The sequence below is a fragment of the Canis lupus genome, chromosome 26, assembly GCF_048164855.1.
Source record: "Canis lupus baileyi chromosome 26, mCanLup2.hap1, whole genome shotgun sequence".
Lineage (NCBI taxonomy): Eukaryota > Metazoa > Chordata > Mammalia > Carnivora > Canidae > Canis > Canis lupus.
The window spans coordinates 18,890,088-18,961,668 of record NC_132863.1 but is presented as its reverse complement, the minus strand read 5'-3'; the positions used below and the strand labels follow the sequence as shown (position 1 = coordinate 18,961,668).

At 47.1% G+C, this 71,581-nt stretch overlaps 1 protein-coding gene across 3 annotated transcripts; it reads right to left on the bottom strand.

Annotated features, from left to right (window-relative positions):
- Positions 1-28,264: 28,264 nt before the first annotated feature.
- On the bottom strand, positions 28,265-71,373 carry RASSF2 (Ras association domain family member 2). Of its 3 annotated transcripts, none has more exons than XM_072800169.1 (12): positions 71,282-71,373; positions 70,129-70,190; positions 46,437-46,527; positions 43,780-43,855; positions 41,630-41,781; positions 39,129-39,217; positions 38,070-38,230; positions 37,165-37,266; positions 36,211-36,262; positions 35,620-35,741; positions 34,096-34,193; positions 28,265-32,243 (listed from the first exon to the last, which is right to left on the bottom strand). In XM_072800169.1, the coding sequence occupies exons 3-12, from the start codon at positions 46,493-46,495 to the stop codon at positions 32,174-32,176; spliced, it is 981 nt and encodes a 326-aa protein (XP_072656270.1). In that variant the 5' UTR covers positions 46,496-46,527; positions 70,129-70,190; positions 71,282-71,373; the 3' UTR covers positions 28,265-32,173. The 3 variants fall into 3 exon arrangements, with proteins under 3 accessions (XP_072656270.1, XP_072656271.1, XP_072656272.1); XM_072800170.1 differs by lacking the exon at positions 71,282-71,373 and adding an exon at positions 71,043-71,167; XM_072800171.1 differs by lacking the exon at positions 71,282-71,373 and adding an exon at positions 70,915-71,006.
- Positions 71,374-71,581: the final 208 nt, after the last annotated feature.

The window sequence follows — 71,581 nt, the reverse complement described above, 5'->3', positions numbered from 1 at the left end:
ATGGTAGCAACTTTCAAATATATAACATATACAATATTAATTAGCTATAATCACCATGCTGCTCATTAGATCCCCAAACTTGTTAACCTTATAATGAAGTTCATACCCTTGGACCAACATTTCCCCATTTCCCTCACCCACCCCCCAGCCCCTGGTAATTACCACTTTACTATTTCTGAGTTTGTCCTTTTTAGATTCCACAGATGACTGAGTCTGTACAGTATTTGTCTTTCTCTATCTGACTTTTTACTTGGTTTCTCCACTTTGAAAAGTGCTGGGCAGTTTGTAATAGTTAAACATATGGCCCAGAAATCCCATTCATAGGTATTGATCCTAGAGAAATGAAAACATACATCCACACAAAGACTTGTACCCAAATGTTCAGACCATCTTCTTCAGAATACTCACGCCTGGAAAAAACTCAAGAGTCCATCAAGAGCTGCGTGGATAATTACACTGTAGTTCTTTCATACGACCTAATACTACTCAGCAACAAAACGGAAAAATTATTGGAACAGAACAACCTAAATAAATCTCGCAGACATTACATTATTAAGTGAAAGAAGTCAAATGCAAACGAGTACACACCACTCTATGATCCCATTTATATGAAGTTCAGTAACAGACAAAACTAATCCATGGCGATAAGGAAAAATAGTGATTACCTTTAGAGTAGGGGGGACTATGAACTGGGAAGGAAGAGGGAACTTTGTCGGGGATGGAAGTTTCTGTATTTCATTCTTGGTATTAGTTATGTGGTCACACAAACATAAGTAAACTTTTTCACATTTTACACTTAATATTATACACTTCCCTGTATGCAGATTAAACATCAATTTTTTTTAAAGAGCTCTAAAACCCAACATTCACCAAAAGCTGGTAGACTAATCACTCTGAACCCTCACTCTGTTCTTCAGCTGTCACTTTCCACCTGTCCCCACCAAAGTCGTCCAGGATTCCAGCCCCATGTAAACAGAATGACCTTGGCCAGTGGCCCCTGAGGGTAGGGAACCCAGTGCTGGTTACACATCTGACTTCTGCAGCCAACAGCCAGACCGTGCACCCACCTGGGCGTCTCAGGGCTGCTGACCAGGCCAGAGGACAGAAGAAAGGCAAGTAAGTGCCTGTCCTTGAGCCCCCAGGAAGGCCAGGGCTCTGTGTTGGCTCTGACTGGAAACAAGTGGCAGAACAGAGCCTCTGCTTTGTTCCAAGGACTGAGAACTCCTTTGATGTGGGGTGTGAGGGGGACCTTGCCAGAGAGAAGGGTGTGGGGGATCTCTTCGCACCAACCAGGGTAGCCAGGCAAACAGGTCTCTAGACCTTCAGCTGACCCTATGAGACAGGTAGCCTGGGACAAAGCCAGGACAGTAGAGTTGCACAGGCCACAGGAAGAGTGCCAGAAGCAGGTCCTGTGAGCGGCCTGGGGTCGGCTAGGCCCGTGCAAGCTGATGGAGGAGCTGTAGGAGTGCAGAGGCATCAGGCTGAAACCATCTTTGAGTCTCACTGTGCCACGATGAGCTCTACACCAACAGTATCTAACCCAGGTCTTGGCATACAGATGGTGCTGAATCAGTGTTGTTGTTGTTGTTGTTTTAAACAAGCACCTGTTCTCAAGGCTCAGGATCCTATATCTGCTGTCTCAGAAGAGTGGCTACAGAATTTCCTGAACTTCACAGCCCTGCCCTGCCATGCTGGAGGTCGGGACAAGTGCAGTGAGCTGGCTAAATGGGGATTTTATGGTGTGATTCTCTGACATTCCCCTTGTCAGTGAGAGTTGTGTCTTCAAAAAATAATAAATAAATAAAATTAAAATTAAAATAAGTAAATAAATAAAAATAAATAAATTTTAAAATTAAAAATTTAAAAAAAGAGAGAGAGAGAGAGAGAAGAGAGAGAGTTGTGTCTTCACCCTTCCCCACATTCCCCGAGTGATCCTGGTGCTCGTTTGGATTTTTGTGACATTTTCTGCTGTTTGCCCCAAGAAAGCTACCTCTGAAGTTAATATTTCCTGAAAAAATCCAACACTTGAGAGCAGAGATTTCAGAACCAGAGAACTTGGGTTCAAAATCTAGCCCTTCCACATCAACTGTGTGACCTTAGGGAAACACATTAACTTCTCAGATCCTCAGTTTTTTCATCTGTGAAATAAGAATAATTTCTGCCTCACAGGCTTGTTGCGAATATTCTATAAGATAACACATAAAGAATGCTTAGCAAGGTGTCTGGCACATAGTAAATGCTTTATAAATATTAGCTTTTGCCTCAGGTCAGTTTCTCTGGAAGTGGAACTTGAGAAGGAAATTCTAGCACATGTGATTTATTGGGAAAACCTCCTTAGAAGAAACCAGAAAGGAAATAAGGGAAGGAAGGAAGCAATAGTGAAGGGATGGTGCCAAGCAAAGATATGGGTTCAACTGGAGTCAGTCCTCAACCTGATCCTGTAGGAGGCTCCAGACTGTGAACTGCACCCTAGCAGGCACAGGCTTCAAGCCTTCCTAGAATTGAGGGAGTGTGACCTGAAAAGGCAGTGCCTGCTGCCCAGGGCTGATTTTTTGAAGAAGGTTGCAGATAAGTGGGGGACACTGGCAATGGTCAGTCGATGAGATCCCCAGGGATCTGACCTGGGGATTTACTACAGCTAATTTAACCACAATTCATTCTGTGTGCTACTTACTGACTCCTGTATGTTCTCATGTAGAAGGAAGGGCAAATATGCCACAATCCCATGGAAGTTCTACATTCCCCTGGGCTGAGCCTGGACCCAGCTCTATGCCCTGAATGTCCCTGAATGTCTTGATGGCTCCATTTGCTCACACTCCCACTCTTTTCCAGGGCAGTACCACTGAGGTATCTCAATACTTCCTAGCCCCAAGACAATGGAAGAAAGAAGAGGTCAGGGCTCTGGGTTGCTTTCCAGGGGATTATCCACAGTCAACTGGAGCCTGTCTGCAGGTGGGAGACTCCTCTTAGCCTCTGTGTTGCTATGCTTGAGAAGAAATCAGTTTCTCAATAAGACAAACTTTCTCCATCTGAACGTCAACTGAGCTCCACTCTGGGGGTTTCTTCTCTAGCCCAGAAAGGTCTCAGGATGAGGTAGAGTTCCTCGGGGCACTTCTACGGAATGAAGAAGTTGGAGAGAGAAGACCTGACCTCCAGCCCTGCCCATGCATGGGGTCTTTGGGCAAACCATTTCATCTCTTCAAACTGCAGGGCTTTTTATCCACAGTGGTGGGCATAATACACCTCACCTCATAAAAATCAAATAAGAGAATGCATTGGGAAATACCTAGCACAAAATAAAGGTCAATTGCATTAGAATTCATGAATGTATCACTATGACAAGATAAAAAGGTAAGATCTAAAATCAACATTGTAAATACACCTGGTCATGTCCAAAGAGAGCAGTCTTTCAATTTCCTTCAATTTAGGAAATTGTGTTGCTGTGTAGGTTACTCGCTGTCTTGGGCTGGGTTCCCCTAGAAGTCAGTCTTGAGACACGAACCTGTATACACAAGTAGTAAATTAGGGAAGTGAACCCCAGAAACACTGGAAGTGAGGAAGCAAAGGGAGCGTTAGCAAATTCAGTCTATGGGCAACTGGGACTTAATTCTGCTGGGACATTCTGGGAGGCGGCATAGCAAATGTGCTCAGAGTTACCCTGTCTGAGGGCAAGGGAGCTGGGGGATTTATACACCAACACCTCTCATCATTGGTTGAGGGCCACTCCCAAAAGGCATTAATTCCTAGTATTTCCAGCCTGCTATTTGCATGGCTTGAGCAGATTCCAGATAATGCTGGTTCCATTTTCTAATGGTGAGAGTTGAAGACATTTGAAGACATAGGAAGAGACAAACACAAAGCAAAGATACTTCAACACCTGAGAAAATGAGCTCAATCTGACTTTCAAACTTTCTGGGTGCCCACGCATCCCACTAAGTACCATATGCCATTTCACCTGCTTTTATAAGGACAAAAAATCCTGACAAGTATCTCCCCTTAGCCTGTGAATTCCAAGTACGGATAGCCTTTCCACCTCCAGTTGAAACCAGAAAATAAATGCCTCTAAACTTGCTTTAAGTATTCATTTTTCTAATTGCAAACAGTGCACTATAGCTTAGTTGGAAGGTCTTGTAAAATATACCAGAAATATTGAACACAATATTTGACCTAAAAACTAGGGTAATAGTTTAAAAAAAAAAAAGAAGAAGATGCTCTTGATTAGCAAAGGAGTGTGTATCTAAGCATCAAAAGCTGCGATGAGAATAGCTTCAACTTGTAATTATAGAGATCTTTCAGGAAAGAGGTGCTTTATCAGCTCACCTTGAGTGAGTGTTAAAGATAATGAAGATGCAGCTAGCCATTAGCTTTAGAGTCTACTGTCTCAGATGTACAGCCCAAATTTACAAGGCCTGAGTGCCTGGAGATGGGGAGTGAGATGTGCTAGAGTCTGAGTGTTTGTGTCCTCCCAAAATGCCTGTGTTGAAATCCTAGCTCCTAGTGTAACAATATTAAGAGGGGGTTTCTGGGAGGTGGAGCCCCTAGGTGGAACCCCTAGGTGGAGCCCCTAGGTCTTTAAGGTGGAGCCTTCATGAATGGAATTAGTGCCCTTATAAAAGAGACCTCAGAGAGCTCCCTCCCCTCTTCTGCCATGTAAGGACACAATGAGAAGACAGTCAGCAGTTTATGAACCAGGAATCCAATCTACCAGTCCCTTTCTCTTGGACTCTCAGACTCCAGAACTCTGAGAAATGAATTTCTGTTGTTTATAAACCACCCAGTGTATGGTACTTTGTTATGGCAGCCCAAACCGACTAAGACAAGATACAACAGGGACGCCTGGGTGGTTCAGTGGTTGAGCATCTGCCTTTGGCTCAGGGCGTGATCTTGAAGTCCCAGGATCAAGTCTCCCATCTGGTTCCCTGCTTGGAGCCTGCTTCTCCCTCTGCCTGTGTCTCTGCCTCTGTGTGTGTCTCTCATGAATAAATAAATAAAATCTTAAAAAAAAAAAAAGACAAGATGCAACAGGATCTCTGATGCAAATCCTACACTAGCAAAGGGTCTCTGTCCAAGGTCTCAGGATTCCTGGATTTGGGGTGCTTATCCTGGGGGCTTCCTATAGAGAGCCATCCACCTGCCCTTTACCCTACCCCAGGATCCCTGATTCCACAAAATCTCCTGTATCCCACTGAAATGTCTTTAACATCTGTCCATAGATCATACTGCACTATCTTACCTTGCTGACATGGCCTCCTTCCACGTATTCCCATGCAGAATATAGATTCCTTAGGGATAAGAGCTGGGAATTCTGCCTCTTTTGTGTTGCACACAGCACCTCAGGCAGAGCTGAGTGCATCAGCCCCATGAGTGACTGAATGAATCCTCCTTCCTTGCCCGTGGAAGCCCAGTTTGCTCCTTCCTCACTACTCCTAATCCCACCCGGGAGATTGTCATGTCTTTGCAGAGCTCGTTATATCTCCATCACGGTCGTAGCAACGTTATAGACATGGCTCAGTGTGATCTGGGATGAATTTGTCTTCCCTCTCATACAAAAGCCCAAGCACTCCAGAGTTTACCTGTACCATAAAAAAGACAAAGTACGAAGTCATTGAAAAGAGATAGGGCAGATTTATGAACATCCTTCAAATGTATCAGAAACCGTACAGGCTATAAACACTTCTGATCCTTCAAAGAAAGTAGAATAAAGCGGTCTCTAGAGTCTGTTTTGGTTCTGCTGCTCCTCATTTATAAGGGTTCTCCAAATCTCTTCAAAATCCTTTACAGATGCTCCGCCTTGCCCAGGTGATGGTCATGGCATCTCAACAAAGTACACGAGGTCCTTCGTAAGCTGGTCCTGCCTGGTTCTCCAAGCTCACCTTCCATAATCCCAGCACATGCCTACAGTCCCACCACATCACCAGACCCTATCAAGTGCTCCCCCCACCGCCACCACTCCTCCCTGCAGAATTTCTACCCTGCAATTCCTACTCACCTACTGTGAGTAGGTCAGACATGACCTCCAAGAGATTTGCCCTAAGATTCTAGGGAAGATAACCAGCCTCCTTGTCACTTTGTGACACAATTATTCACTTACATGTGTATCTCCCATAGCAGACTGTGTCTTTCAACCCAACCATGTGTTTTAGTCACCTGGCATTCCTCTACACAGCTGCTGCCCCCATTTCCCAGATGGTCTGCATGGACAAGAGCCCTCAGGATGGGGTCTTCCATGTCTCATGTCTCCCCACTAGCCCAGATTCCACTGCCCTTGAAGCTCTTTCCTTCCACTGAGATACTATCCCTTTGTCTTGGAAGCACCAGCACTTATTCTGACAGGCTCCAGGGATGTTGTTCCTCTGTGCTGTTCAAGCCCACTTCCCAGGCTTGGTCTTCCCCAATATAGGGCCTCAGCCAAATCCATCAGCCTCTAGCTCAACACTTGCTCTGAGTCCCTCACCACTCTAGAACCACAATATGGCATCCTGTTAGGTCATCCCAGAGACTAGTCACAGGAGGAATTAATGTTCCAGTACCAGTCAGCAGGGAGCAGTGTGGAAACACACAAACTAGGCGGTTTCTTCCTAGGGTCATCTTCCTGACAGTGCCCATCTCCCATCTGTGAAAATAGCTTGAGCCACTTCTCAGGTTCCATGCTTACCTGGATTCTTCTCTTACTCTTTATTTCTATAAACTATAAAACCCTAATTACCTTTCTGGACTGTTTGGAAAGGCAACAAGCCCTGCCAGTCAGTTCTGGACATTTGAATTAAACATGGGCCAGAAATTGTAGGACTTTGGTACAGTGTTACTAGATCTGAGTCACAAGACTTTTTTTTTTTTTTTTGCCTGTTACATGCAAAAGTAGGAACGCTAAATATTTTAAGTTGGGAGATGAAGACAGTGGGTTACTTTCCCCCTACCTTCCCCAGCTTTATTGAGGTATAACTGACATATAAAATTGTAAGATATTTCAAGCGTGTACAGTGATTTGATATACATATTCATTGTGAAAGGATCCTCTGCATCTAACACATCCATCACCTCACATATTTATCGATTTTTGATGAGAAGACTTAAGTTCTACTCTCTTAATTATACAATACGGTGTTGTCAACCATAGTCACTACATTGTACATTACATCCTCAGACCCTATTCATCTGATAGCTGAAAGGTTGACCCTTTTACCGACCTCTCTCTCTTTCTCCCTAACCTCCCCAGCCCCCAAAACAAGTGGGTTTCTAACCCTCTCTGATACTTTGAGTTATAGAAAATACTTGTTTGTATTCTGTTGGAGTGTTTTCATGTGTCTTTTAAATGTACCATAGATTTCTTTCTCTGATGAACTCTTTCTCTGAAAAGAATTATCCAATGTTGGAAAAGTATTAAATCCTTCCTGTTTAACCATTTGTACCACAGTGCAGGTGTCTTAAGACATCCATGAGCACTTTCTTCTTAATATGTGTGGGATACCCTGGTCTTGGGGAGCCAAGGTACAGGCTTACTGACAGGTCTTTTATACCCACTGGTCACATAGTTAGAGTCATGCTGGATAATCATGTAAACCAAATGCAAACTATTAATCTCTACATTTTAAAGAAATAATGTAGACGTGCTAGTACAGGATGCCTCTGAGGGAGTTTTGGACTTCGAAAAGCACTTTGTAAATCACCAGTGAGAGTAATTAATCCATATCTTGGTCAAAGGTATTTACTAGACTCTCAGACACTTCTGGAATTGAACACCCAACCTCTCCTGACAACTGCAAGTTAACCCCATTCTGACTTAATTACCAAGGACTTCTCCATCATATGTGTTGGGCTTTTTAGTTAACACAGGGATATACATAAGCAATTCTGATACATGTTTACTGGAATGAACAATTAACTAAATGGATGGTGGATAGGAGGTGCCAGGTTCCTCACTGTTGGAGAGGGAGTTCACAGAGAAGCAAGGGAAGGAGGGTAGAATGACCCATGTGATAATGGAGCAGAGTTGGAGACATTAGGACAACTCATGTTTAGCTCAATATAGACACAGAAGGCTACATGTAGAAACATTTATAGATACGTGTATGTGCTTAGATTAGCCTATACCATGTATTTCCTTTCTCTGTCAGCTGAGGTCTGAAAGAAACAGTAGTAACAAACAGACCTAGTGCCCAGGTCTTGGTTTCTGATACCAATTTCCAATCAAAGGAACCAGGGCCCCTTGGAGAAATGGCTGATAGTATGACATGGGCAAATATATACAAGAAGGGCCTGGAGCGGGCAGCCCGGGTGGCTCAGCGGTTTAGCGCCGACTTCGGCCCAGGGCCTGATCCTGGAGACCTGGGATTGAGTCCCACATCAGGCTCCCTGTGTGGAGCCTGCTTCTCCCTCTGCCTCTCTCTCTCTCTCATGAATAAATAAATAAATAAATAAAATCTTAAAAAAAAAAAAAGAAGGGCCTGGAGCATCTTGTAGTGACAGAAAAGAAGGAAGTGCTACAGAACAAAAAACAAGCAAATCCACACTCATGTGGCTGTATCAAAGGGACACAGGAGCAGTAGAAGAGGTCCCAGTGGCCAAATGGCAACAATTTGAGCAACAAAATAAATTAGTATTGGATTACAATCCAAATAAAATAAAATAAACACCCGTGAGACCATGTTGATACAAACAAATGATTGAACAAATAATGAATGGAGGAGAAGAGTGAAATCTCCTGCGTAGAAGAATTCCAAATAATTTATGTAGATACTCTCTGCCCTTGAGGGCGTGAAATATACCCCCTACTCCTGTGAGGCTTTGTGTAGTGATGCCCTTCCAAGGAGGACAGTGTGGGAAGAGGGGCAAAAACCTAACTTCATAGTGGAGAAGCCAGGTTATCAAGGACAACAGCAACAGTGATAAATCATGTTGATAGTTTGAACTACTGATACCATGTAAGGAAAATGGTACTTTACCACTGTGGTCTTCCTCCCTAAAACTCATAACTCAAAATTAATTGTGAGAAAACCATGAGACAAATCCAGTAAAGCAATGTTCCACAAAATATCTGCCCAGTACGCCTTAAAACCATCAAGGACATCAAAAAAACAAGAAAAGTCTCAGAAACTGTCAGAACCAAGAGGAGCATAAGGAGACATGACAACAAAATAATGTGCAATCATTAATTGTAACAAAAGAACCACACTAATGTAAGATGTTAATGATAGAGGACATGGGGTATAGGGCCCATGAGAACACTCTGTACCGTCTTCCCAATTTTTTTGTGAATCTAAAGCTGTTCTAAACAAGAAGATCCTGTTTAAAAATACAAGCAGCAGAAAAAGAGAAATTATTTTTGGTATATAACAGACAACAGATTATTACACAGACTATATAAATAACTTCTGTTATCAATGAGGAAAAGAAAAACAAGCCAATAGAAAAACAAATAACAAAGGATATGAAAAGCAACACATACAAGAACTGCAAGTGGCCAATAAACTTAAGGGAAAAAATGTTGATCTCACTAACAGTCACAGAAATGCACATTACATTAAAATATCAATAGGATTGTTTTCCCCTATGACTTAAAAGACTGGTGATCTGCATTCTTAGCAAAGAGATGAAAAAATAATACAAACATGTTCAAATAAAACTTATACATTTAAATATAAATGGACGTGAGTGAATTTTTAGGAAAACTCAGAGATAATGAAAGGCTAATCCTTTTGCCAGACTATAATGGTAAATATAACTCAAAGTAATGGGTGGATATCCAGTGGCCAATGAGCATGCAGGAAGGTGCTCAGTATCATTCAGCATCAGGCAAATGCAAATTGAAACTATGATGTGGGGCACCTGGGTGGCTCAGTCAACTAAGCCTCTGCCTTCAGCTCAGGTCATGATCTCCAGGTCCTGGGATGGAGCCCCCTTATCTGGTTTCCTGCTTGGCAGGGAATCTGCTTCTCCTTCTCTCTCTGCCCCCCTCACTGTTCATGCTTTCTCTCCCTCTCTCTCTCTCTCTCTCTCTCTCTCATAAATAAAATCCCTTTTATAAAAAAGAAAATATTTTTTTAAAAGAAACTATGATGAAACACTACTACACACCAGAGTTACTGACACTGCCAAATATTGATGAGGATGTAGACCAATCAGACTTTTAAACCCAGTTGGTGGGATTGGCTCCATTCCTTTTGAAGAATACATTTGGGCAGTATCTACTGAAACTAAATATGCACCTGCTCTAAGGCCCAGCAAATCCACTTCTCAGTAAATACCCTACAAAAGGGAGAGCTTATGGCCACCAAATGATACATACAAGAGTGTTCATAAAGTTTTAGTCACAATAGCTACACCCTGGAAACACCCCAACTGTCTGTGTACAGTAGAAGAGCGACATGGTGGGCTAGCCATACAACGGAATTCAGCACTGTGGCCAAAGAGAACCTACTGTTACCACATGTAACATGAATGAATCTCACAGACACTGCTGGGAGAAAGAAGTCAGGTGCAAAAAAAAGCACATAATGTGTGGTTCCATTTTTATGAAGTTCAAGGATAGGCAAAATTAATCTAAGATGATAGAAATAGAACAATGGTTTCCTCTGGGGAGAAAGTGGGTGGTATTGAGATAGCCTGATGGGAGGATGGAATGTTTTATATCTGCAGCTGGGTGGCAGGTTATTCAGGTAGAGACATAGCTAAAAACTCATCAGTCTGGACATTTAAGGTATGTGCTCTTTATTATATATTCGCTCTATATCAGCAAACACATGAGTTAAAAGGAAGAAATATATGAGTCTTTGAAAAGGGGATGATTTACTACCAAATGGGAATCATTTGGCTGTACCTGCTGTATGGTGTGGAGGTCATTTTCAAAAGGAATCATTAAAACAGAGGGATGATGAATGAAATGTGGTCCATTCATATAAGGGAATATAATTCAGCCATAAAGAGGAATGAAAAATGGATGAATCTTGAAAACATGATCACAAGTAAAAAGAACCAGACACAAAAGACCACATACTGTATGATTCCATTTATACAAAATGTCCAGAACAGGAAAATCCATAGAGACAGGAAGGATATTAGTGGTTACCAGGAGCCACAGGGAGGTAAGAATGGGGAGTAACTCTTAACAGACCCTGGGTTTCTTTTTGGAGTGATGAAAATGTTCTGGAAACAGTCCAAAAAAAAAAAAAGAAAAGAAAAGAAAAGAAAAGAAAGAAAAGAAAAGAAAAGAAAAGAAAAGAAAAGAAAAGAAAGAAAAGAAAAGAAAAGAAAAGAAAAGAAAAGAAAGAAAAGAAAAGAAAAGAGAAAAGAAAAGAAAAGAAAAGAAAAGAAAAGAAAAGAAAAGAAAAGAAAAGAAAAGAAAAGAAAAGAAAAGAAACAGTCCTTGTACTTAGACATCTTTGTAAATGTACGAAAAGGCACTGAACTGTACATTGTAAAAGAGTGAGTTTGACAGTATGGGAATTACTAGCTCAAAAAAAAGACAGAGGAAAGGAGCTTCAGAAATCTCAGGACATGGCAAGGAGCAGGGCACACCCCTGTCGTCTGAGCCAGCTTCACTGGCATGTGGCCTGTGCCATCCAACATGTGGCTACTTTCTGCCTTGCCCGCTTGGGAGCTCAAGGATCAGACATATGGAAGACCACTTTTGTTGTTTGGCTTGGGGTTTTGTTTTGTTTTGTTTTTGAGATTTTATTTATTTATTTGGTTGAGAGAGAAAGAGAGCAAGCATGAGTAGAGGGAGAGAGAAAGGGAGAAGCAGGCTCCCTGCTCAGCAGGGAGCCTGATGCAGGGTTCAATTCCAGGCCCCTGGGATCATGACCTGAGTTGAAGGCTGCTCAACCTACTGAGCCACCCTGGTGCTAAAACTTCTTTTAGGTTTTAGTTAAATTATACAATCTCTCCTGTGTCCACCCATTCTCTTAGGCATTTTGCTCGCTTTTACTGATCTGTGAGGATTTTAACTAAAAGCTTAAAATGAAAAATTAAAACATATACAAATAAACTTATTTAACAACTACAGATGCTATTATTTTCCAAGCTTTAAAAATTTTTAAAATTTTAGCATTTTAAAATTTCTTGAGTGCTTGGATTTGCCAGGCCTGTTGTGCCCAAGGTTGCGAATCCCAGAAACCACCAAAGAGCCGACACCGATGCAAACACACGAGGGTTTATTTACAAGCTCGAGCTTGGGTCCAAGTATACCTGACACAGCGGAGCAGGGACTTGGACCCCGAAGTGGGTTTCAGCTTAGTTTTAAGGGCTGGTCTAGGGGACCTCCAGAAGGGGTGGAGGAATTTCTCAAGTTCTGTTTACATTCTGATATGGGGCTTTCAAGGGCATTGAGCTCTGTTCTCATTCTAATATGGGGCTTCCTGCCCTTGGCTTGACTCTGTTCTCATTCTAATATGGGGCTTTCTAGGATGTTAAGCTGTAAGCTGTTTTCTTCCTGTAACTGAAGTGAGGTAAATTTTAGCTCTTATTCACAGGGGCCTGGGATGGCTGTACTTGTGCTAACGCTGAACTTAAAGTGGAATGGCCTTAATTTTCTCAGCCTCCACAGGCCCTGTTCTGAGAAGTCACTGTGGCTTGTTTAACCCCCATCAGGCAGGCACTCTGATTATTCCCATTTCACAGAAGGGGAGACTGAGGCTCAGTGACTGGGTATGGTTGGTAGTAACCAGGTGACCCAGAGTTTAAAGGCCATGTTTTAATCCCCACATCTTGTGGTCTCCTTTTAATAGATTTTAGTATTTTTATAATTTTCATCAATGAAATTGCTCATCTCTTGCTGCTGGGGTCTTCAACTGAAGGTCATGGCTCTTGTGTAGGGGCAGGGAGGAGCAGGTGTATTCACTTGGCTCGACATCATCATACTCTACACCCACAGTGAGAACACTTAGGTTGGCGTTCCTGGTCCCAAGTGCCCTGCCAGAGGCTTGGAAAGCCTGAGATCTACAATCCTGCTTTCAGCCTACAGGTCAATAAGCAGTCCCTGCTTGGCCCCATTTTCATGTCTGTTTCTTTTTTCTTGTTTTTTTTTTTTTATTTTTTTTATTTATTTATGATAGTCACACAGAGAGAGAGAGAGAGGCAGAGACACAGGCAGAGGGAGAAGCAGGCTCCATGCAGGGAGCCCAACGTGGGACTCGATCCTGGAACTCCAGGATCACACCCTGGGCCAAAGGCAGGCGCTAAACCACTGAGTCACCCAGGGATCCCTTCATGTCTGTTTCTATTTACCGCGACCTCTCAGAGAAAAGAATAGCCGAGCACCCCCTTCGTTCACTTAGGCATTTCTGGTTCACATGAGACATGGGCCAGGCCGGGTTGAGGGGCGGACCGGGCCGTCTTGCTGGGAAGCGCTTGGTGCAGCTCTGCGGGGTGCTCTCGCCTTCTTGGGGCATCTTCCTCAGACGCTGATGAACAGGTGGCCAGAAGCCCAGGAGGATGTGCGCCCCACGCCAATTCTCCCTCTGCCCACCTGAGGGTTAATCAAGGCTGCCAATTCCACAAACCCTGATTTGCCAGTCTTCAGAGAGAGGCTGTCAGTCCTAATCCTAGGTACAGACCTAAGAGAAAGGAGTGTCAGGTCCACCAGAAGACAAATAAGAATGTCCGTAGCCTCCTAAGGCACAACCTCCAACAGGTGATGATCCACGAGGATGAAGCAGAACAGCTGATAGGAATGAAGATGATGCGGAGGAAGCAGAGCCACAGGCTCTCCTGAGCCACAAGAGCTCCATTGTTCTCCGCGGGGCTCAGAGATGTCCATCCAAGGCACAGTGAGGGCCGCTAAAGGAAGCCTTGGCTCCGGGTTTTGTCATCTCTTCCTGCTGATGGAAGAATAAGAGTTGGCAGGAAAGGAAACTGAACAAAGAACCAGGGAAAAACCAGAGGTTCCCTGGGGAGAAGTTAACAGCTGGCCCAGGGGGCTCATTGTAGTGGGCCAGGGGGTGTCTGTGTGAGAAAGCCATTGCCTGGGAATATGCAGAAAGCCCTAGGAGAGCCCCTTGCCCTTTGCCACCAAATAGGGTCCAGGCCCAACACTTGACCTTTAGAATCTCAAAAGGGACCCAAAACTGGTCCTTAAAAACTTGATTTCTGGGGGATCCCTGGGTGGCTCAGGGGTTTAGCACCTGCCTTCGGCCCAGGGTGTGACCCTGGAGTCCCAGGATCAAGTCCCAGGATCAAGTCCCACGTCAGGTTCCCTGCATGGAGCCTGCTTCTCCCTCTGCCTGTGTCTCCGCCTCTCTCTCTCTCTCTCTCTCTCTCTCTCTCTCTCTCTCTCTCTCGGTCTCTCATGAATAAATAAAATCTTAAAAAAAAAAAACTTGACTTCTTCCATTTGCATTCAAAACAGAACTCCTATTTAAAAAGCAAAGGTTAACTCTGGGTAATTAACATTATCAGCCAAGAAAAAGCTTCTCAGGTGAATTAGCCACCAGGGATGGGAGCAAAGTTGGGTAGACAAGGATCCCAAAAGTTTTATGCCACAAAACAATATGTGAGAGGGGCTCGGGGGCCTCAAGCATCCAGGTATCTGGCCGTGGTTCCCCAGAGCTGGGAGGCATTGCTCAGATCTGAATGGATGACCTCTGAAAGCCTTGCAAAGGCAAGCTCCAGCACAGACCCCCAGAGCACTCTGCTCCTCTTGCCAGCTGAGTGTGCCCCTTGAGTCGGTCACCCATCCTCGTGGTGTCTCCATCTCCTCATCCATAAGGTAGGATAATGACCTACTCTGTGGGGTTGGTGTGAGACTGTCAAGTGCTTAGGGCAATGCCTAGAGCATAGAAGTGCTCAACAAATATTAGTAACTGCACCGTGGCCATGATTTCTGCACTTTCATTCAGATGCCACATACGTACCCATGGCCTACCCATGGGTCCTTTCTCTCCTCTGCGTTTCCAGGAATGTTTTTTTGGGGGGGGGATTGGGAACTGGTCATAGTTTTCCATCACACCCCAAACCAGAAAGCTTGGTCCCCTGATGTCTTCTCTGAAATGCATTATTAATCCACTCACTTCCCAGCAATGCCGTCGTCACCACCTGGTGCGGATGCCCCTCACCTCATCTGGATGTGGCTGTCTGCAGTGGCCTCCTAACTGGCCTTGCCGCTCCTGCTCACACAGGAACAAGGGCGGTCTATTAAAAACAGAAGGCCTTTTCTCTCTCTGTCTCCCTAAGGCCTTTCAAAGTCTTCCCATGGTATTGAGAATAAAGACCAAACTCCTCACACTGGCTTCAAAAGCTCCATACCTCTCTAACCTCACTTGGCCCCTTTTCTCAGACTGACTCTGTTTCGGCCACTCAGGCCTCCTGTCAGTTCCTGAAGCACTAGTTCTTTTTTTTTCTTTAAAGAGTTTATTTATTTATTCATGGGAGACACAGAGAGAGGCAGAGACACAGGCAGAGGGAGAAGAGAAGCAGGCCCCACGCAGGGAGCCTGATGTGGGACTCAATCCTAGGTCTCCAGGATCATGCCCTGGGCTGAAGGTGGCACTAAACCGCTGAGCCACCCGGGCTGCTCCTGAGACACAAGTTCTTTCCAGCCTCAGGAACTTACCTGTTTTCACCCATTCCTCTCACTGTGTGGAAAGCTCCTTCTTAACCTTCAAGCCTCAGCTTAAGTAGCAGCCCCTGACCAGACCTTCCCAGGCCACCCTGCCAGAAGCAGTTTCCTTCTGCTGTATCTTCATCTATCCTAGCCTCTTACTCCCTTCTAAGTTGGCTGCTGTATCAGCTAGCTACTGCTATGTAACAAACCACCTCTAAACTTCATGGCTTAAGGCCAGACTCCTGTGGGTTGGCTGGGGTTCAACCACTAGCCTGGGCTCAGCTGGACAGCTGTGCTCCCCGTGGGAGGGCTGTGAGTGGGCTGAGGACAGCTTTGCTCCACGTGTCCCTCATCCTCCACACTGGGCACATTTTCTCATGGCAGTGGTAGAGGAACAATAGAGCAAGCAGAAATGTGGGACATCTCTTAAGATCTCAACTCAAAACTGACAATTACTTCTCTCCACATTCCACTGGGCAAGAAAGCCTTGTTATTAATCCCAAAGTCAAGGAGTAGAGAAACATCCTCCACTCATAAGGAGGCAAAGCAGGCACACAGACACAGGGAGGGAGAGAAATCAGGGCAATCATTCAACTGCCACCATTTGTGATTTGTGATTGGTCTCTTTCCTCCTTTCTCCACTGGAATGTGAGCTCTGAGCAATCAAGGAACTTGTTTATCTTACGTATCTTTACCTGGTCTCTCCAGTACCTGAAGCAGTGTCTGGCATGTGACAGATGTTCAGCAATCCTTTATTACACATCTGAATAAACCCCTGAAAAAAAAAATCCATGTTGAAGTCCAAGCAATTGTCTGTGAAGCTGTCCTGACAGATGGATTTTCAGAAATGGCTCTGTGAGAGATTGACTCGAGCACAGACAAACTTTTGCTTAACAATGAGACTTTTATTAATCACACGCAATTTCATACCTACTTGTTAACAATTGTTTTGGACATGGCCCGAGAATTACAACAGCTACCCTATGTTCAGAATGGCAGGAAAAGCCCATGAAAATGGCCCTGACCAGGACAAAAACCATGCCAGGCATCCTCTGCCCCAGACACAGCAGACTGATAAAATTCAGAGCAGGACCTGGCCCCAAACTACCCTGGCCTCAAACCTGCTTATCCTTTGGAGCAGAGAGTGGGCAAAAGGTAGACAGAGGGTAAGTTACAGAGGCTTATGGTCCTCCCCATGTGCCTCCAAGGAGAGTGGGGCAGACAAGAAGTTAAACTGTTGTGGCAAGCACCCAGGAGCGTGAAAACAAGCGGCCTTTGCTGTGAGGACGCCAGCTCAGCCAGTGAGCACACTCAGGAACTCTGGATTCAGAGTCCAGAGTGCTCGCTGCTATACCATCAAACCACCAAACCCCATGTAACTCTGAACAAGGCTGCTGAGCAAATGAAGGGAGACGTGCAGGGTGAAGCCCACGCCTCTGCTGGGCATCTTTCATCTACGGTTTTCAAACAGTGCTCCCTGAGCTTTTTACGGTGGACATCACCCAGTGGCATTCTTCATACGTGCTCATTCTCACTTATTAAGTATATCCATGTACTTTTAAGTATCACTCATTTTAGTGACCCATCTTCTGCATTTACATTCTTCAAATTATCTTAAGATTTATTTATGTATTTGAGAGAGAGAAAGAGCAAGGGGAGGGCCAGTGGGAGAGGGAGAGAATCTAAAGCTTGGAACCACAATGTGGGGCTTGATTCCACAAACCTGAGATCACCACCTGAGCCAAAACCAAGAGGCAGAAGCTTAACCAACTGAGCCAACCAGGACCCCCCTCCTCATATTATCTTTGATCTATGTTTTTTGCCCCTTAGGATTTTTGTGAGGACTTTAGCTTAAGTAAAACTAAAAAGTAGTAGTTGTTGCCACTTATACGATGCCCACCAAGGCGCTTTGCTAAGTGTTTTAAAGGCATTCAAGCCCCGCAGCCACCGCATTAACGGAGAAATGGAGGTGAGCAGAGAGCGGTCAAAGGCTCATGACAGTGGGACAAGGGTTTGAACCCGAGCGGCATGGTGCAGAAAGCATCAAAACGCATCAGGGATGTGTCAAAATCTTTATGTCCCAAACACCGAGCCCAGGGAGGGCTCACCAGCAGACCTCCAAGGTATGGGGCTCATTCTGTGCCCCCAGGGTGCCCCTTCCACTTTTATGGATCACAACATGATATCAAGCTGGCACACGAGCTACAGAAGGGTGCCAGGGCCAACACGTCGCTCCTTTCAAGATTTAAAACATCCAATTATTTTTTTTTATTTTTTATTTTAAAGATTTTATTTATTCATAGAGAGAGAGAGAGGCAGAGACACAGGCAGAGGGAGAAGCAGGCTCCATGCAGGGAGCCCGACGTGGGACTCGATCCCGGGTCTCCAGGATCACACCCTGGGCTGCAGGTGGTGCTAAACCTGCTGCGCCAACGGGGGCTGCCCTAAAACATCCAATTATTGCAGTTAAAACAGCGGTGGTCGCTTTTCTTGCCGGCCCCCCGCTGGCGGCCCCTGCGCAGAAGAGGTGGGGGAGTGAGAGTGGCCCCGCGTCTGGACCAGCGGGGGGCGCCCCAACACCGCTGACCCCGGCGAGCGGGCGGCACCTGCCAGGAGCGCGGGCACCTGAAGGCCTAGACCGAGACTTCTGCAGATTTCTCTCTTCACGTGCAATCAACCCTCGGGCTCTCGGGTCGTGACCGGTGGGCGTGCCTTTCCTAGCCCCCGTCCTTCCCGGGGCTGAGCCCAGGACGGGGAGCGGCGCTGTGACGCTCAGCTAACACCAGATGGGGCACGACCACGAAGTCCTCAGGGAGTCGCAGAGCCCCGAAGGGCCACCTGGAGATGCCGCCCTCGTCCTCTGCCTCCACATGTGCCACGTCCCAGAGACAAGTTTTTAAAGATCTTCTTGATTTTAGGGGCAAGCTCCAGCAGGACATTCTGCCCAAACAGAAATGGATTTTGAAAGAAGCCTCTCCCTACGTGAACTCCAGCTTACGCACTCATGCATCATCCAAAAGTTCCCGGGTTAACATGAATACAGTTGGCTTTTGGACTGCGTTTGATCAGCCTGACCATGACTGTCCAAGATGGCACTCTCAGACCGGGCAGGCGTGGGGTGAGGACGTGGTGAGGTAGAGCTCAAGGGAGAGGGAAGTTCACCCTAGGGAACCTGCATCTTGAATTCAGTTCCACCAAGGGAAGGGCAACACCTGATCCCACAGAATACCTGGAATGAGTTTGCAACATTTAAAGCCAGGGGGTACATGCTCACACAAATGACAAACACCATTCATTTGTTTGGTGCCAGCAAAAAGGATGTCCTGAACATGAAGAAGATAACAGTGAACTAAACAGATGGATCAGACCTCTTTCTGGGTTGTTCCCCCAGAGAGGTGGAAACAGATAAATGAACAAGACAATGTCCTACAGCGCTGAGTATAGTAACGAAACAAGGCAATGTGATAACAAGATACAGGGAAAGTTTGTATCTTGATTAGGATATTGCTACACAGGTGTACAATGCAACTGTTCAAATTCCCCAAACTGTACACATGAGATAAGATAGGTTCATTTCATTGTATGTCGATTTTATCTCATTTAAAAACTTTTAGTAAATGAAAAAAGTGATGGGAAGGAAGACATCAGCTAGAGTGATGGAGATGGCCTCTCTGCGGGTGGACATTTGAGTGGAGATTTGAACAATTAGAATGAGCTAGAATAAGTTTTCCATGCCATGATCTAGTGTCTCTTCCCCCCAAGATGCTGCAAGAGGAAGAACCCATTCAAAGGGCCCAAGTAGAGAATGTGTTGGAGAGGTCCCAAGGCCTGGACTGATCAACAAGTTGGCACCAATGCATACTCCAAAAAGGAGGCCAGGAAAACAGCCAAAAGTTGAGTCAGTTGAAAAAGGACAAGGTCAAATGCCATCAGCAGGAAAGACACTCCCCAACCACTGTCCTGAGCTCCATAAATGCCCCCTTATAGGAGTGTACAGGCCATCCTGTGCTCATAGCCTAAGGAAGCCTTATGTTCCAGGGAACAAATGCCTGGTTGGTCCACATGGTGTATAATTAATCCCTGAGTCTGTAGGGCAAAGAGTTTCTGTAATTTGGGCAAGTGGCTGGAAACTCAGCAGAATGTTCCCAATTCTTGACATCTGCATGCTCTGAGATGAATGAAGGAAATCAACTCAAAGTTGCCCCTAAATACCCAGTGGCCTGGACTCCTTAGGAAAGGTAAAGCTAAGTTGACTATCTGAGTTGGGGCTATCTGCTGTCACCCGAGAATGGAGATGACCTCACCCAAGTTGGGATAAGTTGGAGCAAATCGTTTGGGCAGGGAGTGAGAAAACAGAGGGGCAATTTCAGCAGGTCGTTAAAGCTTACACGGAGGAGGGCTTGGCCTTCTGAATTACCAGCAGTCTCCTTCTTGGGATGGGCTGTCTGTTGAGAGATGAAACACCCTCTTTCTTGGCTCTCAGTGTCATAATGGGATCTTACTGGTTTCCAGTGTTCAATAAATGACAGGGGGAAAGAACCAAGCTTTCCAAGATCACTTGGTGCTTTGGGAACTACCCATAAATATGTGGTGTCCTTGAGATGGTTACAAGAAGAGAGTAATCCCTGTAAAGCAGGGTGTTGGGCTGGGCGGCCTGGGGTCAGCACTGCCTTGGCCTCATTTCACTTAACTTTGTTTTTCCTGACTGAGTGATGTTCTGGGCTTCCACTGGTCTGTATTTCCTGGTCTTCTAACAGAGCCATCCAAAAGACTGGAGGCACTTCTTTGATCTAACTTCACTTTTCCCAAACTAATTCAGGTTTTCTATAGTATGGGTAGGCTGGGAAATGGCCCCCAAAGATACCAGGAACCTGTAAATATTACCTTTTAGAAAAGGGATCTTTGCAAATGTGATTAACTTGAGTTTTTTGAGAAAGAGAAATTTGATGGATTGTTTAGGTAGGCCATAAATACATTTCTGGAGTGTCACCTTGGATGGAGGAGAGAAACCTTTCTTTCTGGGGCATCCAGAGAATTGCAAGCTGAAAAAATGGGAAACAAGTTTACAAAAGTGTGGAGTAATTTAAAGATCTATATCTACCAAATTGCTGCTTTTAACACATACAGATACAACAAGTTCGTGTAGCAAACATCATCCATATCCACTTGCCATTTCTGCACATACTCCTGACCTCTAATGGCCAGCACTTGTGTCACCTGACTATGGACTTTCTTTGGCCATCAGGGCCTGTGTACCCTGAAAGCCAGACGTGCCAGGGAATTAATGCATCTCCCACCCCCAAGAGAAGCCCCCTCCCTACCAATGCCTGGTGGAAGTGGGTGTGTCAGTACCTCAGCTCCCTCATCCCTCTGAGGTGGGCTCTGTCCTGGCTTTCAGGGGTCTCAGGTGGATGGAGCTCTAGTTGCCTAGAGTGGTAACTTAATTGATAACACATGTTGATATGTGAAGTATTTGTGTGTGTGTGCATGTGATACATTAGTAGCACTATCCTGTCTGCATCTCTTACCAACTAGCTGTTTCTTTTTTTCTAATCTTTTTAAAGATTTTATTTATTTATTCCTGAGAGACACAGAGAGAGGCAGAGACATAGGTAGAGGGAGAAGCAGGCTCCCTGCAGGGAGCCCAATGTGGGACTTGATCCCAGGACCCTGGGATCACGCCCTGAGCCAAAGGCAGACATTCAACCACTGAGCCACCCAGGTGCCCCACCAATTAGCTATTTTCACTAACATTCTGTCTTGGTATCTACTTTCAGATAGTGAAATTGATTTTGTGCTACATCTGTAGACTTTCACATTCTTTCTCTACAAATTCTGAACCAGGCAAGTATCATACACTGTGAAACAAATCTTTATCACCAGGACTTTCAGATCTTCTATGTAGTTCATTGAAACCAAATTATTAGCTTTCAGTATGTCTCCCAAGAAAGATAGTATTAGAGATCTTGATCTTCTGGGGGATGCATTTGTGCAGCACCTTCCTTCAGGGGGATAAAGCAATTTAAGTCATGGCCACCCAGCAGGGTCCATTTACAATATCCTATGTGGATTCTTGTGGCCAGCTTATCCTTTGAGTGACTCCTGAGGTTTTGTTTTCTCCCCCTTCACCATGCCAAATGTCACACTGGCCTGAAAAGGAATTTGTGACCATAAGGGCAACTTAAATTTAGTCTTATAAAGCTTAAAGTCGGCATTATTTTCCTCTTAATTCAGGGTATGTTTTAGTGATTACATTTGAGAAGAACATGGTGCATGATTCTCAGATGGATTTTTGGGCCCCAGCTCAAAAGTGGGATGAACTTCTAAAAAGTATTATTTCATCTTATTCATCTTATTTTTAAACTAGATCCAGGGATCCCTGGGTGGTGCAGCGGTTTGGCGTCTGCCTTTGGCCCAGGGCGCGATCCTGGAGACCCGGGATCGAGTCCCACCCACATCGGGCTCCCGGTGCATGGAGCCTGCTTCTCCCTCTGCCTATGTCTCTGCCTCTCTCTCTCTCTCTCTCTCTGGGACTATCATAAATAAATAAAAATTTAAAAAAATAAATAAACTAGATCCATGAGTGATGGGCATATACATGGAACTCGGGGTAAGGAGTGCTGCAGTGAGAGGGTCTATGATATGCCACATCAGGAAAATTAGTCTACCTAAATATTGCTTTCTTGTTTTTCAGTGTTTAGGGTTTAAGGCCAGAGTTATTAAGGTTTAGGGCTCTGCGTTTCAAAGGCAAAGTCACATTTAGGTCCAGGTAGGCCTCACGGGGGGGGGGGGGGTACACTCTGTCACAGTTCTCATGCCATTTGGACGATTAGGATGAAGGCATAGCATCATTAGGGGGAAGAGTATAGGGTTAGGGTTGTGTGGCCAGGGTATATATCGGTCTGCTCTAGTCTGCTTTTCAGGATTATTAGTTTATGTTAATCAGGCATTGGGGTTGTCAATGTCAGAGAGAGTCAGAGCCAACCATACATCAATCCACTGTCATCTGGAACTCAGTCTTTGGGTTCAGCATGAATGGCTTCCCTGGGTCAAGGTTAAAGTCAAGGTATATAAACAGAATCCTGCTCTTTGGAACATAGATGTTGAGTCATTGGGATGTGGGGCAATCGTGGTCAGGATAGGCCATTGACAAAGTGTCTGTTTCATTCCTTAGGGTTTTAAGATCGCTGCGTCATTAATGTCAAGTTCATTTAAGTTGTTAGCACTAATGTCACTGAGAGTTGGAAAGTCAGGCTCATTAGATCTAATCTCCATTTAAACTATTTAAGGTCAATTTGGGTTTAGGATAATTTTGGACCAATTAGAGTCGTTTAGACAGTCTGGGATGCTAGGTGTAATTAGGCTTTCTTGGGTCTTTTAGGATCTTTTGGACTGTAAGGGTTTAGAGTCATTTAAAGTAAATTTGAATTTTTAAGGCATTTAGGGAGATGCAAGGTTTAAGATCCTTTAGACTCCATTGTGATCTGTAGGGTCATTCAGAATTGTCTGAGTTAGTTTAGGGTCATGTGGGATTATTCAGGACTTAGAGTTTTAAGCATCATTTGAGAAACGTTAGAGTGTTTAGAGTTATTTAAGATTTAGCGTTTTGGGATGCTTGGGTGGCTCAGCATTTGGGCATCTGCCCTCGGCTCAGGGTGTGATCCCGGGGGATCGAGTCCCACATCGGGCTCCCTGCAGGGAGCCTGTTTCTCCCTCTACCTATATCTCTGCTTCTCTCATGAGTAAACAAATAAAATCTTTTAAAAAAAGAAGATGAATGAATGAATGAATGAATGAATGAATGAAATCAGAATCCCTTGGTAGAAAATGCAGGCATTTTAAAACTCCCCAGGTGACTGTGGTGTATGGCCAGGTTGAGAGCCAGCACTTTATACTGGGTTAGCACAGAGCTACTTACATGGACCAGCAGCCTCGGTGTCATGGGAGAACTTGTCAGAGATGCAAATTCTTGGCCCCAACACCATCTGTGGAATGAAGAACTCTGGGGGTGGAACCCAGCGTTCTAGTTTAATAAGTTCCTGAGGTGATTCTGATTCTGAAGTTCAAAACTATTGGCACAGAGTTTACAAGAATCTTCAGGATCCCTGAAGTTTTTTAGGATGGAAGATTCTAAGGGCATTTTAGGATCACTTACGTCATTTGGGTTAGTTTAGGCTTCTTTATTGTTGGTTTAGTATACGTATCCTTGTAGGGTCCGGGTAAACACCTGAGGTAATTATTTTCAAATTAGGTTTATTTGAAAATTCCCTGAATCCCCAAAAGTAATCTTCAGTGCCATTGTCCCTGGACATCTTCTTCCCTAAAGCCCTTGGAGAAGGTGAGCTCCTGCTCTGTGGGGAGATAAGTCAGAGCAGTTCCTGAGCTCCTGGATCAAACCTCCAGGGCCCTAAGAGAGGAATGGGGATGTCCTGTTTGCATGTGGGCGGAAGCGTACATTATCCAGAATCCACCGTTCAAGGCCTTGGTTAGCCAATCAGGCACTGCTTCTGGTACTCAGTTCTTAATAAAGAGAACCTCAGAGTGTCAGAAACTGAAAGTAGAACAGTCCAACAGCATATTCTGGATGGCCTCAGGTTTCCAGAATTTATAAGAAGGGGTTTTTCACTTTCGAAAGCTGTTGCTTTTCTAATTCCTAAAAGAAGCATTGAGAGTGCGATTACAAAGTGGACTTGGTGTCCAGGGTGACTGAGCCTAAACACAAAGAATTCCCCAGTTTCTCACACAGAGATTGCATCCTTCAGACTCGCAAGACATCAGGATGGATGGTTTTCTCAAAGACCCTAGAATTACGGATGTGATTCTTCCTTTCTGTCGTGTGTATGTGTGTGTCTGTGTTGTTACATTAGTATGCATGCATGCAATGTCTCTTACATGCACACACGTATATGGTTTTGGCACACAGGGACTGCATTTCGATTGCATGATGGGCCTCTTTGTATAACAAGGACTTCGAAGTCTTGCATTTGGAGAAAACTGACCCCCGCCCCCCAGCAGGGAGACGAGGGCCTAGCTGACTTTCATGTTCTGGCCACTGCTTGTGGTTTTTTGTGTGTTTTTTGTACAGTATATGTGCTTCTGGACCCTCACTACTTTTGGACATACCAGCAGGAAATGTTAACCTAAAAGCCAATGTAATAGAAACACAAAGAAAACATAATCCTACCACCCCAAGGTAATTTTTTTCATAGGTGTTAAGTAGAAGCCTGACATCATATTGAATATGCTATTTTATTCACTTTGGGTAATAATATTTTTCATGTTTCTACAAAAATTCCATAATTATACCTTTAACAGCTGAATCATATTCTTGTTTATGGTTTCTATTTTATCTGCAACATTATCACAGAAGAAAGGAAGAAAAAGTCCTATTTGGCTTTCTTTTTCTTTTTTTTTTTTTAACTGAAGTATACTACTTGGCTTTCTTTTTTTTTTTTTTTAAGATTTTATTTATTTATTCATGAGACACAGAGAGAGAGAGAGAGAGAGAGAGAGAAAGGCAGAGACACAGGCAGAGGGAAAAGCAGGCCCCACGCAGGGAGCCCGATGTGGGACTTGATCCCAGGACTCCAGGATCACGCCCTGGGCCAAAGGCAGGCATTTAACCGCTGAGCCACCCAGGGATCCCCACTACTTGGCTTTCATTAGAATTATTTAGATCATTAGGGAGAGCTGCTGTCTTTCCGATCCATAAATGAGGTATACCTTTCCATTTTTAAATTTTATTTTCTAATCTCTTATTGCTGATACACAGAAATAAAATAAATGTGTATATATTCATTGTTTTGTCAGCCTCACAGATTCATTTAGTACTTCCAAATAATTTCTAGATTATTATGACCAGTTTAAATTCAGCTTTCCCTTGCTGGTTTCTTTTAATAGGTCATGGACATTGTAATTTGTTCTTTTTGCTTAGATAACTCAAGAGTTTTTTTTTTTTTTTTTTAAAAAGAGTTTTTAGGCAAACCACTCAAATGTATTTTTGTGACCTGTGTTATAGATAAATTTTGGCTAAGGAACTTTAACAACTTAAGTTGGGTAATATGTGGCATTTCTGTAATTATGTGCCTTACCTTTAAGAATCTTTCTTTGGGATCATTTTGGACTCAAGGTTTTTCATAGCCCCAGACATCCAATACTTGGTACATGTGGTAGTTCTCGTCAGTTTGTTCTCTAAATGACACTCCAGACATCTCTGAGACATAATTACTTCCCATTAGCAAGACATACCCACACTGTCCTGCACCTTCTGCCCTAGTCTATGGCACTAGCTACCCTCCTGGGAGCTCAGATTTCTCTCAGTGGAGGATATTGTAAGAGACCTAAATCTGGGTGCTGCTCACCCCTTAGATGGCTCTGCAGTCATGGGCAGAGTGACATTCCAAGCATGAATTAATGCTAATTAATGCAAAAACTCCTTTAGGAAAAATGGATCTCACTATAATACAAGAACATTTAAATCAGTGTTATCAAAATATTGACACATAAATTATCTACACTGGGGGGCCTAGGTGGCTCAGATGGTTAAGCATCCCCTCTTGATCTCTGCTCAGGGCATGATCTCAGGGTCTTGAGATGGAGCCACCTCCCCATCTGCACTCAGCAGGGAGTCTGCTGGTGCTTCTTTCTCGTCCTTGCCCCTCCCCCTAAATAAATAAATAAATAAATAAATAAATAAATAAATAAATAAATAAATAAATATTTAAAAAGAAAATATCCATATTGTATTTGGCCTTTCACCAAAACACGTGTTTAGATTTCAGTTCTATCATAAAATTTAAACTTAAGTCCCAACTTAAATTGTTTTATCTTGAAATCAAAACTTGAGCTGAGATCATGAGTTGACCGCTTAACCAACTGAGCCACCCAGGTATCCCTTAAATCATAAGTAATCATTTTTATTTTGCATAGTTTTAAAATGAAAAGAGCAATGTCGATTTTATCCAAGTTCAATTTTCATTAGGTTTGCTTGCATCTAAGTATCTTAGCAAAACCTATTCAAATGTATTCAAAACTTCACAGCTCTGTCTTATGCTCACGGCAAACTCCATTCAGTCCTAGCTTCATTACCTAAAATAGACAAAACCAAATTATTTCATTAAATCTGTTTCCATAAAGAAAGCCAAGAACTGATGGCTCCTTGGGGAAAGGTTATTAGAATTTGCTGGGTAGTTTTCAGTACTCTTAACTCCTGTAAGGCTTACTGCCTAACTTGGGGTGTTGGGGGGACCACAGACTGTTTATCTTTATCTTTGTCACTTACATGCACTGTCTGAACAGTACAAAAACCTCACTGCCTTGGAAGTGTTAACTGTCTGTTCGTCTGTTTCACCCAGCTTAGTTAATTCAGCAACTAAAAAGCTACTGCTCAGAGTGAAAATTCTAAATATAAAAAATCAAAGTAACACTTAAAGGGAGAGTTGATTCATCCAAATTCTTCTCTCTCCTTAATTTTTTTAATTTTTTTTTTAAGATTTTATTTATTATAGAAAGTATGAGCAGGGGAGGGGCAGAAGGAGATGGGAGAAAGAATCCCAAGCAGGCTCTCTGCTGAGTATGGAGCTGGATCTGGAGCACAACACAGGGCTGATCCCAGGGCCCTGAGATCATGACCTGAGCCAAAATCAAGAGTTGGATGCTTAACCAACTGAGCCACCTGGGTGGGCACCCCTTTCTTTCTCTTTTAAAAGAAACATCTAAGTATTATTTGAGGACATTGTTAAAAATCTTATCTTGGTTGTTAGCTTTTTTGAGAGGCCAAATTATGTTGGTCACTATTTATGCTCTTAGGAAGACAATTATCAATCATATATTCAAATGCTGTGAACCAACCATATAACCCCTCTGTGTTAGAGTTCTCCAGAAAAACAGAACCAACAGGACATGTAGATTTATTTTGACTCATGCAATTGAGGGGTGACAAGTCCAAAATCTGCAGCGTGGGCTGACCGTCTGGAGACCAAGGAAGAGCCAGTGTTGCAGCTCAAGTCCAAAGACAATCTGGAGACAGAATTCTCTCCTTCAGGAGAGGTACTATTTTTCCTGTAAGGCCTTCAACTGACTGGATGAGGCCCACCCACATTATGAAAGGTGATCTGCTTTATTCAAAGTCTACTGGTGTAAACCTTAACCTCATCTAAAAAACACCTTCACTGCAACACCTAGACTAGTGTTTGACCAATTATCTGGGCACCATGGCCTAGCCAAGTTGACACAGAATTAATCATCACACTGGCCTCTCACAGAGGGTAGAATTTGGGCCTTCGTCTGAAGTTTTACATTTGGCAACCCAAGGGAAACTGCCTCCAACAGAGGCAAGCCCAGGTCCTCACATCCCTACAAGGTGGCTTGGCCATTTTAGAGATGGGCAAACCAAGTCCTAGCAAACATTTCCACAAACTGGCCGCAGGATCCAAACAGGCCTGGGGTAGAGTCAGGACAAAATCCAGTCTCATCAAATGGTAGTTCCCAGCTCTTTCCACCACAACTCTTGGCTCCAGCAGGACCTGAACTCAAGACTCATAGGGGACATTCTCATTGCACTCCCTGTTTGGAATCTTATAGCCAAGTCTGAGCCCATTCAAACCATAAACTCTGAGGGAAGAAAGTCAACTCATTTCCTGGATGTGCCTTCACATTCCCATCCCCAGCGCTCCCACAAGGCAGGGCTCCCCACGTGGCACCCACACATGGACCTTTCCACAGAGGGACTTCTCTTTGAAAAGTGCTTTATTTCAACAAGATCTAAGTTAGGTGCATTAAAACATATCAAAATGTTACAGACATTTATGGCTCCTTGTCAAATTACGTTATGGGGCCTTGTCAAATTACGTTATGATACCCAGATGCAACAGTTTGTAAGTTCAGAACCAAACACTGAACCAGGTCAAGTACCATGGATGAAGGCAAGTTATGGTTGAGAAAAGACACTTCACAAATGTAACACAAGTGGGAAAACCTTGAAGAAATACTAGCAGGAACACACCAGAAGCCATCAGCCTGGGAAGAGGTCTGCAATCCGCTGGGAAGACTCTAAGGGCAAACTGAGATTTGTCTACATCTTGTGCTTGGTTCAAACACAGGGGGTGCTGTAACCTCCCGAGACAGGGTAAATGCTTATCAGTTCCGCCTGCAAGAAGGGGCGCCACATTCATTTGTATCTCTACCTCTTTCTCGGAGATCATTTCTCATCTCATCTGACTCAAGCAAGACTTCATATAAAACAACTTAAGTAGCACCTCAAACACGTGTGCTGCTGCCTCAAGGATGCTGGAGACTTCCTCTACTTATTATTTTAGCCCCCACATCATGGTTTGGCCACGAGACCCTAAAAATCCCTTGTTCATCTAAAATTTCTCTCTTGGCCTACCTATGGCACCATATTCTCCATGCTATGGAGCTTGGCCTTTTTTTTTTTTTTTCTTGGATGAGAGCTTCTCTTAAGAGAGTCTCTTGCTCTTCTGGGACCCATTGCTCCTGACACTCTGAAACAACCACCCTCACCCTGCAGAAAAGAATTCGTGCCAAGGTGTTTTGCATCTGGGAACAGATTTGTGCTTGTCATTATATTTCAAAATCTTATCTACAATGGTGATAAAATGGCTTTATCCGGGGATCTCCAGGAGAGACTATTGTTTTCTTTCTCGTAGGGAGGAGGGAAGGGTGCAGATATTTCTCCTTGAAGTCTCAGCCCAAAGCCTCAGTTTCTGGTCCCGGCATTTTTCCCACAGGTGGGTGGCTAATCTGAGCTCCTTCCTCCCCAACCTCATTTGAAGAATTCAATTCCAGCAGCCTGGACCCCAGGACACACATTCCTCTCCAGCCTGCTCTGGCAAGCCTGAAGTCTGTGCTTCTAGTCCCTTTGCAAGACAGCTTCCCCTCCCCCCCCACCCCCGCCCGTGTCTTTAACTCATCACCTGCCCACTCATGTGATCACCGAGAATGTGACCTTGTGCTTAATTCCACCATCACCTGGGGGAACAGACCCCCTTCCCAGCCAGATGGACTCAGGCTTTTCCTTCATTTGATCACCTTGTAACACAAGCCCCTAGAAAAAGAAAGCCAGATGTGGCTCTACTGCTTTTTCACAAGTTAGGAAAATAACCCCATAAATTGGCCTTTTGTTCTTCACACAATTTCAGGTTCATCGCACGAAATTACATAAACCCACATAAATCAGTGGAGGAATTCAAAGCTGCCAAGCCATGTGATACCAGTGAGAAAATCCGGCTCCACACCGTGGAGAAGTGTCTCTGTTTCAGCCACTGCTATTTCAAAGGACCTTTCCAAAATTCCTGATCCGGTTATTAGGACGTGAGAAACGATCTCTAAACAGGGTGGGCCACAATGGGAAAGTCCGGCCCGCGTGAAGTGGAATGTATCCTGTCGGATGCGATTTCCCCTCACTTCTACCCGACCCCCACCCCCACCCCCATCTTTAAAAAGCCAGGCCTGCCTTGGAAAGGGCTCTGGCAAACCTGACGTTTTGCAACATTTCCATATTTAACCTCTCATAGTGCTAGCGCAAATCAAAGAGAACTTTTATAAACCAGAAATAGCTGTTCAACAAAAGTTAGCGGTTAGCACATTTGCTTTGTGGAAATGTTTCTGCCTCACCCACCAAGGAGAACCACTGGTGCCAATGTAGGCTTGGAAGAGTCAAAATAAAAAGTAGCTGGAAGACAAGTTTCTTAAGCCATTTTCTCAAATGCAAAACTCAGGAAGTGTGTTTGCATTCACAAACCGGAGCTCTCTCTCCCATCTGTAACAAAGGAAGCCTCTAGCCGCCCCCCACCCCCACCACAGGCCCCCCGGGGTTTTCTCTGCGTGTTGCAGAGCCCTACCAAGGTGTATGATTGAGACCAGGGCCTCCGGATTTCCAGTCCACGCCCCCACAGGGCTGGTGGTGCTGTCCCCAAAGAGGTTGCCTTGCTAAGAGACCCCCGGCAAAATGCCAGGTGGCAGCATGCCATCTTTTGGAAAGTCAACAAGAAGATCACAGCTGTGAGCCATCTAAAGAGGCCAGGGAAGCCACAGAGGAGAGCAGCAGTCGGGAGGACAGGAACGGCTCTGCTGCAAACATCCACCTTCCTTGTACTCCTTCCGCCAACTGCCCAGCTCCCCAAACCTTTCTTGGAGAGGAAGTGAAGAGATGGGGAGACCCCACCCCAACAAGGCTGAGACACCTGCTGTTAGGAGCTCCCAGCTTTGCTTGGTTTATCTCCACAGCCAGGCACCCTGTCTGTCCCTCTTCGAAGTCTGTCAGCCACACCGGTGCCTAGCTACCCAGCAGTCTTCCTGATGGGAGCCACAGGGGCCAGACTGCCCTCCCTTCCCCCCATTGGGGTCTGTTCTAAAGATCACCCAGGTGGCTGCCCAGAGAAGCGGAAAGAGAAGCTCCACCCTCCCTATGCACCAGCACAGGGCAACCCGAAGAGCTTCCCTGAGCCCCAAGCTCGGTCAGTAGCAAGGTCCTCATGCTTGGAGTCTGTCTCCAGGCACAGGGCAAGGGCAATTGCAAGAATCCCATGGCTGGAAAGAATAAAGCCTTGACTTCAAACACATGGCCTCAGATCCAAGTGCAGGGAGACCCTTGATGATGAAAAATGGGCTGGCTTCCCAAGCATTTGTCATTTCTGCAAGGAACCTCTACGGGTCCCTAAAGATGGAAACTCTGGCCACCACCCCAGGACAAGGCCAGGCCTGGGCCACCAGTTGACCAGGAATAAACCGGTGAGACCCTTCCTTCAACTCAAGGAGGCACCGAAGAGTTGGGGTTGGCTTCCATGGCATGGGGTTGGCAGGCTGAGCAAAGCAGCAAGCTCCTCCCCGCTCTCCTGGAGGTGGCCATGGAGGTGAGGACAGAGGCAGAATCCACGTGGATCATCATATACGTCTTTGTTATTTAAAACAAAGTTTCCAGTGTAAAAACTTGTGGGCTTATTGCATCTACCCCACAGACGATTTATCTTCCCCTTTCCACCGGACCTCCCCCAAGGAGGTCTATTTCTATGGGGCTGCTATTTCATTAATTTCCGATCCCCAAGCCCTCTGCATGTACAGGGGAGTCTCGACCAATACATAAATACCCCAAATGGTGAGCTTGCTGAGACCCCTTCCCCTCTGAACATGTGTGGCCGCTCCCGGGTACTTGAGGGAAGAAATCATTTCTCCAACTTCAGCCCCTCAGATTGGCGACTCCCCCGATGCTCCTGCCCCCAAGCAGCACACCTGCAAGCCCCGGGGCGCTTGTGCTGGTTGCCTGGAATTCCATTCCATGTGAATCTCAGGTAGGCACGTGGATATGTACCATGTGTGCACACACGCTTACGTGTGCACACGTGTGCTCATGTGCACACACACACACACACACACATTTTCAGTCCTTATAACAAAATTCAAAAGTCCTGTGAGTGAAAGAAAGGAATGGAGCTGGGGATCCAAGGATGGGGAGTCGTCTGCTGGCTTCGCCAGCCGCTCTGGGCAACAGATGGTAGCTCGGTGGGAGCTGGTGAGGTCTGTATCTATACGTTTCCGTGGAAGGAAGGCACCCAGCTTCCCGTGCGTCTGCTCGTGTCAGCGGCGGCCCCCGTGGCATCTGGATCCCCTCCCTCGTGTGGCTCAGATGGTTGCTGGGGTCTCGGCCATCTCCTCCAGCCTCTGCCGGATCATCAGCCGGAGCACGGTGTACCTGGGGACAGACACAGCTGCGGAGGGCAGCAGGGACCAACACACCCCCCCACCGCCTGGGTCCCAGGGGCGGCCTGTCGGTCCCTCTGCTTCTATCACCGGCCCAGCCATCAGCCACTCTGTGGCTTGTGTTCATTTCCATACCCCGATGAGAGGAACTGAACAGACCAAATCCAAACCAGACGATTTGACTATTGCTAGAAATTCTGGCAAAAAAAGGATGGGAGGGCGAGAGAGCAGCGCCAACAGGAAGGGTTCCAAGTGCTCACTCTGCCCAAGGCACCACCACAGTAGCACGGGGCCTTCACCTGCGCTGGACCATCTGACATGGCCATCATTTGACCATTCTGAGGGGCCTACAAGAACGGCAGCTTCATATGCTTCAAGCTAATACCAGTCCCTACAGATTTTACAGAACAGGCCAGAGCGACTACCAGGCATGGGGATCCACGGCTTGATGCAAGTGGGTCCCCACCCCTTCCCTGACCTGAGGGAGTGCAGATGCTGGGGCCTCCGTGCAGGGCTAACGAGGACATTCCTCATGCCCAGGGCTTTGCCCGGCACGGCAAAAGCTGTCTTTAAAGTTTGGCATGGGGCAGCCTGGGTGGCTCAGCGGTTTAGCGCCGCCTTCAGCCCAGAGCACGATCCTGGAGACCCCGGATCAAGTCTCACGTCAGGCTCCCTGCAGGGAGCCTGCTTCTCCCTCTGCCTGTGTCTCTGCCCCTCTCTCTCTGTGTATCTCATGAATAAATAAATAAATAAATCTTTAAAAAATAAAAAATAAAGTTTGGCATGTAGCAAGCATTCAGAAAACGCTAACTGCTTTCCTACTAGCTCTTATCACTGATAGGGCAAATATAGCATTGGCGCTATTCTCCGGTGGCAGAAATTAATCGTTTGTTCCGCCACAGCCATGAAAAGCAGTCCACTTTATGACTAAACGTGGCAAAAAAAAAAAAAAAAAAAAATCTTCCCAGAGAAATAGGGTGAAATAGGTAAAGGGGATTAAGAAGTGCAAACATCCAGTTGTAAATAAAAAGTCACAGGGATGGAAAGTAGAGCATAGGGAATACAGTAAAAAAATCGTAATCACATTGTAAGGTGACAGATGGGGACTATGCTTATCATGGCGAGCACTGAATAATGTATAGAACTGTTGGATCGCTGTGCCAGACGCCTGAAACAAATATAACACTGTATGTTGACTATACTTCAATCATAATTTTTTTTTTAATCCTCCGCAGAGAGATGCTTTCCTGGACTTTTCAAGCCAAATGTAATTCCCAGAAGAGAAATGTTAAGAAGGGAGAAGGGAAGGAGGAAAGGATTCCAGAGATAGGTTGCTTTGACTACTTTCCACTGCCAAGACAACCTTCCTGAAATCCCTGGAACACTTCACGTCCCATATCAAAGTGAGAAGCTGACACAAGAAGCAAAGAGACTGGAGTGCCTGGGTGGTTCAGACGGTTAAGTGTCTGCCTTTGGCTCAGGTCATGATCCCAGAGGCCTGGGATGAGCCCCATGTTCGGCTCCCTGCTCAGCAGGGAGCCTGATTCTCCCTCTCCCTCTGCCAGCTGCTCCCCCTGCTTGTTCTCTCACTCTCTATCAAATAAATAAAATCCTAAAAAAAAAAAAAAAAAAGAAGAAGAAGAAGAAGCAAAGAAACCAACACCCTTCAGCTTTGTGTCCCCATCTGAGATCTCAATTGGTCATGGGAAGGCCCTGGAAGAAGGACCACAGGACCCAGGCCCACACACAACCACTCAGCACATCCCTACAAGGCACCCGAACAAAGAGCCAGCTCACTGAGGCCCTGGCAGGAGCCCAACCAGTTGCCCTGGGGCCACACATACTTGCGCATCAGCTTCTTAACTTCCCGATCTTCTTCCTCTTGGAGCTTCTGAATAAAGCTTTTAAGGACAGGCATCTCGAACTTTATGTACTGGGCCACCTGGAGAGGAAGAAGTGAGTCTGGGGTGCATGCACGCCCCCTCCCAACCTTATTCCAATTCCTTTTGGTGTCTCTCTCATGAAAGGCACCAAGGCACAGGACACCCGATTCCTGCACTGATCCAGGATTTCTTTAAAGGCAGTAGCCAAGCCTCATTCTTCTCAAGGCTGCAGTCACTCCCTATACATGACACATATCTCCGAACTTCTCATTTCTTGTCCCGTATATCCAATGCACAACAAGGTGATACCAAACAGGGAAAAGCACTTTCTCTTGAGGCAGTGATGCAGAGGAAGACCCAAACCCACAATATTCAATAAACTTCTCTGTTCTCCCCTAAGAGGATTCAGGGAACCATGGCTCAGGATGATGGCTTACATCTAGAGTCTCAAGTGGGCATCCAAATGGGAACTTAACTTGGGAGAGGCTGTGGGGGTGAGGGTGGCCCCTAAGTGAGCTGAAGTTAAACAGCCCTCCCTCCTCCTACACAAGAATCCCCACCCTACTCTATCAACTCTTTTCCATGGGAAAGCCTATTAATATTAACCTTCTATGTGACGTGTGACTTGCTTTGGTCAATGGAATGTGCGTGGACATGACATAAGGTACATATGAGTGGAAGTTTCAGATGAGTTTACAAGGTTTGGCCTGGCTTCTTGCACTCCAGCCAACTGCCATGGGAAGTGTACCCTAGGAAGCCACTACCCCTTAGGCCTGGGTCTCTGAATAAGAGACATGCAACACACACCTGAACTCAACCCACAGCCTAGAGCCGAGCTGGGGCTACCAGCCTGCAGCATCCAAAGCAAGAAAGTAAATGTTTGCTGTTGCAAGCAGCTAAGATTTGGGGATGTTTGTTACTATAGCAAGAGCTGGCTAATACATAACATCAGGCAAAATTATTGCAAACAACTTGACATTGCTAGGAGACATTTGCAGAAACTTCTTAGCCCTCTTACAGGACTCTAGAAAGATGGAAGATTGACTATTTCTATGTAAACCATCTGAAGGCTGAGCATTCCTCCAACCGCCTCCCTAGGGCATACCCTCAGCCTAGTCTCCGTATCACTCTCCCTGCTTCCTAGCCATTGTTCCTTCAAGCAAACCTGGTATTGCAGAATGGCAGCAAAATGGGGCATGGCCCTTGGCCAGAAAGTCAAACTATGTGACGCCTGGGTGGCTCAGTGGTTGAGCGTCTGTCTTTGGCTCAGGTGGTGATCCCAGGGTCCTGAGATCAAGTCTCACATCAGGCTCCCTACAGGGAGCCTGCTCATCCCTCTGCCTGTGTCTCTGCCTCTCTCTGTGTGTGTCTCATGAATAAATGAATACAAGCTTAAAAAAAAAAAAGTCAACCTATACCCTCATCGCAGGTAACCCAACCAAATCACTGCCCTCCTGAGGAGAGACCAACCAAAAGGGGACTCACGTCATAGGTGACTTCCTCCACCTGGTCCTTCTCCATAAGAAACACTTTGGAGACCTGCTCACACGGTCCCTGGAGGATTCGGGCAACCAGAGGGTAATCGGTGTTTTTCAGCTTCTGTTTCTCTGAAACCACACACAGCCAGAACAGCCCTGAGTTTGGCCTGAGGCCTTGCTCACCACTAGTAGTGGCCCACTCAGGGCCCATATGGCCCAGACACCTTAGAAGATACGGCCAGGTAAGTCAGGAGACTCAAGTGATAATGGTCAATTCCTGTTCAAAGTAACTGTTCCCTCCCCACTCTCCCTGACAAAACTACCAGGCCCCAAACCCGTTGGAAGATGCTGCGTCAGAGGAATTGGTTTTATCTTCTTGAGAAAATCTGGTTCCCTTTTAAATAAGCAGTTAGGTTTTAGGCCACATCGGGCATTCCTCAGTGGACTCAGCCAATGATCCCACCAGCCTCAGAGGCAAACAACATTTGGAAGTTTCCAAAAGCCAAACAACAAGCAAGTGAGGCAGAGGTATTGTTTTCCAACTTGCTGTTTGGAGTAAAGTACAAATTGTCAAGTACACTGTGTTTTTCAGACTTACCACCGCTGGTATGCACCACATACAAAGCAAACTCCTCTGCGGAATTCTCGATCTGAATCAGAAACGAGAGGTATTGAAGAAAGCACACATATTTACGCAGCCCATCTGTAAGCCACTCCTTCTTGAACATGCAAAGCTAAATGGATTTTGGGCACTTCTCAGGGGGAGCTCTTTCCAGCTCTCAGAAGTGATGGGAGGGAGGGGCAGGCAGGTAATGTTATCAATAATGGTTGATAAGAACTAACATTTCTTGCACCCTGCAGAGCACCATGCTACACACTTTGCACTTTGCTCATGCTCCCGACAGCCCCTGAACAGGGTCCCACTAATCCTTGTTTTACAGAAGATGACACAGAGGCACAGGGAGCTTCATTAGCTCGCTCAGCTCATCCAATCAGCAGGTGAGGGGTGGGGATTTGAACCCAGAGCCCATGCCAGTAGGCCACTAGGTGGCACTGGCCTCAGTGATAAATAGGAGTCTTGTCTCCAAGAGATTTCTGATTAAAGGGACTGTGGAAAATACACAGAGTAATGGGACTTTAAAAACACTCATGCACTAAAACTTGCACATGTGTTGAAGTTCATTTTTCAGAGTAGGTTCCCCAAAGATGTTTAAGTAATCAGCCTATGCACAGCGTCCCAAACCAGTCACCAGCCTGGGGGTCTGAGGGCCGGTGCTTCTCAGAATTCAGTGGCATCAAGATCCCCCTGCAAGCTACTGAACCCCTGAGACATTTGAGCTTCGGATTTAGCAGGTCTGATTCTGGGCTAGGGCCTGAGAAGCTGCTTTGCTAACTGGCTCCCATGGGATGTTGATGCCATGGGGTCTGCAGAACCCAAGTCCCTACCCAGGGCCCCCCTTACTGCACACTCTCCACAATCCCCCTTTCCACCTCGGGGGCACCCCAGGCACATGTGCCCCCACTCCCAGGCCAGCCAGCAGAGGGAACTTGCCTTAAATTTATTGAGGAGCAGCTTCAGGACCTGTGGAGTAGTCATGGTGCTGTTGATGCGGACGTTGGTGACAGAGCCATAGGCTGGCGTGAACACGGATGTCTGTCAATAGAGGGGTCCCACTCAGGGAGGCAGTATGGACAAGACCTAGGGACTAAAACCCAGGTGTCCCAGCCCCGTAACCTGGGGTAAAGGGCACAGTGACAGTGGCACTCACCCCATGCACCCTGACAGCCTGCCCAACAGTGAGCTTTGATGTCAGTAAGGCAGCCCTGGGCTTTTCCTAACTCAGGAACTCCCAGTGGGAGGCTGGTGGTCCGAGCTTGGGCGGGGAGGGGGGGCAGGAGGTGAAGGGGAGGAGTCGAACCAGATAAGGAAGGAGGCCCTCTCTCCACACAGAATACACAAAAGGCCCCTTCCACTATGACTTCAACACAAGGTCTCAGACCACTCTCCCATGATGCACTTACTCCTGAGGCTGGATTTAGACCAGGCACTAGGAAGGAAAGAGCAACAGCTGGCTTTGGGTGAGGCAGGTAGTGCATGGACACCCCCTGATTTGAGTCCTTCAGCTCTGTTTCAGGGGTAGCCCTTAGCTCACAGAAAATGAGACCACACAGCAGCCGAGATGCACATAGGAAGAGGGTAATGTGTGGATTTTCCAAGGAGGGGGGACAGCTCTGATGTTTGTGAGGTCATCTCACGCACCACCCTAAGGTGGCTCCTGATCTGGGGTCGCTCATCCCCCACAGAGCCTGAAGCCCACCCATGACCCAAAGACAGAATGGCAAACACTTGGCTTCCCACATGTCTGTAGCTTTGATGTAACAGCTGCCCAAGAAGAAGCCTTATTCCCTTGGGGCTACCCCTGCCCCCCCCCCCCCACCGTCCCTCATCCTCTCTACCTTGTGGTTGTAGAAATGGCCATTGATGGAGAAGCGGTGGCGTCTGATTCGCCTTTGGTCACTGGGTGTCCTCACATTGCCACGGCGACGCACCCCAACATCGCTGCGTGTGCGCATCAGCTGTGGGGTGTCTTCCTGCAGGGGCTTCAGGCCCCTGGAGTCTAAGAAGAAAGGGGAAGATGAGCTCTGTCTGCCTGAACTGGGAATGTGGCAGTTTGCACGCAGTACCCTCTTTATGGCCAATGCTACAGTACCCGCCATAAAAACAGTATTTCCTGCTGGGAGAAAACATGTGGTATAGTTTACTGAGAAGCAACACGGAGCAGAGACTTCAGAGCCAGATTCCCAGGGCCCAATCCCAGCTCCACCATCGCCATGTTTCACTAACCCTTCTAATGTCTCAGTTCTCTCATCTATAAAATGGGCATAATTTAAAATAGGCATAATAACAGCACCCCCAGAGGGAACTGTTGTGAAGGTTTACTGAATTAATTCACGCAAAGCATTTAGAATAGCGCTTGGCACAGGATAAGCATGACATAAGATTTGCAAAATACTGCAGACTGACAGCAAAATTACAAATGCACATTGCCTCAGGCCCAGAAATTCCACTTGAAAGAATCCTATGGACACTGACAAATGTGTGAAATGACACGTGTCCAGAGCCACTAACAGCAACCTGGTTTGTCACAGCAAAAGGCTGAAATGACTCCAACGTCCATCAGTAAGGAGCGAGTCAACTAACAGAAACGGAGATGTGCAAAATGCTACCGCTTGTGCAGAAAGGGGAGGAGAAGAAACGACCTCCAACCATAAAGGTATGTTCTCTGTATTTGCTTGTATCTGTATAGAGTATCTTGGAAAGAATTCCTTCAAGCTTTTTCTAGGGAGGGAACCACTATGGTGGGTAGAGGAAAAGCGAGAACTTTCTATTGTTTCTTTGAATACCCTTTGAATCTTGAACCATTGAATATTATGTATTCAATTTACAACATCTATATCACATCAGGCTTCACATAGGTGAGCCCAAAGCAGGAGCTCTTCCCACCACACATGTACCTGTGGGGCTCGATGTCTGTTCACTCTCGGGCGGGGCATCCACTTCTGAGATCTGAATGTTGGGCATGGTAAGGGGCTTCAGGATGGTGCTGGGGAGACAGAAAACCACAGGGAGGCTGCTCAGCTCCTGCAGGGGAACACTCCCCCTCCTGCAAGCGGAGCACTTTACCTGTGCCGGGCTGTGCCAGGATGGGGACCAGCTCACACCCATGTGGGCGGCCTGTACAGACTGTCGCATGAGGCTGGCCCCGCTCCATGGCTGAGCACTGGATGTGGAGGGGGTATTTTGGAGGAGAAGAGGCTCAGTCCCAGCCTCTGCAGCAACGCAAGCACCCAATTCATCAAGCCCAGGATGGAGAACGCCACAGAACAAAATCCGTGTGTTGTCTGCACTGAGTTTCTAAGCACGTACAGGTTCTACAGCTTATTTGGAAAAACCCTAATAATGGGCATTTGTTTCTCTAGGCAAGATTCCAGTTCAGATCCTTTTCTGTTGGAGGAGTAATTCAGGGATTGCTTCTGGCATCTAAAAGGAATGGAAGTAATAGGTTGGCTGCCACGAGGGTCAGGGCAGCATGGGAAGGGCCACTGATGGGGTTCTTGGGGTTGCCCGATGGGATGCTCAGCCAAGCTGGACCATAAGCAGGCAGTCTGAGTGGAGTCCTAGAATAATTGGCAAATGACACCCTTATAAGCCAGAATGGATAATGCTAGTAGCTCCTCCAAAATCAACAGAAGATCTGACCAGAAAGGAGAATCGTATTTCACCAATTAGGACCATCCCATAAGGAGAAGACTGTGGGCTCCCTCAGACCCAATAGAGATGGGACTTATGGTCCAGACATGACAGTTTTAAGGAAAGACAATGAAAACTGAAAATCTGAAGGAACTTCCCATTGTAGTATAAATCTGGACTTCTGACCCCAGAAGGGAACTGGACAGAGCCGCTTAAGGAATGGTGAACATTTGGCGCTCACAGCGACCACCGCCCCCTCCCCTCACCGAAGCAGAACGTGGTCTCAGCATACTTCTCAACATAGTGGTCCGGGTATTCACTTTATTAGAAAAAGCGTCAGAAATAACATCATTTACCCTTCTTGACAAAGTACTGGCAGGCTTCAAGAACCAACCAAGATTAGCTTGAAGTTGCAGGGGAGGGAGAAGAAACAGCGTGCAGAGTAAAGGACCCTTTAGCAGGCTCAGCCCAAAATCACACAGTTGAATGGAATTCTAAAAAATCCTTTCACATAGGGGACGCAAGGGAGCACAGTCCAAGCACGGGATATTGCCTGTGGAAAGGGTTTGGCCCACAGGAAATCCAATATAGTGAAAGGGCTGAAATCAAAGCAGAGTATGAACCTAGCAAAGTACATGAAGCCAGAGAACCTTCTTGACCAGGCATCCCAGCGTCTGATAGGTCAGGCAATGACCACCCTCCTAAAATTCCCTGGGAAAGAGAGCAGATGAGCTCTAGGGTTTGGCCACAGCATAGGTTTCTCTCAACTACAGAGGAAGATTGATTTGTCTGTGGAGAATAACAGAATGTTCAGTGTGTCCAGCAGGGAGGGCTTGGTTCTGGTTTAAAACAGAAAACCCAGCACTGTGGTTTTGGCTGAGAGGTCAGGACATCCCACCCACAATCTGGCCTCAGGGCAGCACCAGCAAGATTCAGGATGAACCAGCTGGTCACTGGATACCAAGAACTGAAGTCCGTGAAAGCAGTCCCAGGAAAGAGGTCAGGCCTCACTAGCTGCACTTGGCTACTTATGTGGCAGCAGGGGGGGGGGACGAACAGGCTAGGTCTTCACAGACCTTGCAGTGGGAAGGGAGCCTCCCAGACTGCGGACTGTCACACTGCCACCAAGCTCCAAGTGTGGCCTGAGGGAAGCAGCCCCCTGGTTGACCCCATTTGAGTGGTTTGGACCTTTTCTTCTTCCAGATTCCTTTTCTTCTTCCAAATTTCCCCAGGATATGGAGGGCTTTAGGGGCGCCTGGGTGGCTCAGTGGTTGAGCATCTGGCATGATCCTGGGGTCCTGGGATTGAGTCCCAAATCGGGCTCCCCACAGGGAGCCTGCTTCTCCCTCTGCCTGTGTCTCTGCCTCTCTCTGTGTGTCTATCATGAATAAATAAATAAAACCTTAAAAAAAAAAAAACTCCCACTAGAAATATTCAGACGAGGCCTGATTGGCCACTAGTGATACCCCTGAGAGACTTGGGAATTTTCCATGAGGGAGGACACGCTGCAGCCAGGTCTTGGCGCTTCTCCCCTCTGACTCTCCCCACCATGATTGCAGTGACAGGGCATGGTGGCCCAATCACACCCACATCTGCTCCCTCCTCCTTCTCCTAAGCCCAGAACAGGTGCACAGCGCAGGTGGGGAGAATGGGAGCTCGAGTCAAGGCTTGCTGGAAGGAAGTGGCATATACCTGCTCGGGGTCATTTAAGAACAGGACCCCCAAACACTCCCGGTCACCCCCAGTCCTGTCTCTCCTCACTCACCCATGAGCCCCCAAGTTACAGCCAGAGTGCCAGGAGGAAGAGGATGGTGGGGGGCGAATGCGCTCATTGTCATCCTGCATCTGTAGACGGATGGGCCGGCGCAGCCCCCAGGAGATGTTCAGCAGCCCCTCCACGATGAACTCATCTTCCTCCTGCCCACAAAGCAGTCAGCATGGTGAGCCAGCCCAGAAGACCCTGCAGAAGCCAGCACTGCGCTGGGGGACAACTGACAACTCCTGTGACATATCCTGGCTGGGCGCACCCTAGTTATACACACAGCCCAGCTCCCAGACACACCCCATTGCCAACTACCCCAACTGCCCTGAAGACAACCTCACAGGTCAACACAGAAGTTGCTTTGAAAACCAAATACATGTGTGTAAATTATAAAAATAGGGCTTTTTGGTTTTCTACTTTAAAGGAAGAAAAATACATCTCTTAGAGGAAGGGAGACTAGCCTTGCTAACAGAAACCAGAGTTAAATGCTTGAATTAGCTACCTTCCCCTCCCCTACCACAGAAAGTGGTATGTCTTAAGCTATAACATATGTTTAGCAATCTGACCTGCTGGCTGAAGGAGATTTCAAGTAACATTTCCCCAAGTTTATCCTACAGAATACTAGCTCCTCGAGCAGATCAACTGTTACCTTAAAAAGGGTATCAAGTTGATCATGAATTGGGAGATGATATGTTAATCAGACTTCTTACCACCACAACTTTCCAGAGCCTTTAATTAGCTAATGTGCTACATTATGGCTCTCCAAGAGGTGAATAAATCCTCCAAGAATTCCAAATTTATACTCAAGGGTTGTTGATTGCTAGCAAGTTAAATGTCAGACCCTTCTAAGGGTATCTGCATGTCTTATCTCAAAGAAATGAGTCTCATTTATTATAATGAGTCTCTATTTAATCCTAGAGCATTCTGAAAATTTATTCTATAGGACACACGGCAGAAAAGCTGTTCAAGGACCAAAATCTTTCGAATGGCCCAGCCACTCATTAGGAGAAGCTTTAAGGACAATGCCTAAAAGGGTCAGGCCTTCTTTCTCAAGTCTCAGAAAAACCCACAGACGTTAGACCTGGGCCACAGCCACGTCTTCAGGACAGCCGTATGGATCAAGATGACACCTGCCCAATGAACAATGGACTGGGATCCCAGGATTATTCCCAGCAAGGAAGGGGAGAACAAAAGAAGGCAGGAGAGGAGTAGAACTTTCAGGCATGTGGGGATTTTAGGGGGAAAGGCTTTATTTAAGAACAGGTTATATATATATATATATATATATATATATATATATATATATATATATATATATAGTCTTCTAGGCTGGTTAAGCCTAGCATCACTACTTTTACATCACATAATTTTAGGACAGAATTTGCCCCAAAGTAGGACTTTGTCTACATGGACTGGTTTGAGGGACACAGAGAAAGCCACTGCGTCTCACATACTCTCCCCAACCAGCCTGCCTGAGTAGCTGAAATTCTACCATCTGATATCTGTTTCTATGGATTAAATCACCATGGCTTGATAATGTGAAAATGTGTTTGGAAGGGTATTACACATATCTTATCAGTCTAGAACACTTGAGTATAAATTACCCTACCTGGCTCCTACGTAACTCACCATCTAGCTGATAACAGGCTTTATAGAAATGGATATGGGATGAGTAAGTTAGACTCGGGATGGGGGCTGGGGAAAACTGCATGGAGAGTAAAGAGCATCCCAAGAAGGGACCCTCGGAAGACCACTGCTTTGGGGAGGGGCCAAGTGTTTCCACACAGAGCTGACACGACTTGCCCAGTTGCTGCAGCTATCAGACGTGGGCCCAGATGTGTAAACACAGAGGCCTGGGTAAGATTCCTGAATTGCCCAAGAAGAATCCTGTTTGAGAGCCACGGGAGGGGAGGACCCCCTCTGAAGCAGATGCTAGCCCAGCCTCACATCCCCAGGAATGTCTCTGGAACAGAAAAGCTCAACCTCTTTAGAATAAAATGAGCCTAGGATCTCCTTCCAAAGAACTCCAGGGACTCCCGCTAACACCTTAAATGAGGGGCTACTCAGGGGACAGGACAAGCAGGAACCCCTAGACCCTGGAGACATGGACACAGACTGCGCCAGCCTACAGGCCTTCCCCAGGGACTCCTTACCTCACGGTGTCGGAGTTGCAAATTCTGGCCTTCATAGTACAAATTGTAGGTCTTCAGGTGCAGGAGAAGTTCGTTCCTAAGGGGAAAAATGCAACAGGTGTAACATTCTCAGCTGAAGCCACTTGTAATGCAGCTGTTCTCTCTTTTCTCACCTTTAACCTGACCTCTCACCCAGCCCGGGTGTCTGCCCACACGTATGTATACACACACGTACACACACACAGCCTCATCTTTCCCCAGGATCCAGGTGAAGAATAGACCCCACCTAGAACAGACTGAGTGTAGGGAACACCTCCAGCAAAGCAAGGCAGGCCGCGCCAGCCGACAAAGGCTGGCAGCTCTGACAACACTCTCCAAACTCAAGCCACATACACAGTCCTCAATAAGGCACAGCTTCCTAGAGGCAAACACACTATTAAGTCCACAGACAAGGTTTCTCTGGCCTCGACACTCTTTTCTCTGTCACGGGTGCTGTGAGTCAGATCAGGACAATTGCAGGCTTTCATGAGACTCCTAGGCTTTTCAGAAATTTAAAAGGGACAGGTCTGTCTGGACCTATTGACTTATGCTTCATAGACATGACCTTATGGCATGTTAAAAAACTTACAAACTCAGGCACCTGCGTGGCTCAGTGGTTGAGTGTCTGCCTTTGGCTCAGGTCATGATCTTGGGGTCCTGGGATCAAGCCCCCCATCGGGCTCCCTACAGGGAGCCAACTTCTTCCTCTATGTCTCTGCCTCTCTCTGTGTGTCTCTCATGAATAAGTAAATAAAATCCTAAAAAAGAAAAAAACTTACAAACTTCCATCGACAGTGGAGCAAATGAATAAAGGGAGCTGTAGCCACACAGTGGAATATTACACAGCAACAAGAATATGAATGAGTGGCACACAACATGTATGATACTCACAGACATTATGTTGAGTAAAAGAAGCCTGAGACCAAAGGCCATGTATTATATGATGTCTTTTATATCAAGTTAAAATGGGTGCTCGAATTCAGGATAGCAGCTCACCTTGGGAACAGTACCACAAGGGAATATGAGGGGATTCTGGGCCCTGGCAATATGTTGTTCTACGACTTTTTATCTCTTTATTCTAGTCTAAGTGCTCTTTCAGTTTACTTAAAAAAAAATTGGGGGGGGGGGCGGTTATGCCTGGCTGGTTCAGTGGGAGGGGCATGTGACTCTTGATCTCAGGGTGATGAGTTCAAGCTCCACGTTGGGTGCTTAAATAAATAAACCTTAGAGGCACCTAGGTGGCTCAATCAGTTAAGTATCTGTCTTTGGCTCAGATGTCATGATCTCAGGGTCCTGGGATCGAGCCCCCTATTGGGCTCTCTGCTCCGTGGGAAGCCTGCTTCTCCCTCTTCCTCTGCCTGCCACTCCCCCTGCTTATTCTCTCTCTCTCTTTCTCTTTCTCTGCCAAATAAGTAAATAAATCTTTAAAATAAATAAATAAATTTTAAAAAATTTCTTAATTTGCAAATGTCCCTCTGAAGCCTTGTATCAGGTCTCCTTAGCTGTTAAATCCCCTGGTTGCCAGGTGAGGTCTTGGAAACACACCTCTACTGAACAAGAGGGAGCAAGGACTTCCCACCTTTGTGATCAGGAGAAGCCCTCATCAAACCTAAGAAAAAACTGCTCAAGTTTTATCTGAAAGTGCATGCTAGCGCAAGAGAGCCAGGAAATGAGGGCCTTGAAGAGGTCGCCGTGTGCTTTTGCCTATGTTCAGGCAAGAGGCCACAAAGCTTGGTTTCTCTGAATCCAACCACTCAATGCAGCAATTTGGGGCCACACAAGAGGTCAACGCGGGCTTGAAATTCCAAGAAGCTCCTGACAAGTTAAACCTAGAAGAATCAGAGTAATTCAATGCAAGCCTAAATGAATTAGTGAAAAATGTGACTCCAAATAACCTAACACAAAAGCTGTTTGGTACTTTTGAACACACAGATCTAAAATTACTGGCCAGTGGAGGTCCCCGGGGCAATCTCTCAATGAAGAGATAGGAACGATCCATAGTTCACACAACTGTGTGTCTGTATATGGCCAAATATGTGTAAAGGAATTAAAACAATTTGGTCTCAGATAAGTTAAACATTCAGTTCAGATAGAGAGCAGTCAGTATGAACAAATCTCTCTTCTGGACATAAAAATATGTCCTCAAACTTATAATTTGAAAACATCCATTTTGGCTCACATTGGCAAAAAATATGAGCTCAAGAGATTTTAGTGCATATAAAGCAATGAAACTGTCTCCTATTAAGGGGCACCTGTGCTCATTTTAGTCAGGACCCCAGCAGCACAGGGACACAAGTCAGCTGGGACTCCCTCAGGGGACACCAATAGACAGCACAGTGGGCAGCCGCCATTACTTCCTCTTCCTGGAAGTCCTCTAGGACACCATCTCTCTTGAGCCCCCAAAAGTGCTGTGTCTTGAAGGTCCCCTTTATTTGCTGTCCATGGCCAGTCTCTGGGGTCGTGTTTTTATCTACAACACCAACCCTCCTATGCTTTCACTGGTTCACACTCAGCTGCTTCACTACTTCCCACACACAGAAGTCCCTGTCAGCCAGGTACAGAAGAAGCTCCTCTGCCAGGGGCTTCCATCCACGTGGGACTGGCCACTGAGGACATAAGATTAAAGTAAAAAATCTTACTTGGAGATGTATTTATCTTGTCCACATGGGACTAGGGAGGTTTGGTGACTATAGTCCATTCTTCTGTTCTCTTTTCATCAGAAGGGGAGACCTATATTTGAAAAAAGACAAAGGTCAAAGTCAAGTTGGGTCCTAAGGAACTCAGCAGAACTTGGGCCGGGGAGGGGACACATGACTCTCTGTTGCCACCCCAGATCCGCAGCTTGGGCTGACCCAGGGTTGGTGAGACATCACACTGCTGGCTGCTGTCTCTGCTTACCACAGCCTCTGGGGGAAAAAACACCCAAAAGAGAGATGACAACCCTTGGACAGCCCCAGAACAAATGCTCCAGTCACAAAGAATATTGACACCCAAGGTGGTCCCAAAGGTGACCTGAAGAGATCTTCCCTGAAGAGATCTTCACAACACAGAATAGAGATTTGTCTGACTGGGAAGGTTCAAATTTGACTATAGTACACTAAAGGTTGGTCAACCACCTAAAAATGCCCAAATAGAGCTGGGCTCAATAAATCAAGCATATACATCTATAATCGCCATTAAAATATAATCATGTTAAAAAGGCAATTAATTACCTGGGAAAATGATAATACATTATGAAAACCATGAGTTCAATTTTGTTTAAAATATATGTAAGCAAAAATATATATGTGTAAGTATAAAATATGCATATACATACATTTATATGAATGGATATATATATTCAGATATTCAAATATATATGTCAGGGTTTCTTAACCTCAGCACTACTGACATTTGGGAGTAAATCATTCTTTGTTGTGGGGGCTGTCCTGTGCATTGGAGGATATTTAGCAGCACCCTGGCCTCTACCCACTAGATGCCAGCAGCACCACCCAGCCATGACAATCAAAAATGTCTTTGGATATTACCTAGCATCCCCTATGGGCTAAACGGCCCCCAGTTAAGAACCTCGGGCATATGTATATCTGTATATGAATGAATGAAGGATAGGCTTTCTTTGGGTAATAGCATTACCCAAAAGTTTTTTTCCAACATTTTATTATGAGAATTTTCAAATGTAAAGATGAAGAATAACACAATGAACAGCCATGTGTGTATGGCTATTCTACCCTTAACGCTTACTATCCTTCTTTATCACACATCTGTCCAGCTCTACACTCCTTTATCTAGTCAACAATCCACCTTTTTTTTTAAAGATTTTATTTATTTATTCATGAGAGACAGAGAGAGAGAGAGAGAGAGGCAGAGACACAGGCTCTGCCTCACACAGAGAGAGGGAGAAGCAGGCTCCATGCAGGGAGCCTGATGTGGGACTCGATCCTGGGTCTCCAGGATCACAGCCTGGGCTGAAGGTGGCGCTAAACTGCTGAGCCACCGGGGCTGCCCCAATCCACCTTATTTTTTATGCATTTCAAAATAAATTACACAGAAAAGTTTCATAATTTAAGAAGATTGAAACCATATCAAGTGTCTTCTCTGACCACAATGGTATGAAACTAGAAATCAACAGTTGGAGGAAAACTGGAAAATCTATGAATATGTGGAAATTGAACAACAGACTCCTAAACAACCAATGGTTCAAAAAGAAAATCAAAATTAAAGCAAAAAATATCCGGAAACAAAAATGGAAATACACCAAAAGTTATAAGATACAACAAGAGCAGTTCTAAGAGGGAACTTTTATAGCAATAAATACCCACATTAAGAAAAAAGAAAGATCCCAAATAAACAACTTCAAGGAACTAGAAAAAGAATAAATTAAGCCCAAAATTAGAAGAAGGAAGGAAATAACAAAGATCAGAGCATAAATAAATGAGGGACCAGGAAAACAATAGAGAGGATAAATGAAACTAAGCTGTTTTTTTTTAAGATTTTATTTATTTATTCATGAGAGACAGAGAGAGAGAGGCAGAGACAGAGGTAGAGGGAGAAGCAGGCTCCATGCAGGGAATCTGATGTGGGACTTGATCCCAGGACTCCAGGATCATGCCCTGAGCCGAAGGCAGGTGCTAAACCTCTGAGCCACCCAGGGATCCCCTAGCGGGTTTTTAGAAAAAATAAACAAAATTGACAAACCTTTAGCTAGATTAAGAGAAAACGCAAATGAACAAAATTAGACATGAAAAGGAGACATTGTAACTGACACCAGAGAAATAAAAAGGACCTTAAGAGACTACTATGAACAATTATATGCTAACAAATTGGATAACCTAGAAAAATAAGTTCCTAGAAACATATAACCTACCAAGACTGAGTCATCAAGAAAAATCTAATAGACCAATAATGAGTAAGGTTGAATTAGTAATCAAAAACCTCGCAGGTTTTGAAAAGCAAAGCAAAGCCCAGGACTAGACGGCTTCAATGGTGAATTCTACCAACCATTAAAGAAGAATCAATACCAGTCCTTCTCAAACACTTTCAAAAAACTGAAGAGGGGGAACATTCCCAAATTCATTTTATGAGGCCAGCGTTGTTCTGATATCCTTATAACCAGGTAAACATACTACCAGAAAAGAAAACCACGGGCCAATATACCTGATGAGTGTAAATGTAAAAATTCTCAACAAATCAAATTCAACAGTGCATGAAAAAGATCATACGACATGATCAAGTGGGATTTATCCCTGGGATACAAGGATAGTTCCACACATGCAAATCACAGATGATCACCTCAACAGATGCGGAAAAAGCGTTTGACAAAATTCAACATCCTTTCAACAAAAACTCAAACCAGTATGGAAGGAATGTACCTTAATCATAACACAGAGCCAGATATGACAAGCCCACAGCTAACATCATACTCAATGGTGAAAAACAAAACTTTTCTTCTGAGACCAGGAGCAAGACAAGGGTGCCCACTCTCACCGCTCCTACTCAACACAGTACTGAAAATCTTTGCCAGAGCAATCAGACAGTAAAAGTAAATAAAAGGCATTCAATTCAAAAAGGAAGAAGTAACATTGTCTCTGTTTGCAATAATATGATCTTATATATAGAAAATCCTAAAGACTTCATGGGGCATCTGGGTGGCTGTCAGTTAAGCATCGACTCTTAATTTTGACTCAGGTCATGATCTCAGGGTCATGAGATCAAGCCCTACATCAGGCTCCATGTTTAGTGGGGACTCTGCTTCTCTCCCTCTGTCTCTCCCCTGGCTTGTGCATACTCTCTCTTTCTTTCTCTCTCTCTCTCCCCCCACCCCCCCAACTAAATAAATAAATAAAATTTTAAAAAAATCCTAAGGACTCTACCAAAAAATTGTTAGGCTTAATCAAGGAATTCAGTAAAGGTGCAGCATACAAAATGAGCATGCAAAAATCAGTTGTGTTTCTATACACTAACAGCAAACTAACTGAAAAAGAGATAAAGACAACAATCCTATTTAAATAGCATCAAAAATAATAAAATAGGACTAATTTATTTTTTAAAGATTTTATTTATTTATTCATGAGAGACACACACACACACACACACAGAGAGAGAGAGAGGCAGAGACACAGGCAGAGGGAGAAGCAGGCTCCATGGAGGGAGCCCGACATGGGACTCGATCCCAGGTCTCCAGGATCAGGCCCTGGGCTGAAGGCGGCACTAAACTGCTGAGCCACCCAAGCCGCCCAAATAGGATTAATTTAACCAAGTTTGTGATAGATCTGTACACTGGAAGTTAAATGACAGTGATGAGAGAAATTGAAAAAAATACAAATAAATGGAAATATATCCCATGTTCATGAATCAGAAAACCATTGTTAAAATGTCCATGCTACCCAACGTCATTTCTTGATCAACATAATCCCATAATCAAAATTCCAGTGGCATTTTTCACAGAAACAGAAAAAATAATCCTGAAATTTATATGGAACAACAAAAGAATTCAAATAGCCAAAGCAATCCTGAGAAAGAACAAAGCTGAAGGCATCACACTTCCTGATTACAAACTGTACTACAAAGCTATAGCAACCACAACAGTATGATGCTGGCACATAGACCAATGGAACAGAATTTAGAGCCCAGAAATAAACCCATGCACATATAATTAATATTTGACAAGAAAGCCAAGAATATTCAATGGGGGAAGAACAGTCTCTTCAATGAATGTTGGAAAAATTGGAAACTCACATGCAAAAGAATGACATTTGACTCTTACCTTACACCAATCACAAAAATTAACTTGAGGGGCACCTGGCTGGCTCAGCTGGTATAGCATGTGACTCTTGAGATCATGAGTTAAAGCCCCATGTTGGGTATGCAGCCTACCTTTTTAAAAATTAACTTGAAATGAATCAGACTTAAATGTAAAACCTGAAACTGTAAAACTCTGAAGAAGAAAACAGAACAAGATTTCCTTGGCATTGGTCTTGGCAACAATTTTTTGTATATGACACCCAAATCATGAGCAACAAAAGTAGAAATAAATAAATGGGGCTACATAAAACTAAAAAGCTTCTGTACAGCAAAGGAAACAATCAGCAAAATGAAAAGGCAACCTACAGAATGGGAGAAAATATTCGCAAACAATATGTCTGATAATGGGTTAATATCCAAATTATATGTGGAACACATAGAACTCCATAGCAAAGGAAACCAAATAATCCAATTAATAAATGGGCAGGGGACCTAAGTAGACATCTTCCTAAAGAAGACATACAAATGATCAACAGGCACATGAAAATATGCTCAGTATCAGAATCATTAGAGAAATGCAAGTCAAATCCACAATGAGATATCATCATATTTTTGTTAGAATGGTTAACAATAAAAAGACATGAGATAACAAGTGTCAATAAGGATGTGGAAAGATTGGAACCCTTGTGCACTATTGGTGGGAATGTAAGATGGTGTTGCCACTGTGAACAACAGAATGGCAGCTCCTCAAAGAGTTAAAAATAGAAATACCATATGATCTAGCAATTCCACTTCTGGATATGTATCCAAAATAATTGAAAGTAGGATATTGAAGAGATATTTATACACCCATGTCCATAATAGCATTAATCACAACAGCCAAAATGTAGAAGCCACTGAAGTGTCCATCAACAGATGAATGGAGTAACAATGTATGGTAGACACATCCCATGGAATATTATGCAGCCTTAAAAAAGAAGGGAATTCTGACATGTGCTACAACATGGAAGAAGCTTGAGGACATTCTGCTAAGTGAAATCAGCTGGCAACAAAAGGACAAATACTGTATGATTCCACTAATAGGAAGTCTTCAAAGCATCATCATAGAAGCATAAAGTAGAAAGTTGGTTGCCAAGGCTGGGGCAGAGGGAGAATTAGTGTTCAACAAGTAGAGTTTTCATTTTGCAACCTTAAGAGTTCTGTGGATGGATGGGGGGTTGCTAGGACAACAATGCGAGTATCTTTAATGCCACTGAACTGTGCACTTAAAAATGATGAAGTTGATACATATTTTATGTGTATTTCGCCATGATATAAAAGAAAATGGAAGAGGGAGGCAGAAAAGCCAGTGTGATGGTGATACAACATGAAAAGGACACAATCTGCTGTTGCTGGCTTTGAAGCTAGAGGAAGAAGGGCACAACCCAGGGAATGTGGTGGCCTCTAGAAGCTTAAAAGGACAAGCAAATGTATTTTTCCCTGGGTTTTTTAGAAAAGAACAAAGCCCTGCTGACACCTTGATTTTATTCCAGTGAGATCCCCATAGCTACTGACCTAAAGAACCCTAAGATAATAAATGTATGTGTTTTTTTTTAAGATTCCATTTATTTATTCATGAGAGACACACAGAGAGAGGTGGGGGTGGGGGGCAGAGACAGAGGCAGAGGGAAAAGCAGACTCCATGCAGGGAGCCCCATGTGGGACTCAATCCAGGACTCCAAGATCATGCCCTGGCGCCAAACCGCTGAGCCACCCAGGGATCCCTGCAAAAAAAAAGGAGGAGGAGGAGGAGGAAAAAGGAAAGAGAATCAGACTGGTGAGAAAGTTGCTTTTTTTTTTTTTAAATAACAATTATCCATAACTGATGAGTACCCATTTTTTTTAAAGTACCCTTTCTAAGACCAAAACAAAAGGGAGGCAAACCATAAGAGACTCTTAACTCTAGGAAACAAACTGAGGGTTGCAGATGGGGTAACTGGGTGATGGGTATTAAGGAGGGCACATGATATAAGGAGCACTGGGTGTTGTGTGCAACTGATGAATCACTAAACTCTACCCCTGAAACTAATAATACAGATTATGTTACTAAATTGAATTTAAATTTTAAAAAAGAAAGTACCCTTTCTATGTATCTTTAAATTTCCACATTTAACATTTATTGTGTGCCTAACGTGCCACGTTTGCATTTACTGATGGTGATTCAATAGCAAAATGACCAGGCACAGCCCTGCCCTCAAAATGTAATAAGAGATGGAGAGGAGATTGTTCTAGCAAGGAAAGCAGGTGCTATGACAGCACACAGAAGGACACCTAATCTGGACTTGGGGGCGGGTGGTCCCAGGGGCATGCTGGAGGAAGTGAGCTCTAGGCTGAGACCTCAGGGATGAGGTAGAGCTGGAAAAGTGCAGGGCAGAGTAGTCAAGCTGGAAGAAGCATGCACCCCAGAGCTGTGCAAGATGCGGCGGGCCCTTCTGGGACCTTGACCACGTCGAGGAGTTTGAGGTACCACGGGAGTGTGGTAGGCTGAATAAAGGTCCCAAAGATACTAGGGTCCTATGCCTGGAGTCTGTGAGTGTTACCTTATATGGTACAGGGCCCCCCTTGGGTGTGATTAAATTGAGGTCCTTGAAATGGGGAGGTGATCCTAGGTTACCTGGGCGGGCCCTAAATGTAATTACAAGTGTCCTTGTAAGAGAGGCAGAGGGAGTTTCTGGCACACTGACCCCAGCTGGGGGACGCGGGGGGGGGGGGCGGGGTGGGTACCATGCTGGATGGGGATGCAGAGAGGGGCCATGAGCTAAGGAACGAGGCTCGCCTGGTCAGAAGGGCAAGCAAATGATTTTCCCCTCAAGGCCCTCCTGACACCTGGGTTTGGGCCCCAGGAAACCAACCGTCGTCAGACCTCTGGCCTCCAGAATGTGAGAATCAATTTGTTGTTTTAAACCACCCCGTCTAGCATCACTTTTACAGTGGCCACACGGAAACCAGAGGAGAGTGTGACCGCACTTGAACTTCGGACCGGTTGCCCCATCCTGCCTACTTTGAGAAAGGATTGTGGAAGAGAACAGAGGCAGGGGGAGGGTGCAGGGGGCCTGACCCAGGGAGGGGGCGATGGGGCAGAGTCACATGTCTGCAGGGTTTAAAGAGATGGAGGGAAAAGTTGTGATGCACCAATAAAAAGGTTTGGGAAAGGGCCTGCTGCCAGGTTCACTGTGGGGTTAGAAGCAGAGTCCAGGATGCTGCCCAGGCTGCTGCCGGCGAGGACAGCGACACGGGAGTAGTGCCACGTTCACACGTGCCAAGTTGAGGAACATGGGCTGGCTTTGAGACATGCCCATGGAACCCTCTAGTGCCAATGACAACAAGCACAGCCAGGTCTGTGGCCCAGGAAGGTGACAGCATGGAGCTCCCAGCAAGGGAGGCAGGAAAGCATAGAGGGCTGAGGGAGCAGGGCTCTCATGCGTCCAGTAGGTCCGTGATGGGCAGAGGAATAAAAGTCCCTGGAAGAGGAGGGAGACACGTTGCCCTGGAAGCCAAGAGAATAAGGTGCCTTGAAAAGGAGGCTGGTCAACAGAGCCAGAAGCTGGTGGTAGGAGCCCAAGGAAGAAAACCCGGAGCAACCTGTGAGCAGTCATGGGGGAACCTCAGCCAATTCAATTCCACAGCCTGGCTGGTGCAGAAATCAGGTTAGCAGTGCCCGCCCTATGTCTGTCCATCTACCCATCCGTCCTTCCATCCCTGCTCCCATCCCCCAAGAATCACATCACTTGTATTCATAATCTTCCATCTCCTTCTTTTCCTTCTGATTCTGCAGCTAATCTTCTAATTCACAGATCAGATTTTCTGCAGGACTCTCTCTTTTGTTCACTGCCTCCATCGTAAGCTATAATTTAGTAATTTTGTTTTGCATCTGAAAGCAGTCTGTCCTGTTCTTAAGACAATTCCCTTTGATAGCACGCCCTCTTAAATCTACTGAGCATGCCAATTAGAGAATTTAAGTCTTCTCTACAGTTATTAAAACTAGTTGGTACTTGAGAAAAAATAGGCAGATCAATGAAACAATATGGTGTACAGAAATAGACCCAAATATATTTGGGAACATAGAATGTGGGGTGCATTTCTAAATAGTAAGAGAAAGATTAATTTTTAAAGTGTTGCTGGAGGGACACCTGGGTAGCTCAGTGGTTGAGCTCTGCCTTTGGCTCAGATCATGATCCTGGAGTTCTGGGATCAAGTCCCGCATCAGGCTCCCTGCATGGAGCCTGCTTCTCCCTCTGCCTGTGTCTCTGCCTCTCTCTCAGCAATAAATAAATAAAATCTTATTTTAGGGATCTCTGGGTGGCGCAGTGGTTTAGCTCCTGCCTTTGGCCTAGGGCGTGATCCTGGAGACCCAGGATCAAATCCCACGTCGGGCTCCCGGTGCATGGAGCCTGCTTCTCCCTCTGCCTATGTCTCTGCCTCTCTCTCTCTCTGTGTGTGACTATCATAAATTAAAAAAAATAATAAATTAAAAAAAATTAAAAAAAAAAATATTATTTTAAATGTTGTTGGATAAATGACTGGCCTTTGGAAAGGGGAAGCTGGGGAAGCTAGGTCCCTTCCTTACTCCTTCCACCAAAAGATATCATAGATGAATAAAAAATTTAAACATTAAAACATAAAATGCTTGAAGGAAACACAGGATATATATAAACTTGAAGTGGGAAAAATTTTCCTATGAAAAGACCCAAAATTCAGAATGCACAATTGAAAAAAAAAAAAAAGAAATTGAACCAATCTATAACAATTTCCAACTTCTGTTTAGAAAAAAAAATTTTTCCCTATCCAAAGTCAAAAGTCAATGACTTTTGGGAGAAATGTGTTTTGGGAGAAATGTGTTTTGGGAGAAAACATTTATAATATATATGACAAAGGGTTAAGGCCACTAATTTGCAAAAAAAGTTTTTTTAAAAATTTTATTTATTTATTCATGATAGAGAGGGAGAGAGAGAGAGGCAGAGACACAGGCAGGGGGAGAAGCAGGCTCCATGCCAGGAGCCTGATGTGGGACTCGATCTCGGGACTCCAGGATCACACCCTGGGCCAAAGGCAGGCACCAAACCGCTGAGCCACCTAGGGATCCCCTAATTTGTAAAATTAATAAATCCCTAAGAAAAAGATTCTAGACCCAATAGGAAATTGGGCAAAGAATATGAACAGTTAATTCACAGAAAAATAAATACAAATAGTTAATAGACTTATGAAAAGATGTCCAACCTCCTTAATCACTTTTTTTTTTTTTTTTTTTTACTTGCCAGATTGGTATAACTCAAGTAGTCTGATGGCCCAAACGTGAGGATCCTCGAAGGTTCCATCGCTACCTGTCGGGTGATCTTAGCAAGGCCATCACTATGTATCAGACCTACTGGCTCATGTTGCCCAATCTTTATCTCCAACCTGAACTTCTCCCCACTTTTTTTCTTACTTTTTCAAATCTTGAGTTAGGAGTCTTAGGAAAAATACTTAAAGCCTACAACATTGTTGAATTAAAACTATAGGTAACTGATTCTAGGACCCAATCCCTTCTTTGTCTGTCTCAAGGAAAACATCTGCATCTCTCTTCAGAAATTTTCCAACCAGCACCACAAATCATGGGCTACTTCCAATCAGTTGGGGTTTGGGGGGCGGGGTACAATTGGGCGGCGGGGGGCAGGGGAACCAGCTAAATGGACATTCACTTTAAGGCAAACACAGCAGCAAAGCTAACAAAGGGCCGGAAATTTAGAGTTCAGTCTGATATTCCTTACACAGAGTATTGTTCCTCACATAAGGAAGGGTCAGAGGAAGATGGTTGATGGGGCCGGAATGTACATTCCGTGGGACACTTCCTCCCAGGGCGCCTGCCAAAATCTGCAGCCTTGGAGTGAGGGATTTGTTCAGATGGCTGGTTCCAACTCTTCTGCCTTCTCTGATATTATCAAGAATTTATGGAGGAGGGCAGCCCGGTGGCTCAGCGGTTTAGCACCGCCTTCAGCCCAGGGCGTGATCCTGGAGACCCGGGATCGAGTCCCACCTTGGGCTCCCTGCATGGAGCCTGCTTCTCCCTCTGCCTCTGTCTCTGCCTGTGTGTGTGTGTGTGTGTGTGTCTCATGAATAAATAAATAAAATCTTTAAAAAAAAAAAAAAAGAATTCATGGAGGACTCTGAGACTCCAAAATGCCTTGTGAGAATCATTTACAAGCAACGCTTCCACGGTGCCTTGAGAACACCGAAAGTGGCACCAACTCTTTAAGGAAGAGAGAGCAGGTGGGGCTTCCCTTGTGGGCCAGCATCTCAGACACAGAACTGAAACAGCTCACAGCTCCCCACTCAAAAAGAAGGGAGAGAAAGGGACCCAAATGAAAGAATGACTTTGACACGAGACACACATTTTATAGAAAAATAATTATTAATTATTCATAAAAAATAATTTTTAATGTGGAGCTGCTTTTTGGAAGCCTGTATCATATTTAAAGCTTCCTACCCCATAGGAACACAGTCCTTCACCCCTCAAGAATTCTAAATCAGTACAACTTTCCTGTAGAAAAAGACTTTGAGAGGCAAAATATATATGGAAGCACGTCTGCTAAAATGTCTGGAGATCTGTGTGTCATTGGGCTTGCCAGGTTGGGACATGGGCCTCCCAGGCCTCAGTCACGTGGGAGACCCACTGGGGCCTCCAGCTAGTCAGTCTTTCCTTCTGGCACTGACTTCATGCCTTGGCAGAATGTTCGAGGCTCTCCTTGGCTCCATCAAATGCCTGGGCAGTACCATGTGCCTTGCTAGTGGAACCTAGTGTGTTTCACGGGAAGACCCCCTCCATTACTTCCTGCTTGTACAACCTTCCCTAAGATCCAAGACAACGTTTTGACAATGGGAAGGTTCCTAAAAGCCATTGGAGGTGATCACATCCCAGCCACAGAGAACTTTCTGGGCCTGCTTTTCAAGCTCTGTGAGTACACCTGTGCTCCTCTACAGACCCAAGCAAACTCACATGCTCCCTAGACCCTTATCCAAAACTTAGCCACCCCTTTAAAGTATCCCCGCTGCCCCTGGGCAGTGTCAGGGGACAGGTGCTCACACTCAGCCTGTCCTTCACAGCACTTAGCACCATGTAGAAACCATCCCTCTGGTGTTTCTTTCACCTCCTGGGCCTGGAGCATCCCCTTTCTGGACCCCAGCCCCCAGCCTGTGCCTCTCTCCTGTGAATCTTCCCATTATCACTACATTCTCAAGGGAGGGAGTGGATTACTGATGACTCAGGAAAGAGGATTCCTAGAAGCAAGCCCCAAACAAGGATTTTTGGGGACACCTGAGTTACTGAGGAAGCATCTCCAAGAGAAATGTGTAAGCAAGTGAGGGAAGCAGGACGGTGCTCAGTGAGCAGGGTTCTGTGAGAGTCCAGCCACAGCCTGATCTTGGGGGGCTCTGCAGTGGGGGTAACTCCACAGAGTCGTCCCCCCTTCAGACAGGCTGGCCTGCCTTTGTACCCCCATCTAGGCTGTCTGGGGCTGAGAGCTGCCCTGGGGGAGGTGGGAGTTGAATTTCCCAGGCGTTGTCCCACGGAGACCCTTCTCTGGACTCAGGAGCAACTAAGCAGGGACACCTGGGTGGCTCAGTGGTTGAGCAGGCTCCTGGGATCAAGTCCCGAACCAGGCTCCCCAGAGGGAGCCTGCTCCTCCCTCTGCCGATGTCTCTGCCTCTCTCTGTGTGTCTCTGATGAGTAAATAAATAAAATCTTAAAAAAAAAAAAAAGATTCACAAGCAATCCACTTTCTCCCACCCACCCTCCAGCCGGGAGAAGCAGCTGTGCCAGAGCCCTGGCCCAATCAGAGCCCTGCAGCTGTGGCATGAAGGGACCCCTCCCTCTTCCCTTCCACAGACCCTCCCCCTCTCAGTGTCTCCAGCAATCCCCCCCAAGAATAAATGAGGGGCCACGCAAGCCCTTGGAAGTCACCAGCCTGGCTAGAAGTTCAAGGGCACTCTAGAAGTTCAAGGAGGCAGGAGGAGGCATTCAAAGCTCCCTTCAAAGAGGACAAAATGTCCTATGTTCTGGGCTTTGGGCTCCTCCAAACTCCAGTGCCCTCCTCCCTTTCTGTGTGCCTGGAGAGCACCCCAAGGTACATGTGGCCTCAGCAGCCCTGGGATGCCGGCTATTCCCTACAGTTCCTGTTCCAGCCTGCAGGGCCGAGGCTCTCATCTTATGAATCAACTGGTAAGTCCCCAGAGGGAGAAGGGCAAACACAGGACAGAAAGGTTGGCAACACCCTGGCAGGAAAGTCCAGAGGAGACCAAGAACCCCACTTTGTTTCCTACACGGTCTTCCTGGTGGCCCAGGGGGGAGCCAGGCTTGACCTCGGCAACAGGGGTGGGATGGGAAGGTTCGGGGGCAATAGCCAGTTGACAGGACCCAGGCAGCCCCAGTCCCTAAGTTCAGTTAGGAAAACAAAGCAGGTTCAGGGAAGGGAGGCTTTCCACAAATTCCCAGAGGGGCAAACCCCACAGAGCCACCCTCTGACCAATGGGAGGGACATGCAGTCTGCAAGGCCTCAGCAGAAACCAGAGCGGGAAGGAGAAGCAGCTGGCCTCGAGACACCCAACAGCTCAGAGGTTCTAATTCTAGATGCTCATCAGACTCTCCCTGGGTGAGGACGGGTGGGGGAGGAGGAGGGTGAGAGGGGTTGGTTTAAGATTCCTGATGTCCAAACTGCAACCCCTACCCCTTACATCAGACCCTCTGGAAGGGGCCCAGGCATGAGCATTTTTATGGCCTTCCCAGGTGGTGCCAATATACAATCAGAGCTGAGAAGGACCTAGAGATCTGATAGGGATTCATCGTGTAACTCAGGTGACTGAGTAACTCAGGTGCCCTCAAATTCATCTCAAAGCAGCCTTTCAGGGATGGAAGGAATAGAATTTTCTTTCTTTTTTTTTTAAGATTTTATTTATTTATTCATGAGAGACAGAGAGAGACAGAGAGACAGAGAGAGAGAGAGAGAGAGAGGCAGAGACAGAGGCAGAGGGAGAAGCAGGCTCCATGCAGGGAGCTGGATATGGGACCCGATCCTGGGACTCCAGGATCACACCCTGGGCTGAAGGCAGCCCTAAACCGCTGAGCCGCCTGGGCTGCCCGGAATAGAATTTTCTAAAAGCAAACTGAGCCAGGTCTTCAGCAACCCCCTCCCCAATACTAATATTTTAAAGGGGTGAGAGGGCAGTGGAGAGCATCCCAAAGGGTCAGTGAATACAAGGAGGCAAGGGCCTCCTAGCTGATGCAAAGGGCCTCCATCATGCAAACCAGGACACCACACACCACAGAAGCCAGGAAGCCAGCCCAGGGCCCCAGAAACAAAGGAAATGCTCACTGGAGGCCCACAGCTTCCCCTTTTGGGGCCTGTCCCCACCTCTTCTCTGAGTCCTGCTCTGCCACTGCCGTCAGTGTTGGGGGTTGGGGGGGAAGGCATGGAATAATCTGGAGCTCCTGGGTTGGAGTAGAAAGTTATCCTACACAGTGCTTCATACTATAGTGCTAAAGACTACCTCATCAGGTCTCCTGAGGGACTCTGCTTTGTAACCAAGCAGTGACAGAGGAGATAGGGCTGACCCCTGTGTACTTCAGCCCCTTGGTATAGGGGCAGGAAGGAGCGTCGATGGCAAACAGGAAACCCCAGCCCTATTGCGCCACACGAGGAAGGAGACTAGAGCTGTGGCCTGGGACCCTGCCAAGTTCTAGAGATTACCAGAGATACCACCTCCTGGTTCCTGAACCTGAACCTGTCCCAGACATGGGCAAAATTCAGGCTGCCCGGAAAGGAAATGGCACACTTTGCCTTCCACCTTTATTCAATAAAAGGTCTGCTGGTTGGCAAGGCCCAGGTCCTCTGTGGGACCTGTTCACCTCACTGATCCTCCCTTTCTGAATGTACCTCCTCTGACCCCCAGTGACCCAGCCCCACAGCTCCCCCAGTCACTCTACTCAGAAAGCATCTGGCACCAAACACCACCAAAAGGGGAGTTAAGGTCAAGTGTCCTGAGTGTATGCTGTTCTTTCTCAGCTTTACATTTAACTGTGAATAAAAGGCTTTGCTAATCCCCACCCAAAAAGCATGCTAAGCATCAGGAAAGGGGGAGTGGAACCTCTTACTTGGTAAGAGGTTGGCAGGTGGAAAAGAGCATAGCTCGGGGATCCCTGGGTGGCTCAGCGGTTTAGCACCTGCCTTCGGCCCAGGGCGTGATCCCGGAGTCCCAGGATCGAGTTCTGCATCGGGCTCCCTTCTGGAGCCTGCTTCTCCCTCAGCCTGTGTCTCTGCCTCTGTGTGTGTGTGTGTCTCTCATGAATAAATAAATAAAATCTTTTAAAAAAAAATGAAAGAGAGCATAGCTCAAGAGAACCAGCAGAAGTCTAGTCTCAGGAGACTTTGACACCTGTTGCCCCCACAAACCAGGAACAGAGCAATCACAAAATTATTACTGTGCTAATAATAAAACACCGGAAGTGAATAACAGCTACCACAAATGAGAGTTTACTGTGGGAGACCTAATATCTGCTTTGGCTTATTTAGTCCCCACAACAAACCTATGGAGAAACCTTAATATCCCCATTTTTGCAGATGAAGCAAATGAGGCACAAGCAAGCCAAAGAACTGTCCTAAAATACGCAGTCTGGAGCAGGTGGTGCTGGGGTCAAACCTGGGACCCTGCGAATCCTTGCAAAGCAGAACCCTCTGCTTTGAAGGGGAAAAAAAGGAGTTTTAATGGGGCACCTGGGTGGCTCAGAAGCTGAGCATCTGCTTTCGGTTCAGGTCATGATCCTGGGGTCTTGAGATCGAGTCCCACATCAGGCTCCCCGCAGGAAGCCTGCTTCTCCCTCTGCCTATGTCTCTGTGTCTCTCATGAATAAATAAATAAAATCTTAAAAAAAAAAAAGTTTTCAGCTAAAACTCAACTGACCCAGCCATATCCTAGAGGAGTGGTTCTCACACTGGAGTCCAGAAGCCCCTGGAGGGCTCATTAGGTACATATTCCTTTCCCCCCCCAACCGCCCCCCTCCCCCAGCTTCTGATTCAGTCCTTTTGGATGAGGGCTGAGGATGTGCATTCCTAACAAGCAAGCTCCCAAGTGAGGCTGGCAGTGCCAGTAACCAGGCTCTAGAAGCTTTTCTTTGTTCTTTACAAGAAAGAACCCATGGGGAATGCTTCATCTTCACCATTTGACAGATGAGGAAACAGAAGGTCCCAGAGGTTAGGCAACTTGTCCCAGGTCACAGAGCCGATATGAAGCCCACTGCCCTGTCTGTGGTGCCCTGGCCAAGCACTGGATATGGGGGACCCTGAGCAGGGCAGGCAGGAACAGGCAGGCTTCGGCTGCCAGCCCCAGCGGGCCCTGGAGGGTCTGGGGAAGGAAGGCAAGTGAGTGAATGGCTGCATGGACAGGATGTCCATAGAGCAGACCCTGCGGGAGCCAGGGATAGAGACCCTGGCCATGGACCTGGGCACCTGCAATGTCACCGTGCCATACACCACAAAGTCATATCTACCCTCTGTCCAAAGAATGAGCTACCCACCCCTCACGCTCAATGGTCCCACAGACCACCTGCTCCTCCAACCCAGAAAAAGCCTGGGGCCTGACTGATGACAGGCACAAGGCCCCTGCTGACACCCATCCCAGGAGGCAGCCCCTGCCTGGACCATCCAGATGCGGAGCCGAGATTCCAGCCATGCCAGGCTCCCTGCAGGCAGCTTGATCTGACAAGCCCTGGCTCTTCCACTGCCAAACTGGGACCCTGGCCCGTTCTGCTCAGGCCTTCTGTGCACAGATCTGAGCCCCCAGTGTGGCTGGGGCCATTCTGAGGAACTGGTCCTAGGATTCCCGCCAGAAGGGACATGCCTCCCACTCGCCACCAGTGGGTGGTGGCCAGGTGAGTGACCTGGGAAATCGCCACTAGTACTCACCCAATCACTTCACAGGCCCGGATGAGCCACTCCTTGTTTACAGAAAAGTCCCACCAGTGTCCACAAGTTTTTGACCTTCTGGATGATGTTTAGAAAGAAGCCCAAAGGCCCTTAATCTCATATCAGAGAACTAGGGTGTTGGAGCAGGACAAAAAACAATAATAATAAGGCATTAAGGAAGTAAAAACACTCCAGACAGAAAAAGCTCTGTGTGTGTGTGTGTGTGTGTGTGTGTGTGTGTGTGTGTGTCTATCTATGTGTAGAATTTAGACTCTGGCTCAGAGGAACCAGAGGTATAGAAAGCCAATCTTCCAATTCAACAGATCCACCAAGGAAGGCCCTGCCTCCCTATAGCAGCCTCTTCACCACCTTCAACCAGAGAGTTCTTGCCAAGACTACACCCCCCACCCATGGGCTAAAGTTCAGCAATGTGCAAACTTCTGTATGGCTGAGCTGGCCTGAGGAAGGAGTGGGAAGTAGGTGGAAGCCACAGTGGCCCTAGTAAGGCAAACAAGAGGAAGCATTTCTTGACCTGCATCTCTCGAAACCAGGGCTATTTTATAGGTCAGTTTCATGGTCTACCTTGGGAAGGGCAAATTCAGCTTTCCTCCAGCCCAATAATTATGGGATCTAGGTGAAGCCCCATTCCACAGGGAGGGCCCAAGGCCTGTATCAGTGCCTATGCGGTCTGGAGTCAGTCTCAACTCTGCAGGGGACATACTGACCTAGCCAGGCAGGTGAGGGGGGGCTGCCTCCAGCTCCCCACTTCCTACAAGCACAGGCTTCTTTCTGGCCACTCTTCCTGTTTACTGAGTGATTTCTCCGAGACTCATCTCTGACCTCACTTCCCCTTCCTCAGGGAACCCCAGCAGCTCTTCCTTTTTTGGTGCTATAGGCTAAGATCGAGCTTTGTGTGCAGAGATATTGGGGTTTCTGCTCCTGGCTACCTGGGGCCAGGACTGGAAACCCCGAGAGCCAGGTTCACAGGCATCCCCCACCCCCATCCCGCCCACCCCTTCCCCACTCCTACTCCCAGCCAAGATGAACAGGTTCCTTGCACTTTAGAAGCAGTCAAGAAGGGAGAGGAAAGGAAGGATCTAGCATTCACTCAGCCCTCCCCTGGGGCAGCCATTGGGGGGCATCTCACAACCACCCTCCTTTCATTTCCTTAACACCCATGTGTGGAAGAATTCACCCCCACACAACAGATCTCAGGCCCTTCCTAGGGGAGGCTGCTCATTTGGGGGTTTCCAGAGCATTTCCAGGAGGCTGAGGGAGTTTTGAACAAAACCACGTCCACACCCTCCTCTGCCTGCCCTGCAACCAGCCGACTGACCCTAAAGAAAAATCAGTCCCATGAAACCCAGAACTTCTCAAAATGGGCTTCAAAGGCCATTTCTGTAAAATCTTTACACTTTGCCGACTGTCTAGAGTTAAAAGAGCAGCCTCCCACTGGACAGAGAGAAAACAGGCAGAGCCAGGTGAAGAAACTTCCAGAGTCCAGTGGGCGAGTCTGTCCCTCCCACACCTAAATCCTCACACTGACTCGCTGGAGAGGCCCTTCTGGGAGCTCCCCTTCCAAGGAATGTAAAGCTTTTCTCACAGAACAAGGTGTCCCATTGAGAAGCCACTTGATCCACTCCCGTGACGTCAGAGCCACACAACCTGGTCTCTTACTTCTGGGTCCCGAAACTTCCCAACCCCCTTTTACCTCAGACTCAACCTGAAGCATACACACCATCTCCCCTGCCCCCCAGCCCACTGCACCGTGTCCCGGGTTATCTTGTCATGTACACAAGAAAGCATCCCTTGTCTCAAATGTCTGTTATGATCAACTGTGAGATCCCATCTGGGGCTTCAGGAAGAGGTGCCAACTACCTCAGGATACCACCATCTCTCCGGAGCTCGTGAGGCCTCATGAACCCCACCAGCTGAAGTGCACCCTGCATGCCAGCCGGGCCACTCTGCCTGTGGACAGAATATTCGGGAGCCATACCCACAGCCGCCACGGTGAGGATTTAGCAGGGCCAGTTGAGCCCCAGGATCTGGAACACACAAAGGATGCTTGAAATTGAAATACTGAGGATGTTATTCTCAGTCTCTTCAAGAAAGATGGTCTCAACAAGCCACCTCTACGTGATTTGGACCTCACTCACTGCAGCACAGCTCTGAGGTTCAAGGCACGGTGAACCCCAAGCGCTCCCACGCAAACCCACCACAGAGGCCACTGCCTGAGGCCTGGGGCCCAACTGCCAGCAACCAGCAAGCCACCTGCGGTCAGCTCCGAGGCCAGGAGGCGGCATTCGTCAGTGCCTGGTCGCCGGCCTGCCCTGCCAGGCTGACGTGGAGGCCAGACCCCAGGATGGCAGGGGCGTGAACGGTGGCCGGGACCACGCGGCCCTGCCTGGAATGAAACCACCGGGACCTGGGCAGCCCGGGTGGCCCAGCGGTTCAGCGCCGCCTTCGGCCCAGGGCGTGATCCTGGAGACCCGGGATCGAGTCCCACATCGGGCTCCCTGCATGGAGCCTGCTTCTCCCTCTGCCTGTGTCTCTGCCTCTCTCTCTCTGTGTCTCTCATGAATAAATAAATAAAATCTTAAAAAAAAAAAAAGAAGAAGAAAAGAAACCACTGGGACCAAAACACACCCACCACTCCATCACAGGGCTTTCTCTTTCTTTCCTTTTTATGACCTAAGTAAAACAAACATTTTTTTATCTTAAAAATATAGATAAGCAAAAAGATTATTCCAAAAAAAGGACAGTTATCGAAGGACTCCACTTCTATGAGATACCTAAAATAGGCATATTCACACAGACAGTACGTGGAATCGAGGTTACCAGAGGCTCAAGGGTCAGGAATGGAAAGTTAATGTCTAACGGGTAGAGTCTTTGTGTGGGATGATGGGAAAGTCCTGGAGACAGTATTAGTGATGGTTGTACAACGCTGTGAGTACACTTAATGTCACTGCTGCGGTCTGAATGATTGTGTCTCCCCCAAATTCATATGTTAAAATCCTAACCTGAAATGTGATGGCATTAGAAAGTGGGGTCTTTGGGCAGGATTCATGAGGATGGCTCTACCTTCACAAATGGGATTAGTGCCCTTATAAGAGACCCCACAGAGGGGCACCTGGGTGGTTCCACCGTTGAACCTCTGCCTGTGGCTCAGGTCATGATCCTAGGGTCCTGAGATCAAGTCCCACATCCAGCTCCCTGCAGGGAGCCTGCTTCTCCCTCTGCCTTTGTCTCTGCCTCTCTCTGTGTCTTTCATGAATAAATAAATAAAATCTTAAACCAAACACAAAAACAAAAACAAATAGCACAGTTTGGTAACCTGATTTTGAGAAATATCATGTTTTTTCCATGGTAACAGATGCACATCTCTACCTTATATTTTTTTGTAGCCCCATGGTAGTCCAGTGTATAGATAAGCAGGCCTTCCCTGCCACCCAAAAGTGGAGTGTTCCTATGAAACTTTTCATGAGCCCAAGTGGCATAAAGCAAAGAAGCGATCACCATTAATTTATATGGGAAAATTTTTGAGTGTTCCCAGACCCAAAAATTAACATGTCTTAGGTTTTTCTGATACCTCAGGATACGTCTTGCTAATGGAAACACAAAATAAATTGAGATAAAGCACAGATGCCCACAGACACAGTTGTAGCAGCTGGATGCTGCGATGCTGAGTATAGGTCCCGGGGAAGGAGCTTGGGGGGGCCCCGCTCTCAGCACTGGGGTGTGTGTGGCCTCTGTAAGAGCTCGCTGCAAAACAAATGCTGAACACTATTTTTGCTTTTTGCCTTTTTTTTTTTCCATAAAAATGAAAATCCTCTTCGGATTTCTTTCTGTTAGCAAAACGGGTACAAACGTAGGTCTTTCATAAAAGCCAAGCAGCATAAGGCAAACCACTTTGGAACACTGACGGACACCTGTACCATAATTAACAAGTTTGCTTTTGTTGGGATTTAGCCTCCATTTTGGTTGCTGTTATTATTACAAATAATACTGCAAGGGACATCCCTGTGCACATATTTTTCTGCACTTGTCCAATTATATCCTTAGGATAAGATTTCCTACCAGTGCAATTGCTGAGTCAGGGACTCCCCTGGGAGGACTGTCAACAGAGCCCTTATGAGTAAAATCACAGTGGGGATGTTGAATTTTGTCATATGAAAGCCTCTTTCGGGGCAGCTGGGTGGCTCAGTGGTTGAGCATCTGTCTTCAGCTCAGGTCATGATCCTGGGGTCCTGGGATGGAGTCCCGCATCGGGCTCCCCACAGGAAGCCTGCTTATGTCCTGCCTCTCTCTGTGTGTCTCTCATGAATAAATAAATAAAATCTTTTTTTTTTTAAGTCTCTTTCTCCGCGTGGGCTTTTCTTGGCTTTCACCTGGGTGTCTGTGACAAAGCATCGCAGTTCAGGGAAGTAGGGGCCGTCCCTTCCATAAGAAATCAGTTCCTCCCTCCCCATTGCCCTGGCCTCCTCAGGGGACACACCAGGCCTGTGTCAGGAAGAGAAACCGCTACACAAAGAAGGCAGAAAGTGGCTGGGCTAGTAGCTACTGAATTCCCTTTTAGTAGCAGGAAAGACTACAGCAAAATTCCAGGATGGCCCAGGGCTGGGTGCCCTGTGGTGGACAACGTTTAAGTGTGGACATGTGAAAGACTTTCTTTTGTTAAAAGTCTTGTTCCTGAGTAGACGTAAGAAGAATGCAGTAGACTCTTCCTAAAGAGACTCGGTGCTAGAAGGGTCCAGTGGAATCATTCAATCCCTTGCCTTGGAGATGGGAAAACTGAGACCCAAAAAGACTGTAGCATCAACATTTCAATAGTGTCTAAATAAATCCCAGAAGCATCGCACACAGTGATTAGGCTGGCTGTTCAAGGTCAGAGCTTCAACGTACCCCAAATTTTAGATGCCTCATACAGTTCTTATCCTCCTCAGTCTACAAAATCTGGAAATTAAGCTCAGTGACGTCACATCCCAGCTCAGTCATGGTCAGCTACCTACTGGAGCTGCTCCTACTGGCTCACAAGGGCTGACTAAGCACATCTCTTCCCGACTCAGTGTTCATGGTGCCATGTTGGTAGCTTGAAATCAGCCATGATGGGACTATTTACACTATAGAAATCAATAAGTACCCCCAACCCCTGTAGAGCCAGTTGTTCAACATTTATCACTGGTCACAGCCTAGATGCGAAAGCCATGAGCAGGTGAACTCAGTTTTCTCACCTAGCTAAGGATAGCCTCTCTCCAAAGCATTATAACCGGCCATTCATGGGCCATCGTAATACCCACTTCTATCCAATACTCTACGTTACTCTTCTAGAAACAAGCAGTTAGCTGAGTGTCAACTATGGGGAAAGCACCATGCTGGTGAAGTCAGCCCACCCTGCCAAATCACTTTGGGTTGAGATGTCCAAGGACGGCACAAGTATCTTTTTTTCAAGTTTTATCAAGGGAATGAATAGGAAAAGCCCTCCTAAGTCACTCTGCTCATCCAAGGGGAATGAGCCAAGAGCGCTTCCCTGCCCCCTACTTCGGCGTAAGGTTTCCCTCTGATTCAGCCACAGCTGACGTGGGAAGAGTGCTACAGCCTCAAGCTGTCTTCCTAAGCAGCGGCATCAACCTGTGATTACAGGCTCCAGAGTCTGCCTGCCACCCCAGGGATGATCAAAAATGACCCACTGGACACCCAGCCGGCCGAGTCTGGAGGATGCCCCTGTTTACGGTGCCCTGCTTCCCAGTGCCTGCTGCCCTCTCCTCTCCCCTCATCCTCACCAGACACCTCCTCCATGGGAACCCACAAGCAGGCCAAAGAAACAAACCCAGCAATCACAGGCCTGCAGGAGCTTACCCCACCTTAAGGACTTATTTCAAATTCTTCTGGAGATGCAGGGAAGTGTTTAAAGAGGACAGCCGGTCGTTAGGGTAAATCGCTGGACCGTATAGTAGAGTGGTGGGAGAAACAGGGAAGTGGCAGAAGGGGACCACTGCCCTAGCTTCACAAACGCAGTGGCAGCAGCTCTCAGCAGCTGTGTCTTAAAGACAGAGACTGGACGTCTTGCTCTGTTCCAAGGACTCTGCTGAGACCTGCCCAGCTCCTCAGCCTGGGGGAGAGGGGACATGGGCAAGTCCCAGGCCTCTCAGCAGGATTTTCTGGCAATCTGGTCCTGCCTGTAAACCACCTCTCAGTGAGGGCACTTCCTGCCCCAGGATCGTAGGGAGGACTGAAGGCAATACCCAGGCCAATGTTCTTTTGTGCTTTGGGACAGCCATCGGCACTCCAGCGGAGGTGCCAGGATGTGCAGTCCTGGGCACCTCTCCAGCCAAGTCTCTTGGCCATTCCTAAGCAGCTCACGCACAGAAGGCAGACACGAAGCTTGGCTCCGGGGCCCCAGGAAATAGACCAAGAAATCAAAGCAAAACTATGGGTGACTGAAAGGTCCCAGGTAGGACAGCACAGCTGAGAATAGGAAGGACTGGGGGACTGAAAAAGTGGTGTAGGGCACTGCCCCGCTAGCTGACCTCTAAGCACACACTGGGGAGAGGGCCTGCAGCCCCAGTCAGACACTGTGCAGAAATGCAGAGGGGTGGGTTCTGGAGCCCGGGGGGTGGGGCAGGAGGAGATGCCCCTCAGGAAGGGGGGGATGCTGCCGCGGGAGGCACAGGTGCATATGGCTCGGCCCTGTAGTCAGGTGCAAAGGGCACATCCCTTGCCCTGGAGAGGGGCATGCCTCAGTGCCCACCCCCTGCCCCCGTCACCTGGCCTTCTTTCAGCCCCTCCCTGAAGATGCCCTTCATTCTAACTGGATTTCACCAGCACAAAAATGAGGGCAAGGAGCAAGGGATATATCTCAACAGTACCCCAGCTAGATTATCCTGTCTCCCATCCCAATACACCACCCCTGCTCTCCTGTCTTCTGAAGGAGGGGCAGGACTCACCCCTCAGCCTCTCCAGCACAGGGGATCCCCAACTGTGCCAGCCCGCACTCCCAGGTGCCCAGGCGGGCTTCCTCTTCTTCTGCCAGGGCAAGAACCACCTGCCCCCCTTCCCCAACAACCCCACCTCTCCAAGCTCGGCCACCATGTGAGGCCCTCTTTTAGCCTGCGAAGGCCCTGGGGACTGCAGCGGCTCACAGGCATCAGGCTGCCAGTTCCAGAGGAGAAAACACAGCTGGTGCCCACACTCACCACCCCAGTCCAAGGTCTCTGATCCCAAGTGGGCACCTCCCAGGCTGGCTCCACACTCAGTCCCTGGGACACTGCCTTTGGACACAAGCTAAAAACAACAACAATCAAAACCACCTCTCCTCAAACAACCTGCATCTTAGCCCTGAGAAGTTTCTTTAATTCCTCAGACCACCTGCAGAAAAAGTTCTCAGTAAATAAATGTGGATTGATAAGTAAAATAAATCCAACCCCAGATTCCTCTTCCAGATGCTCTAGAAAGAAGGCCCCTGGCTCTGAATCCCAGCTGTTTAAAAAGAATCATTGTTTCTAATTCTTTCCTCCCATTGTACCCGGATCAACTGTGACAGGAACAGAGTCCCGCTCCAGGATGAATTGTTACTTGGCAGCTCCCTGATTCAAACTTTCATTCATTTCGTTCAAGTACTTACTATAAACCCGGCCAGCACTAGTCACAGCCTCTGTCCTCTGGGAGAACCCGGACTCCGGACACCTGGGAATAGAGTACATGCGGCACTGAGCAGCGGCGCTCCGCTCCTGCTGTCACCGCGTGGCATTAGCCGAGAACAGCCCAGGACACAGAGCCCCACAGTAAGATGGAGCCCTGGGTCTCGCGGCCGGGCCCCGCGCCGCTCCGTGCCGTCCCCAGGCTTCTCCCAGCCTAGGAGCTGAACGCAAAGCAGGAGCCCCAAATGCAGAAGTGGCTGGGTCGCCCGAGGAGCCTGCCCTCTCGGGCGAGAGAGGACGCAAAGCTGACCTCGCGCCAGCTCTGTGGGCACCGGCTCCGTGGGCGCGCGGGGAGACCGCGGAGGGGAAGTGCCACGAGGACCCCGCGCCCCCGCGCCTCCTGCCCGCCCCTGGGGACCGTCCGCAGGGCAGAGAAGTCGGGACCCGGCGGGGGTCGGGCCCTCCCCGGAGCCGTCCGGGCCTCCCGTTCCTGCACCTGCTACCGGGTCCCAGCTCGCCAGGGGAGTCCCGGGAGCCCCAGGGATGGGGCGGGGGCGCCTTCCTGTCGCCGCCCTGGGCGCGGAGGGCAGGAGGGACCCCCCAGGGGTCGCGGAGGGAAGACGCGCTTGGAGGCACAACTTTCTCCGGCCCGAAGCCGGGAGCGCAGGGGTGGCTCCTCCGCGGCCCGCGGGGGGTCCGCACGCCCGGGAACCCCCCGCGGCCGGGAGACGAGGGGGGGGACCGCGGCCGGCGAGGGCTGAGGCGCTGACCTGGGCCGGGCCGGGGACACCGCGGGAAAACTTTCGGCGAGGCTGGAGGGAGGGAGGCTGGGGAGAGAGACCGGCCCGCGCCCGGCACCTTGCGCCCCGCGCCCCGCGCCCCGCGCCCCGCGCCTTGCCTGCGTCCCGAGCCAGCGGCATCGCCCGCGGGGCTGGAGGCGGGGGTGCCTCGGCGGGGCGGGGGGCGTGCTCCAGCCCGCGCCCGGGTCAGCCAGCGGCGGGCGCGGCTCAAACCCAGCCCCGCAGCGCAGGCGGCGGCCGCGCGATTGGGGGTCGGGCGCCCCGCCCTCCTCGCCTCCCCTTCTCCCCTCCCGCCCTCCCCCCCCCCCCCCCCCCCCCCGCCTTTATCCGTCCCTACCGCGTCGGCTCGGCGTCTCCCCCGGCTTCCTCTAGCTCTCCATCTCTCCCCCGCCCCTCTTCCCTCGCCTTTCTTCCTCCCCTCCCTCCCCTCCCTCCCTTTCCCCCTCCCCTCCCCCTGGGGGGCGGAGCTTCTCCCCTCCCTCCCAGACAATGCTGGGGCTGCGCGTCCCCTTCTCCTCCTGCGAGTCGGGGCTTCGGCTGCCAGCGCCTCTTCCGGGCCGGACGGGGGGGCGAGGGGGGGCGACGGGGGGGCGACGGGGGCGTAGCAGTGCAGCGGGTACGGAGGACTGTCTGGATC

Coding starts and splice junctions, on each gene's coding strand:
- RASSF2 (XM_072800169.1), bottom strand. CDS start 46,495: ATGGACTATAGTCACCAAACCTCCCTAGTCCCATGTGGACAAGATAAA. Junction 41,782..43,779: donor TGCAACTCCGACACCGTGAG/GTAAGGAGTCCC, acceptor CTTTGTGGGCAG/GAGGAAGATGAGTTCATCGT. Junction 38,231..39,128: donor ACAGACATCGAGCCCCACAG/GTACATGTGTGG, acceptor CTTTCTTCTTAG/ACTCCAGGGGCCTGAAGCCC.